This window comes from Salmo salar, chromosome 02 (assembly GCF_965601325.2).
Source record: "Salmo salar chromosome 02, fSalSal1, whole genome shotgun sequence".
NCBI lineage: Eukaryota > Metazoa > Chordata > Actinopteri > Salmoniformes > Salmonidae > Salmo > Salmo salar.
In genome coordinates, this window is record NC_138292.1 from 92,695,728 (window position 1) to 92,767,816 (window position 72,089).

Below are 72,089 nucleotides of genomic sequence, written 5' to 3' on the forward strand. Positions count from 1 at the left end.
AGAGGGAACTTTAGCATAAAACCCACATGGAAAACTGAGATTCGGCAAATAACATATAAAGAGAGCCCAAACCAACAACAGAAGTTACTAAAACATAAATTGCTAATGTATGATTTAAAAGGTGGATTTTATGATGTAATGTGTACTTTATACATTTCTATCCCAGGACCACTCAATTTTCAAATTCTCCAAAAATCTGCTGTGGATTACCCAGAATCCCATACCTTTATCACTGAGTGTAATGTAAACACACGAGCAGCAGTCTAAGGTACTGCATCTCAGTGCTAGAGGCGTCACTACAGACCCTGGTTCAAAACTAGGCTGTATCATAACAGGCCGTGATTGGGAGTCCCATAGGGCAACGCACAGTGGCCCAGCATCGTCTGGGTTAGGGTTTGGCCGGGGTTTGGCAGTCATTGTAAATAATAATTTGTCTTTAGCTGGCTTGCCTGGTTAAATAAAGGTTAAATACATTTTTTAAATGTAACTTCATTACACCGTTACACTGGCATACAAACTCGGTAGCATAGAGTTGATAATACATATGACGTTGGGAAATAGTGCATTGTGGGTAGTTTAGAAGATTTCCAGAAATAAGTTAATAAATATGTAATAACGCAAAAACATAACTGTTTGTACTTATAGGTAACCATAAAGTGACTACAACTAGCTTACTAAGTCTTTAACCACACTGTGTTGTTACACTGCTGAGTAAAAACTAATGCTTCCTACACTTTAACTTGTTGTCTGAAAATAAAATAAAAATTTTACTCAACTGCGTTACCCACTCCAGTCAGCAGATGGCGGTCTGGGAATTTAAGGCGATGCTGTTAGTGTGACGTATAATGTAGTGGACGGAACGCTTCTTTCAACAGCAGCAACAGTTATTCAGACACCTCGGTAGCTTGCTAGACAAAATAGCCGAACCAATAAAGCTCTTTAGACGCTTTTGTGTATATTAGCCACAGTGTTTTAAACCCACTTCTGTCGTCTAGTTAGTTATCCGATTTAATTTAATATTTACGGTGTTGTTGTTATTAGTCATCTAGCGGGCTGGTTAAGTTAGCATTAGCCTAGCTAGCTAACATTCCCAACCATGCGGTCATTGAGCTACTCTCAAGTAGAGGGTGAGGCTGTTACAGTGAAAGAAGAGAAAGACGCGTTCAGAGTGAAAGAGGAGGAGGATGTTCCAGTCAAAGAAGAGGACGATGCCGTTTTTGGAGTGAAAGAGGAGGAGGGGCATCTTAAGACATCCAATGGTTCTAACGATGAACGGGCCCTGATTAACACTAGTAAGTACTGTCTTAAAAACAGGCACAAACTCTGCAGTTGTTGAACTGATGTTTGGTCTTAAAGCGGAAATCTGCAATTGCTACATCCATATTTAGACTTTATAATTATTTATTTATAGCCATTGATTCTTGAAGAATATAACACATGTCTCATGAGCTTAGTTCAACTGTTGTACCCCATCAGAACCCCAAATAAGCTTTTTTTACTCCAATGTCTAGAAACAATGTAAATCAACACTGTATAGCCGCAACATGGTTAAAACTATCATTCAGTCCTTGCATCCATGTCTATGAATTTTGAAAGTAATTACATTTCTCCAACCCCATCTTATTACCAAAACAGTGGTGGGATGACAGATTTGTTATTGTTTGAACTGCAGATTGCTGGGTTGTGTGGGTTTTTTAAACAGAAACAAAATTGTCAGCCCTGAGACTTGGTTTGGTAAACAGCTGAGGGATGGGGGAAGGAGAAATGTAACCACTCTCACATTCATAGAGAAGCTATTGTAGCAACCGTAACTCAACACCTAGCGACCTCGTCAAGAAGTTCAGACATCTTGGTGTAACAGTTATAAGGTGTTGGCTTGACAGTCGCTGGACCCAGGTTTGAGTCCAGCTCAGGGCTACCCCCTGAATTCACTACACTATGAATACAAGGACTGGCCATCCATGATGTCATAATGATAGTTTAACCAGGTTTCTAGGATATATAGTATATTCTAGAATTCATCCATGATGTCATAATGATAGTTTAACCAGGTTTCTAGGCTATATAGTATATTCTAGAATTCATCCATGATGTCATAATGATAGTTTAACCATGTTTCTAGGCTATATAGTATATTCTAGAATTCATCCATGATGTCATGATAGTTTAACCAGGTTTCTAGGCTATATAGTATATTCTAGAATTCATCCATGAGGTCATAATGATAGTTTAACCAGGTTTCTAGGATATATAGTATATTCTAGAATTCATCCATGATGTCATAATTATTGTTTTAAACAGATTTTGAGGCTATATAATATATTATATATTCTATTATATATATATATATATATATATATATATATATATATATATATATATATATATATATTATTACATTACATTCATGAATTGGTTTGAAACCTTCTCAAAGTTGGTGCCTTGACGGATTTGTAAAAAATGGTTTGTCATAAGACACATTTATTTATTTAAATGTAAACTTTATTTAACAAGGCAAGTCAGTTAAGAACAAATTCTTATTTACAATGACTGCCTACCCTGGACGACGCTGGGCCAATTGTGCGCCGCCCTATGGGACTCCAAATCACGGCCGGTTGTGATACAGCCTGGATTTGAACCAGGGTGTCTGTAGTGAAGCCTCAAGCACTGAGATGCAGTGTCTTAGACCGCTGCGCCACTCTGGAGCCCCAAAATCATGTTCAAGTGCTGTCCCCAACTAAAATAAATCTTGGTCAACCAAGAGTCATCTGTTCTTTCTACAAATCGCCCCATGTGTTTTTATAAAATCTATATGTACTGAACTTGTCTGATGCTTTAAGCATGCTATTTGATTAAATAATTAAAACACACAAATGACCGGAGGGAGCCAGTCGTCAACATAACCTGACCGGAGGGAGCCAGTCGTCAACATAACCTGACCGGAGGGAGCCAGTCGTCAACATAACCTGACCGGAGGGAGCCAGTCGTCAACATAACCTGACCGGAGGGAGCCAGTCGTCAACATAACCTGACCGGAGGGAGCCAGTCGTCAACATAACCTGACCGGAGGGAGCCAGTCGTCAACATAACCTGACCGGAGGGAGCCAGTCGTCAACATAACCTGACCGGAGGGAGCCGACCAGTTCTGAAAGCCTTTAGCCGTACCCTCATCCTACTCTTCTGTCCCTGATGTAGACGTTATCCCAGGCCCTTTGTGTCCCCAGGCGCTCTCATTTGTTGACTTCTGTAACCGTAAAAGCCTTAGTTTCATTCATGTTAACATCAGAAGCCTCCTCCCTAAGTTTATTTTACTCACTGCTTTAGCACACTCCACCAACCTTGATGTCCTTGCCGTGTCTGAATCCTGGTTTAGGAAGATAACCAAAAATTCTGAAATTTCCATCCCCAACTACAACATTTTCCATCAAAATGAGAGGAGTTGCAATCTACTGCAGAGATGGCCTGCAAAGTTCTATCATACTTTCCAGGTCTAAGCCCAAACAGTTCGAGCTTCTAATTTAAAAAAATAATCTCTCCAGAAATAAGTCTCTCACTGTTGCCGCCTGTTACAGACCCCCCTCAGCTCCCAGCTGTGCCCTGGACACCATATGTGAATTGATTGGCCCCCATCTATCTTCAGAGTTCGTTCTGTTAGGTGACCTAAAATGGGATATGCTTAACCTCTCTAGGGGGTGTGGGACGCTAGCGTCCTACATGGCCAACATCCAGTGAAATTGCAGAGCGCCAAATTCAAAAACAGAAATACTCATTATAAGAATTCATAAAACATACTAGTGTTATACATCGGTTTAAAGATTAACTTCTTGTTAATCCAACCACGGTGTCAGATTTCAAAAAGGCTTTACCGTGAAAGCATACCAAGCAATTATCTGAGAACAGCGCCCAGCAGACAAATCATTACAAACAGTTACCAGCCAAGTAGAGGAGTTACACAAGTCAGAAATAGCGATAAAATGAATCACTTACTTTTGATGATCTTCATATCGTTGCACTCACAAGACTCCCATTTACTCAATAAATGTGCGTTGTGTTCGGTAAAGTCTCTCTTTATATCCAAAAACCTCAGTTTTGTTCAGTAATCCACAGGCTCAAAGGCAATCCCAACAGCCAGATGAAAAACCCGAAAAGTATCAGTAAAGTTCGTAGAAACATGTCAAACGATGTTTATAATCAATCCTCAGGTTGTTTTTAGCTTAAATAATAGATAACATTTCAACCGGACAATAACGTCTTCAATATAAAAGGTAAACAAGAAAGCCGCGCTCTCTGTCTCGCGCATGAAAAATCTCTGGGACAATGAATGGTCTACTCATTCAGAGTGGTCTTACGCTCTCATTTTTCAGAATACAAGCCTGAAACAATTTCTAAAGACTGTTGACATCTAGTGGAAGCCATAGGAAGTGCAATTTGAGACCTAAGTCAATGGAATCTGTATAGGCAGTCAACAAAAAAATCCCACTTCCTGGATGGATTTTTCTCAGGTTTTCGCCTGTCATATCAGTTCTGTTATTTACATTTACATTTTAGTCATTTGGCAGACGCTCTTATCCAGAGCGACTTCCAGTAGTGAATGCATACATTTCATTTCATGCATTTTTTTTGTACTGGCCCCCCGTGGGAATCGAACCTACAACCCTGGCGTTGCACACACCATGCTGGTGTTGCAAACACCATGCTCTACCAACTGAGCCACAGGGATGCCTGTTATACTCACAGACATGATTTTAACAGATTTGGAAACTTTAGAGTGTTTTCTATCCAAATCTACCAAGTTTACTTTGGCACGCTTTTCATCCAGAGGTGAAAATAGTGCCCCCTACCCTAGTAAGGTTAACACCCCGGCTGTCCTACAATCCAAGCTAGATGCCCTCAATCTCACACAAATTATCAAGGAACCCACCAGGTACAACCCTAAATCCGTAAACATGGGCACCCTCATAGATATTATCCTGACCAACTTGCCCTCCAAATACACCTCTGCTGTTTTCAATCAGGATCTCAGCGATTACTGCCTCATTGGCTGCATCCGTTATGGGTTTGCGGTCAAAACGACCACCCCTCATCACTGTCAAACGCTCCCTAAAACACTTCTGCGAGCAGGCCTTTCTAATCGACCTGGCCCGGGTATCCTGGAAGGATATTGACCTCATCCCGTCAGTAGGGGATGCCTGGTTGTTCTTTAATTGTAATTTCCTCACCACCTTAAATAAGCATGCCCCTTTCAAAAAATGTAGAACTAAGAACAGATATAGCCCTTTGTTCACTCCAGACCTGACTGCCCTCGACCAGCACAAAACATAGAATAGTCTCCGCGATATGCAACTTTTCAGAGAGTCAGGAACCAATACACACAGTCAGTTAGGAAAGCAAAGGCTAGCTTTTTCAAACAGAAATTTGCATCCCGTAGCTCTAACTCCAAAAAGTTTTGGGACACTGTAAAGTCCATGGAGAATAAGAGCGCCTTTTCCCTGCTGCCCACTGCACTGAGGCTAGGAAACAATGTCACCACCGATAACTCCACGATAATTGAGAATTTCAATAAGCATTTCTCTACGGCTGGCCATGCTTTCCTCCTGGCTACCCCAACCCCGGCCAACAGCTCCCCGCAGCTACTTTTCCAAGCCTCCCCATCTTCTCCTTCACCCAAATCCAGATAGCTGATGTTCTGAAAGAGTTGCAAAACCTGGACCCGTACAAATCAGCTGGGCTAGACAATCTGGACCCTCTCTTTCTAAAATTATCCGCCGCCATTGTGGCAACCCCTATTACTAGTCTGTTGAACCTCTCTTTCGTATCGTCCGAGATTCCTAAAGATTGGAACGCTTCCGCGGTCATCCCCCTCTTCAAAGGGGGTGATACTCTAGACCCAAACTATTACAGACCTATATCCATCCTGCCCTGCCGTTCTAAAGTCTTCGAAAGTCAAGTTAACAAACAGATCACTGACCATTTTGAATCCCACCGTACCTTCTCCGCTGTGCAATCCACTTTCCGAGCTGGTCACAGATGCACCTCAGCCACGCTCAAGGTACTAAACGATATCATAACCGCCATCGATAAAAGACAGTACTGTGCAGCTGTCTTCATCAACCTGGCCAAGGCTTTCGACTTTGTCATTCACCGTATTCTTATCGGCAGACTCAACAGCCTTCGTTTCTCAAATGACTGACTCGCCTGGTTCACCAACTACTTCAAATCAAATCAAATCAAATGTATTTTTATATAGCCCTTCGTACATCAGCTGATATTCTCAAAGTGCTGTACAGAAACCCAGCCTAAAACCCCAAACAGCAAGCAAAGCATGTGAAAGAAGCACGGTGGCTAGGAAAAACTCCCTAGGAAAAACTCCCTAGAAAGGCCAAAAACCTAGGAAGAAACCTAGAGAGGAACCAGGCTATGAGGGGTGGCCAGTCCTCTTCTGGCTGTGCAGGGTGGATATTATAACAGAACATGGTCAAGATGTTAAAATGTTCATAAATGACCAGCATGGTCAAATAATAATAATCATAGTAGTTGTCGAGGGTGCAACAAGCACGTCCGGTGAACAGGTCAGGGTTCCATAGCCGCAGGCAGAACAGTTGAAACTGGAGCAGCAGCACGGCCAGGTGGACTGGGGACAGCAAGGAGTCATCATACCAGGTAGTCCTGAGGCATGGTCCTAGGGCTCAGGTCCTCCGAGAGAAAGAGAGAATTAGAGAGAGCATATTTAAATACACACAGGACACCGGATAAGACAAGAGAAATACTCCAGATGTAACAGACTGACCCTAGCCCCCCGACACATAAACTACTGCAGCATAAATACTGGAGGCTGAGACAGGAGGGATCAGAAGACACTGTGGCCCCATCCGATGATACCCCCGGACAGGGCCAAACAGGCAGGATATAACCCCACCCACTTTGCCAAAGCACAGCCCCCACACCACTAGAGGGATGTCTCCAACCACCAACTTACCGTCCTTAGACAAGGCCGAGTATAGCCCACAACGATCTCCGCCATGGCACAACCCAAGGGGGGGGCGCCAACCCAGACAGGAAGACCACGTCAGTGACTCAACCCACTCAAGTGACGCACCCATCCCATGGACGGCATGGAAGAACACCAGTAGGCCAGTGACTAAGCCCCTGTAAAAGGGTTAGAGGCAGAGAATCCCAGTGGAAAGAGGGGAACCAGCAAGGCAGAGACAGCAAGGGCGGTTCGTTGCTCCAGCCTTTCCGTTCACCTTCACACTCCTGGGCCAGACTATACTTAATCATAGGACCTACTGAAGAGATAAGTCTTCAGTAAAGACTTAAAGGTTGAGACTGAGTCTGCGTCTCTCACATTGGTAGGCAGACCATTCCATAAAAATTGAGCTCTATAGGAGAAAGCCCTACCTCCAGCCGTTTGCTTAGAAATTCTAGGGACAATTAGGAGGCCTGCGTCTTGTGACCGTAGCGTACGTGTAGGTATGTACGGCAGGACCAAATCGGAAAGATAGGTAGGAGCAAGCCCATGTAATGCTTTGTAGGTTAGCAGTAAAACCTTGAAATCAGCCCTTGCCTTAACAGGAAGCCAGTGTAGGGAGGCTAGCACTGGAGTAATATGATCAAATTTTTTGGTTCTAGTCAGGATTCTAGCAGCCGTATTTAGCACTAACTGAAGTTTATTTAGTGCTTTATCCGGGTAGCCGGAAAGTAGAGCATTGCAGTAGTCCAGCCTAGAAGTAACAAAAGCATGGATTAATTTTTCTGCGTCATTTTTGGACAGAAAATTTCTGATTTTTGCAATGTTACGTAGATGGAAAAAAGCTGTCCTTGAAACAGTCTTGATATGTTCTTCAAAAGAGAGATCAGGGTCCAGAGTAACGCCGAGGTCCTTCACAGTTTTATTTGAGACGACTGTACAACCATCCAGATTAATTGTCAGATTCAACAGAAGATCTCTTTGTTTCTTGGGACCTAGAACAAGCATCTCTGTTTTGTCCGAGTTTAAAAGTAGAAAGTTTGCAGCCATCCACTTCTTTATGTCTGAAACACAGGCTTCTAGCGAGGGCAATTTTGGGGCTTCACCATGTTTCATTGAAATGTACAGCTCTGTGTCGTCCGCATAGCAGTGAAATTTAACATTATGTTTTCGAATGACATCCCCAAGAGGTAAAATATATATAGTGAAAACAATAGTGGTCCTAAAACGGAACCTTGAGGAACACCGAAATTTACAATTGATTTGTCAGAGGACAAACCATTCACAGAGACAAACTGATATCTTTCCGACAGATAAGATCTAAACCAGGCCAGAACTTGTCCATGTAGACCAATTTGGGTTTCCAATCTCTCCAAAAGAATGTGGTGATCGATGGTATCAAAAGCGGCACTAAGATCTAGGAGCACGAGGACAGATGCAGAGCCTCGGTCTGACGTCATTAAAAGGTAATTTACCACCTTCACAAGTGCAGTCTCAGTGCTATGATGGGGTCTAAAACCAGACTGAAGCGTTTCGTATACATTGTTTGTCTTCAGGAAGGCAGTGAGTTGCTGTGCAACAGCTTTTTCTAAAATTTTTGAGAGGAATGGAAGATTCGATATAGGCCGATAGTTTTTTATAATTTCTGGATCAAGATTCGGCTTTTTCAAGAGAGGCTTTATTACTGCCACTTTTAGTGAGCTTGGTACACATCCGGTGGATAGAGAGCCGTTTATTATGTTCAACATAGGAGGGCCAAGCACAGGAAGCAGCTCTTTCAGTAGTTTAGTTGGAATAGGGTCCAGTATGCAGCTTGAGGGTTTGGAGGCCATGATTATTTTCATCATTGGGTCAAGAGATATAGTACTAAAACACTTTAGTATCTCCCTTGATCCTAGGTCCTGGCAGAGTTGTGTAGACTCAGGACAATGGAGCTTTGGAGGAATACCCAGATTTAAAGAGGAGTCTGTAATTTGCTTTCTAATGATCATGATCTTTTCCTCAAAGAAGTTCATAAATGTATTACTGCTGAAGTGAAAGCCATCCTCCATTTGCGAAGGCTGCTTTTTAGTTAGCTTTGCGACAGTATCAAAAAGAAATTTCGGATTGTTCTTATTTTCCTCAATTAAGTTGGAAAAATAGGATGATCGAGCAGCAGTGAGGGCTCTTCGATACTGCACGGTACTGTCTTTCCAAGCTAGTCGGAAGACTTCCAGTTTGGTGTGGCGCCATTTCTGTTCCAATTTTCTGGAAGCTTGCTTCAGAGCTCGTGTATTTTCTGTATACCAGGGAGCTAGTTTCTTATGACAGATGTTTTTAGTTTTTAGGGGTGCAACTGCATCTAGGGTATTGCGCAAGGTTAAATTGAGTTCCTCGGTTAGGTGGTTAACTGATTTTTGTCCTCTGACGTCCTTGGGTAGGCAGAGGCAGTCTGGAAAGGCATCAAGGAATCTTTGGGTTGTCTGAGAATTTATAGCACGACTTTTAATGCTCCTTGGTTGGGGTCTGAGCAGATTATTTGTTGCAATTGCAAACGTAATAAAATGGTGGTCCGATAGTCCAGGATTATGAGGGAAAACATTTAGATCCACAACATTCCATGGGACAAAACTAGGTCCAGAGTATGACTGTGGCAGTGAGTAGGTCCAGAGACATGTTGGACAAAACCCACTGAGTCGATGATGGCTCCGAAAGCCTTTTGGAGTGGGTCTGTGGACTTTTCCATGTGAATGTTAGTCACCAAAAATTAGAATATTATCTGCTATGACTACAAGATCCGATAGGAATTCAGGGAACTCAGTGAGGAACACTGCATATGGCCCAGGAGGCCTGTAAACAGTAGCTATAAAAAGTGAGTGAGTAGGCTGCATAGATTTCATGACTAGAAGCTCAAAAGACGAAAACGTAATTGTTTTTTTTTTTGTAAATTGAAATTTGCTATCGTAAATGTTAGCAACACCTCCGCCTTTGCCGGATGCACGAGGGGTATGGTCACTAGTGTAACCAGGGGGTGAGGCCTCATTTAACACAGTAAATTCATCAGGCTTAAGCCATGTTTCAGTCAGGCCAATCACATCAAGATTATTATCAGTGATTAGTTCATTGACTATAACTGCCTTGGAAGTGAGGGATCTAACATTAAGTAACCCAATTTTGAGATGTGAGGTATCACAATCTCTTTCAATAATGGCAGGAATGGAGGAGGTCTTTATACTAGTGAGATTGCTAAAGCGAACACCGCCATTTTTAATTTTGCCCAACCTAGATCGAGGCACAGACACGGTCTCAATGGGGAAAGCTGAGCTGACTACGCTGACTGTGCTAGTGGCAGACTCCACTAAGCTGTCAGGCTGGCTAACAGCCTGCTGCCTGTCAGACAGAGTTCAGTGTGTCAGACAGAGTTTAGTGTGTCAAATCGGAGGGCCTGTTGTCCGGACCTCTGGCAGTCTCTATGGGGGTACCACAGGGTTCAATTCTCGGACCGACTCTTTTCTCTGTTCAACGATGTTGCTCTTGCTGCGTGTGATTCCTTGATCCACCTCTACGCAGACGACACCATTCTGTATACATCTGGCCCTTTGGACACTGTTAACCTCTCTAGGCTAGGCGGGACGAATTCGTCCCACCTACGTAACAGCCACGGCTATCCTGTGGCGCGATTTTCAAAACCTTAAAAATCCTATTACTTCAATTTCTCAAACATATGACTATTTTACAGCCATTTAAAGATAAGACTCTCGTTAATCTAACCACACTGTCCGATTTCAAAAAGGCTTTACAACGAAAGCAAAACATTAGATTATGTCAGCAGAGTACCAAGCCAGAAATAATCAGACACCCATTTTTCAAGCCAGCATATAATGTCACCAAAACCCAGAAGACAGCTAAATGCAGCACTCACCTTTGATGATCTTCATCAGATGACAACCCTAGGACATTATGTTATACAATACATGCATGTTTTGTTCAATCAAGTTCATATTTATATCAAAAACCAGCTTTTTACATTAGCATGTGACGTTCAGAACTAGCATACCCCCCGCAAACTTCCGGGGAATTCGCTAACATTTTACTAAATTACTCACGATAAACGTTCACAAAAAGCATAACAATTATTTTAAGAATTATAGATACAGACCTCCTCTATGCACTCGATATGTCCGATTTTAAAATAGCTTTTTGGTGAAAGCACATTTTGCAATATTCTAAGTACATAGCCCAGGCATCACGGGCTCGCTATTTAGACACCCGGCAAGTTTAGCACTCACCATAATCATATTTACTATTATAAAAATGTCATTACCTTTTGTTGTCTTCGTCAGAATACACACCCAGGACAGCTACTTCAATAACAAATGTTGGTTTGGTCCAAAATAATCCATCGTTATATCCGAATAGCGGCGTTTTGTTCGTGCGTTCCAGACACTATCCGAAATAGTAAAGAAGTGTCACGCGCTTGGCGCAATTCGTGACAATAAAATTCTAAGTATTCCATTACCGTACGTCGAAGCATGTCAACCGCTGTTTAAAATCAATTTTTATGACATTTTTCTCGTAGAAAAGCGATAATATTCCGACAGGGAATCTCCTTTTCGGCAAACAGAGGAAAAAATCCCAAAGGCGGGGGCGGTCGGGGTCACGCGCATAAGCTAGTGTCTCTTGATGGGCCACTTGAGAAAGGCGATAATGTGTTTCAGCCTGGGGCTGGAATGACGACATTCTGTTTTTTCCCGGGCTCTGAGAGCCTATGGAAGACGTGGGAAGTGTCACGTTAGAGCAGAGATCCTTAGTAAATGATAGAGATGGAAAAGAAGTTCAACAAATGGTCAGACAGGCCACTTCCTGTAAAGGAATCTCTCAGGTTTTGACCTGCCATTTGAGTTCTGTTATACTCACAGACACCATTCAAACAGTTTTAGAAAATTTAGGGTGTTTTCTATCCATATGTAATAAGTATATGCATATTCTAGTTACTGAGTAGGAGTGGTAACCAGATTAAATCGGGTATGTTTTTTATCCAGCCGTGTCAATGCTGCCCCCTAGCCCTAACAGGTTAACAATCCTCCAAACGAGCTTCAATGCCATACAACACTCCACCCGTGGCCTCCAACTGCTCTTAAACTCTAGTAAAACTAAATGTATGCTCTTCAACCGATCACTACCCGCCCGTCCAGCATCACTACTCTGGACGTTTCTGACTTAGAATATGTGGACAACTATAAATACCTATGTGTCTGGTTAGACTATTAACTCTCCTTCCAGACTCACATTAAGCATCTCCAATCCAAAATTAAATCTAGAATTGGCTTCATAATTCGCAAACAAAGCCTCTTTCACTCACGCTGCCAAACATACTCTCGTAAAACTGACTATCCTACCGATCCTTGACTTCGGCGATGTAATTTTCAAAATAGCCTCCAACACTCTACTCAGCAAACTGGATGCAGTCTATCACAGTAACATCCGTTTTGTCACCAAAGCCCCATATAACACCCACCACTGGGACCTGTATGCTCTCATCGGCTGGCCCTCGCTACATATTAGTCGCCAAACCCACTGGCTCCAGGTCATCTATAAGTCTTTGCTAGGCCGCCTTCACTCACTGGTCACCATAGCAACACCCACCCATAGCACGCGCTCCAGGAGGTATATCTCACTGGTCATCCCCAAAGCCAATACCTGCTTTGGCTGCATTTCCTTCCAGTTCTCTGCTGCCAATCACTGGAACGAATTGCAAAAATCACTGAAGTTGGAGACTTATCTCCCTCACTAACTTTAAGCATCAGCTATCTGAGCAGCTTACCGATTGCTGCAGCTGTACACAGCACATCTGTAAATAGCCCATCCAACTGCTTACCTGATCCCCAAGTTTTTATTTACTTTTTTTGCTCTTTTGCACAGCAGTATTTCTACTTGCACATCATCTGCACATCTATCACTCCAGTGTTAATTTTCTAAATTGTAATTACTTTGCTACTATGGCCTATTTATTGCCTTTCCTCCGTACTCCATTTGCACACATTGTATATTGTTTTTTCTATTGTGTTATTGACTGTACGTTTGTTTTTCCCATGTGTAACTCTGTTGTTTTTTTGTCGCACTGCTTTGCTTTATCTTGGCCAGGTCGCAGTTGTAAATGAGAACTTGTTCTCGACTGGTCTATCTGGTTAACCTCTTATGGCTAGGGGGCAGTATTTTCACGGCTGGATAAAAAACGTACCCGATTTAATCTGGTTACTAATAACTAGTAACTAGAATATGCATATACTTATTATATATGGATAGAAAACACCCTAAAGTTTCTAAAACTGTTTGAATGGTGTCTGTGAGTATAACAGAACTCAAATGGCAGGTCAAAACCTGAGAGATTCCTTTACAGGAAGTGGCCTGTCTGACCATTTCTGGAACTTCTTTGCCATCTCTATCTTTTACTAAGGATCTCTGCTCTAACGTGACACTTCCTACGTCGTCCATAGGCGCTCAGAGCCCGGGAAAAACCTGAATGTCGTCATCCCAGCCCCAGGCTGAAACACATTATCGCCTTTCTCAAGTGGCCGATCAAGGGACTCTGGGCTTAGGCGCGTGACCTGACCGCCCCCGTCTTTGTGATTTTTTTCCTCTGTTTGCCGAAAAGGAGATTCCCGGTCGGAATATTATCGCTTTTCTACGAGAAAAATTGCATAAAAATTGATTTTAAGCAGCGGTTGACATGCTTCGAAGTACGGTAATGGAATATTTAGAATTTTTTTTTGTCACGAATTGCGCCATGCGCGCGACCCTTCTTTACCATTTCGGATAGTGTCTGGAACGCACGAACAAAACGCCGCTATTCGGATATAACGATGGATTATTTTGGACCAAACCAACATTTGTTATTGAAGTAGCAGTCCTGGGTGTGCATTCTGACGAAGACAACAAAGGTAATGAAACTTTTGTAATAGTAAATCGGAGTTTGATCAGGGCTAAACTTGGTCGGTGTCTAAATGGCTAGCCGTGATGGCTGGGCTATCTACTGAGAATATTGCAAAATGTGCTTTCACCGAAAAGCTATTTTAAAATCGGACATATCGAGTGCATAGAGGAGTTCTGTATCTATAATTCTTAAAATAATGTATGTTTTTTTGTGAACGTTTATCGTGAGTAATTTAGTAAATTCACCGGATGTTTGCGGGGGGTATGCTAGTTCTGAACGTCACATGCTAATGTAAAAAGCTGGTTTTTGATATAAATATGAACTTGATTGAACAAAACATGCATGCATTGTATAACATAATGTCCTAGGGTTGTCATCTGATGAAGATCATCAAAGGTTAGTGCTGCATTTAGCTGTGGTTTTGTTTTTTGTGACATTATATGCTAGCTTGAAAAATGGGTGTCTGATTATTTCTGGCTTGGTACTCTGCTGACATAATCTAATGTTTTGCTTTCGCTGTAAAGCCTTTTTGAAATCGGACAGTGTGGTTAGATAAAGGAGAGTCTTGTCTTTAAAATGCTGTGAAATAGTCATATGTTTGAAAAATTGAAGTTTTTGTATTTTTGAGGAATTTGTAATTCGCGCCACGCCTATCATTGGATATTGGAGCAGGTGTTCCGCTAGCGGAACGTCTAGATGTAAGAGGTTAAATAAAGGTGAAATCTTAACTTTATTGACAACACCCAAATGGATACTGTCATTAACAAGGTTCTTCAATAATGACACATAATTCATAATACTGTAGCAAACATTATATTAAGCAGGACATTCAAACGAGCCTTACAATTATAATCCAAAGTAGTGTGAAATGTACTCATAAGCAACCTGGAAATGGAGGTTACTCCCCTGAGTTTTCCCCCATTCACATTCAGAATACATTGTGAAAAACTAAAATCTTTGCTCACCATTTTTGCTCCAGGCAGATATAGTACATCCATAACTAGTGGTTTCCTCATTAGCAGGGAGGAGTTTCTGCAATCAAATTGCCCTCGTCCCGCAATTTTTGCAAACACAGAAAGAGGCCTATATTGGAGACCAAAAGTCGTCTAGCACACTGCTTAGAGTTTCAACAACATGAATAACTTATTTCTAGCCTACAATCATCGATGTTACTACTAATGTGAAAAGAAGTCATTTTAAGACAATTGTCAAATAATTTTAACAGTCATTACAGACGTCAGTTGTTGTACAACATCATGGCTCCACTGTTGGCATCACCTTTTACAGTGGATTACCGCTGTTGTGGGCCTTTAATCATATGTCTGACTTTGGTGTTCACACAGGAGAGATATGGGACTATCGTGGAGCCTCAACAACCTCATGATGCTGAAGAGGCAGAGAAGAGTCTCTCCAGATCAGAACTCCTCAAGAAACACCTGCAGAGATCCACAGTGAAGAGAACTCACTGCTGCTCTGACTGTGGGAAGAGATTCACCTCATCAGGCATTCAAATTCATCAGAGAATCAAGACAGGCGAGAAATCTATATTACACCAGAGAACACACATAGGAGAGAAACCTTATAGCTGTGGTCAATGTGGGAAGAGTTTTACTCAGTCAAGCAGCCTGATATCACACCAGAGAACACACACAGGAGAGAAATCTTATAGCTGTGATAAATGTGGGAAGAGTTTTACTACATCTGGCTCTCTGACTCTACACCAGAGAACACACACATGAGAGAAATCTTATAGCTGTGATAAATGTGGGAAGAGTTTTACTACATCTGGCTCTCTGACTCTACACCAGAGAACACACACATGAGAGAAATCTTATAGCTGTGATAAATGTGGGAAGAGTTTTACTACATCTGGCTCTCTGACTCTACACCAGAGAACACACACAGGAGAGAAACCTTATAGCTGTGGTCAATGTGGGAAGAGTTTTACTCAGTCAAGAAACCTGATATCACACCAGAGAACACACACAGGAGAGAAACCTTGTAGCTGTGAACATTCTCCGATAAGTCATCTGATCAAACACCAGAAAATACATGAAGGGGTTGTTTCATGATATCAATGATATGTCACAATGTAGAATGTTTTAACATTGTAGTAGGAATATTTTAATAGTGTCACAATGTAGAACCCTAAACGTTTGCCCCCTGTTCTATTGATTTCAGCATGATATGGATATCAGCCTCATAGAAAAATACAAGCTCTGAATTGAAAGAGTACTATTTATGAGATTTAACAAAAAAGAGTTGTGTTACACTTACCACGTTGGTGACGCACTTGAATCAAAATGTATCTGGCTGTTTTCTACAAGTTGTCCTCTAACCAGTGATGTACACATTATTCCCAGATTCCGTGTGGTTTTTCAGCTGTTAGTTTTAATAGGACGTGCAACCTCATCTCCCTCCTCTCGGCACAATTGATTTCAACATGATATCGATGAGTTATGACAAATAAGTGTTGTGTTCCTTTGTTTAGTGACCCCTAAATTTAAATGCATCACTCCAAAATGTAGCTGACTGTCTTCTGCAGGTTGTCCTCTAACCAGTGAGGTAAAATATATCTCAATTTCCAAGTGTTTTTTGTTTTGTTGTGTTAGTTTGAAGAGCAAATTCAACCTGATTTCCCCCCAAATGGATATAAGATATGTGTTTTGCGTTTAGCCAGTGCGTTGCCATGGATCTTTATTTATTTTGACTGCACGTTTTTCCGTATTGGAGATGATTTTTGTTTGGACTCTTTCCAAGGGGACGAGAGTTCTAGAAGCTAATGGGGAAGGTGTTACAGGCTTTGGTTTTTCCGTTTATGTTTTGAGGTTGGACTTTAGGTCTAGCCCGTTAGCACGTCTAGCTCGTTAGCACGTCTAGCTGGTTAGCACGTCTAGCTCGTTAGCACGTAGGACGCACTGATTGGTGTCACCTCGTTAGTCAGTATGTGTTACACCTGTGCTGGCTTGTCCATCTCGTTAGTGGGAAGGTGTTTCACCTGAGCTGGTCCAGGTTCTATTTAAGAGTGTCTGGCCCAGTGCTCCAGTTGTCTTGATACATGTGGAGAGTCAACACCTTTAGTTGCTCCACCTTTTTGGTTTGCTTCCTGTCTTTAAGTTTGGTGTGGGTTTTTCTTTTGTTTGTCTCTTCTTGGGCAGATTTAGTGGGTGTCTTTTAGGTCCCAGTTGTTGTTACTAGTCAACTTTCAGAACCCCTCCTAAAAAACAAGTTATATTTTGGGTTGGATATTGCATCCAATGGCATTTCCTTAGAATTTTCATTAGTATTTCAGTTGTTAGTCTTCTGTTTTTTTATCCTCTTATGTTTGTGTACTAAATATTTCTGTTTATTTTTATTGTTTTTTCCTGTGAAGCCATTATGTTGCATCCATGTCTGACATGTGCTGTATAAATAAAGCTTGATTTGAACATATTGCAAAACGAATGAACCCTATGACCGACCAATCAACAGACTCTTGGTCCCTTTTAGTATGAAAATCAGTATCAATCCCATGTCAAAGGATTCAACTACTGATAACAGAAACAAACAAATGGATCAAACGGATCAATCCCACTTTTCCAGCCTGCTGAAGGCGTGGTGGAGTGGTAAACACCACCCCCGGCTCTACCAGGGGCTTGATGTGGTCTCCCACAGCTCTGCTTATGTCATGTTCTGTGGCCTTGCTGTTCCATTTCTTGACTGTCCCTGTAACACAGAAACACATTTAGTCATATTATATAAAACACTCAAAGTAATTGATATGGAGCATCTATGGCCTCAGTTACACCTGGCACCTAAATGTGACTTCTGTCATCCGATCACTCCAAACTGCATTAGGTTCAGATCGACCAGGATGGGCCTTTGACATAGTCTGGACACAGTCAGGCCACTGAATATGCATAGGCAATGTAAAGAGATGGGGTGAATGAGTGGGGAAAGGTACATTCCACACAAATGACCTTGATAATATCAAAGAACAAATGTGTGTGTCTGAGGGGAAATTAACTTTCATACAGCCAAAAGGGGTGAGAAATTACACCAATATCAGAGGACAATTTGCACTAATGTAAATAAACATAGATGATGGATTATATTCCCTTTTGCTGACGTGATGAAATGCTAAGGGGACATAAATATTTACCATCTAAACAATGTGTGACCTCTCACCTCTCTGGCTGAAGAAGTGTTCTTCCTAACCAGTCCCTCAACAGCTCTCTGACTGAGCTCCACCCTCACTGGGTCTTCAGAGGAGAGGAAGGCTGAGGAGGGATGGAAGGATGAATGGATCAGTCAGTTAATAAATTGTAGAGCTGCTGTCTGACAAAATCACTATTTTAGTAGTTCATTAAAGTAAATAAGGCTTTATGACTGCTGAATACCAACTATCAATCACTTAGATCATGTATTTTCAGGTAGACACACATCCTTGGGACGTCCCTAGCCCATTGAAGTTGACATTTAAAATGGTTAAGGTAGGGGTTAAGGTTAGGGTTTAGGATAGGGATGTCCCAAGGATCCCAGATAGCATTGACCATTGTGCATTCTTCGTCTCTTTTACATAGCAGGTGATGGGTTCTGACTTCTGAACTTGAAAATATGAAATATCCTTATTATGTGAAATTGAATGAAGCTAATATGATGTACAATATTCCATGATGTTTCTATATGATAACAATAGAGTAATATATTTAATATGATGTACAATATTCCATGATGTTTCTATATGATAACAATACAGTAATATATTTAATATGATGTACAATATTCCATGATGTTTCTATATGATAACAATACAGTAATATATTTAATATGATGTACAATATTCCATGATGTTTCTATATGATAACAATAGAGTAATATATTTAATATGATGTACAATATTCCATGATGTTTCTATATGATAACAATAGAGTAATATATTTAATATGACATATACTATTTTTTAACAGTTTCACTAATTCATTTCAATTAACTTAATCATTATGATTCAACATCAGTTCACTGTCTCACCTCATACTGTATTGTAGCAGCAGCAGCTGACTGCCCAGTTCAACATCAGTTCACCGTCTCACCTCATACTGTATTGGAGCAGCAGCAGCTGACTGCTCAGTTCAACATCAGTTCACCGTCTCACCTCATACTGTATTGGAGCGCAGCAGCGACGCTCGCCACGTCCCGCCCCTCACGTTGGGCGCGCAGCGACGCCCGCACGTCAGTTCACCGTCTCACCTCATACTGTATTGGAGCAGCAGCAGCTGACTGCCCAGTTCAACATCAGTTCACCGTCTCACCTCATACTGTATTGGAGCAGCAGCAGCTGACTGCCCGGTTCAACATCAGTTCACCGTCTCACCTCATACTGTATTGGAGCAGCAGCAGCTGACTTGATCGTTGATACTAATCATCATGTTTGAATCTGAGAGTAAATAGAGCCGACTACTAAAAATGAAGGGTTCAACTGGAGTTGTTCTCAGATCCCCTAAGAACCGTAGGGTTCTTGGTCAATGAAAAACAGCCCCAAAAGGTTCTTCAAAGAACTTGTTAGAAGGTGGGTTCATCGAGGAACCTCCGTTGTTGCTGGACTTCTTCCGGGAACTTCGCAATTACAACTGAAAACGATGGTGACAGTTTGGATGCGACAACAGTTAAAAAGTTTAAGTTGGGTTGATGTTTGGCTCTGAATATGTCTCGAAATCATTTATTATAATAATATAACATACTTATAATGAATAACGAAGACAATGCTGGTTTTCTGTGAATATCTTCCATAACGTTACTATAGTTAATGAACGTAAATATTAGAAAGCCGGGTTTGACCGTCGGCGTTGTATGAGCTACAGTACAGTACCGTTAGCTAGCTAGCTAACGTTATGTCCTAACTAGGCACAACTAGGTTGGATTATTTCCTCAACTATATTCTTTCCCATATATTGTATATCGTTTCCATAAAGCCAACAACAGCTCTTATTCCTTCCCTTTCTCTAATGTATTTTGTAATAAAATTAGCAAGTGTAGTAAGATCATTGCTTTACTTTACTAGGACTGGAGACCACAGCAGCGATTCTGCTCTTGCCCTACCTCTTCAATGAGGACCCGAGTGGCCTTTATGTCCGTGACAAGGTATGTCTATGCACCAATCATCTGTTTCTTCATAAACATAGGTGTGTATGCTTATATAAAACTACAGCTGAACATTTGTTATGTTCTTTATTAATTGTATGTATATTAATATTTTCTTACTTTTGTTGACACAGATTTCTCCGCTCTTCACTCCTTTACTGCACATCGGTGGAAACCCATTTCACCATGAGAGTGAAATCCCGCTGGCCTTTGATGGGGAGAACATCCAGGCCCTAGAGGACGTCCCCATGGGACTTGGGGCTCTGCTAGGGCTGTATCCCTTAAATTTCCCAAAAATGTTAAGTTACTGTGTTCTGGGGATAAGAGAAGTCGGGGTGAAGTTACCAGGGCCGGTCATAAAGATGGAAAACTTCCTAACATAACTAAGTGGATATGATATACACACTAAAGCTGAAAAATCTGTATTTAGCATCAAGTCTACAATGTTGTTAGTTGACCTGTGATTCATTTTTAATGTTGTTTTTATTGTACATCATTATTTATAAATGTCATGAAAAGCACTATACTAAGTAAATGTATTATTTATTATGGTCTGACATGTCTGCAGAAATGTTGCAATTTGGTAATGTGTTTTGTTTGGTAAATTGTTTTGTAAATATTAATTCACATTTGTGGTGCCACTAAATAAACAATGAATTATTTAAATCAATATTGTTATTATTATTATTAAAATATTGTTTTATAAGGAGGGAGGGTGGACAGGGAGTTAAAAAATGAACCCCAAAAGGTTCTTTGAGGAACCATGATAAGGGGTTCTTCAAAGAACTTAGAGGTTCCCACAAAATGTTCTTCAAATAACTTTTAGGGGTTCCCCCACAGTTTTAATTTGAAGAACCCCTACAGGATACTCCAGGAACCTTGACTTTTTAGAGTGTATATTGATAAAAGTCACCTTGTCCGAGAGACATTTACATAGTTACCTTGGCTCACTCTAACTTAATGGAAAAAAGTTTATTCAATAAATCTAGCAACTCCTCTCATACTGGGAAGAACCTCCCCAGGCCTTAAGGGCAGTTTTATTTCAATTGTAGTACCCGGATGGAGAAAGTCCAATAAGCGTTTTATAGTTACATCCAACTGCCCGGACTTTGTAGACTGTTTAATAATGCTTAAACCTCATCTTTATCAAATGATCCATTAAAGATACCAACTGAAAAACTACATTCGTCTACATATGGGTTGTTTAAATTGTATCTAATTGTATTACTTCATTAAATCTCTAGTAATCGATTATACACACATACAATTCATCATATTTTCACATATTCACAGAATCCATATAAAACCTAAGAAATTCTCAGGTACTCACAACAACCATTCCATTTGCTTTTTCAAGGACTCTCCATAGCTACGAAGCAGCTCTCCAAACATACTCCCAGCAGAACAAAAAATAAACTTTTGTTTCCCGGACAATGACCGGATCGTCAACGGTTCTCTAACCTCCCAGAGACCACGGCAAAATCAAGCCTCCCAGGAACTATAGACCTTCCTCTGCTTTCTAAATGATCATACATATATCTCAATACCACCCCGTGATCTTCTATGATGGTCAGTGAAGGAATCCCAAGATAACATTATATCAAAGCTTATTATCCACGTCAATCATCTGATTAAGCATATTTCTATATGAGGAACTATAGATCTCTGTGAGGAACTATAGATCTCTAGGAGGAACTATAGATCTCTATGAGGAACTATAGATCTCTGTGAGGAACTATAGATCTCTAGGAGGAACTATAGATCTCTGTGAGGAACTATAGATCTCTAGGAGGAACTAGAGATCTCGGTGAGGAACTACAGAACTCTGTTACTATCCAAACTTCAGATTAAGACACAGTCACACAACTCTCATATCACAGTCACACAACTCTCATACCACAGTCACACAATGCTATTCCCAAACATACCTAATCAATTAGTTGTTTTTCAACAATATTTTAACCTGCAGGAATATTTTCAAATGTCTATCTCATGGTTAGTTCCTAGGATAATGTAACTCATACATTTACATCTGTGGAAGGACCACCAGAGGGCAGGCTGGGCTCATAGATATTAGCCCAACAAGGCATGTGAGACAAGGTAACCAGAGTCAATTAAGCACAGCTGACGGTACTAATGAGATATTCTCTTTCCCCTACAAGAGAGAGGATGGAACCAGCAAGAAAAGAGGAAGATAAACTATCTCTGGAGAATGGCTACGGAGAGAGAGGTGCTATCCAAGAAGATTCATTAAGACGGTGACGAATATGTGATTGTTGTTATAATTTGAAGATAACCGTAATGGGATCCTGTGTCATCTAAAGAAGACGTATGTTGTTCCTTTGGAGATTCTCATTGACTGTGTTGGAGTGTTTGTAGTGTCAGAAATCCCTCAATAGAGAACTGTGTTGAATCAAGAAAACCTACTCTGGACTCGTTTATTCCACCTTTCCACTTTAGAGTGACACCAAATGACTTGGTCCGCTCACACATCTTTCAATACTTCTAAAATGGGGTCCAGGTTTAAAACAATTACAGGTGCACCGTACTATCTTATACTATATCATAAATGGTCTTAACTAGTAAACACAGATTCTAGTTTTCATCCAGTTCACACAGATAGCGGACTCAGCCTCAGAGCCTCCAGACTGGACCTGTTTACACCTCCACACAGGAATACACACTCAGAGCCTCCTGACTGGGCCCTGTTTACACCTCCACACAGGAATACACACTCCGAGCCTACGAGACTTAAATAAAAACTCCACTTCGCGTGTTTTTGCTCACCTCTTTTTTTTTTTTTAACTAGGTTCAAGATGTGGTATCCACTCGGCTTGCTGCCTCTCAGTACAAAGGTGGGACCATCTGCTCCGTTCCCGAAGTGTGGTCTCCCTGAGATCCCAAGTTAGAGGCAGCCCTCGTGCACCATTTACCCTGGTCACCAAGTGAAGATTCACTTCTATAATATCAATTGATAAGACAAACTTATCACACAAGTCAGAGTTATTCAACTAAATCTTTATTCACTCATAAGGGAGCAGGTCAATACAACGTACACATATAAAGTGAATCAATTGAGTGCCCTACGATAATGATGGCTGGTGGACCCACGGGACAAAAGTACAAAGGTCTTTTATAGCCCTTTCATCCTACATGACGAACAACAGATGTATAGAACAGGTCACAAGGTTAAGATTTGTATGAAAGATACTTATAATTCTCAGCAGACAGAATCTGCTGTAAAAACAGTACTCTGTGTAGAGATCAGGGTCTGGCCCTGGGCTCATCTCTCCCTGGTACCATATAGAACAGAAACATTAACTCATGCTCTGGAATGCGGTCTCTTTAGGTTTTATCACTCAAAAGACATTGTAAATCTCCTGTCAGTGTTTTCTCCCAGAGACCCATCCTCAGTAGAACACACAGAGACAATAGTTAGAAGAACCCTCTATTCTGTTGCATAAAACAACCATTTGATGCAATACAAGTATAATATCATAATCTTGCAATTTTGCTCTCAGTGTCCACTGGAACAAAAGAAAAACCCACACCAAACTTAAAGACAGGAAGCAACCCAAAAAGGTGGAGCAACTAAAGGTGTTGACTCTCCACATGTATCAAGACAACTGGAGCACTGGGCCAGACACTCTTAAATAGAACCTGGACCAGCTCAGGTGAAACACCTTCCCACTAACGAGATGGACAAGCCAGCACAGGTGTAACACATACTGACTAATGAGGTGACACCAATCAGTGCGTCCTACGTGCTAACGAGCTAGACGTGCTAACGAGCTAACGAGCTAGACGTGCTAACGAGCTAGACGTGCTAACGAGCTAGACGTGCTAAAGTCCAACCTCAAAATATAAAATGGAAAAACCAAAGACTAACAACTTAAGAGAATGCTTACCATCAACAGAAAACAACTTCCATTTCACATTATAATCAGCAACAATGCTTCACCTTCACGAATATAAACATGGTGTCTACTGGCTGTATACAACTAAAAACAATAAAATAATTTTTCCCCCACATTTTCCCCTCCTCCTTCCTAAAACTCACTAGCTTCTAGAACTCTCATCTTCCTAAAACTCACTAGCTTCTAGAACTCTCGTCCCCTTGGAAGGAGCCCAAACAAAACTCATCTCCAATACAGCAAAATGTGCAGTCAAAATAAATTGTGATCCATGGCAACGCACTGGCTAAACGAACAACACATCTTTTTGACTGCCCACCCTTGAGACAATCAGCAACCAAGTTGTCCTTACCACAGACATGTCTGATTTCAAGAGGAAACTCCTACAATATCCGTAGTAACTTTCCACCTCACTGCGGAGCTTCTCTCTCTTTTCAGGGTTCACTAGATAGGCATGTTGTTGGATCGGGCCCAGTCCCCAATGTCATGCTCTAGTACATTTGGTTTGGCACATGTGAGAATGAACCCTGATATTCTAAAAGCAGGGCAACAATGTCAATATAATGGTCAGTTGGTTACATAAATAATAATCATTACTAAATGTTACATGAAATGTCAATTTGAAATATTTGGTTGCATAGTCTTATTTTCAACGTCTTTTCAATGACCTTTTGCTAGGTGGGATATCCCCAATGTCAAAACACAGTTTTAACGTGTCTAAATCAATAACCAATATGCAGAAACAGTTTGTGGTGAATTGAAAACCTAAACAAAAAATGTGCTATATACACAAAATTCTGCCACAATAATCATTTTACTTGTATCTTTTTAAACAAGCACCTTATAAATTGCACAAGCACCAGAAACGCTGTTGTTTTGACAAGTAGCAATAAATCACTGATATCGATTAGGGGGGAAATCAGGCTGTACGTGCTGTTGAAACTAACACAACTAAAAAAAACATGGAAATGGGAGATATCTTTTACCCCACTAGAGGACAACCTGCAGAAGACAGTCAGCTACATTTTTGAGTGATGCATTTAAATGTAGGGGTCACTGATCAAAGGAACACAACCCTTATTTGTCATAACTCATCGATATCATGTTGAAATCAATTGTGCCGAGAGGAAGGAGATGAGGTTGCACGTCCTGTTAAAACTAACAGCTCAAAAACCACACGGAATCTGGGAATAATGTGTACATCACTGGTTAGAGGACAATTTGTAGAAAACAGCTAGCTACATTTTGAAGTGTTACATTTTGATTCAAGTGGGTCACCAACATGGTAAGTGTAACAACTCTTTTTTTGTTAGTCACTTTTTGTTAAATCACATAAATAGTACTCTTTCATGTCAGAGCCTGGATTGTCCCCCAGAGGCTAATATCCATATCATGTTGAAATCAATAGAACAGGGGGCAAACGTTTAGGGTTCTACATTGTGACATTAAAATACTCCTACTACAATGTTAAAACATTCTACATTGTGGCTTCAGTTATTTGATATAATGAAACAACTCCTTCATGTATGTACGTTTATCAGATTATCTCTAGTCACAGCTATGAGATTTCTCTCCTGTGTGTGTTCTCTGGTGTGCTGTCAGACCGCTAGATGAAACAAAACTCTTCCTACATTGATCACAGCTATATGGTTTCTCTCCTGTGTGTGTTCTTTGGTGAACAATCAGATTGCTAGATTTAGTAAAACTCTTCCCACATTGTGTACAGCTATAAGATTTCTCTCCTGTGTGTGTTCTCTGGTGTACTTTCAGATCGCCTGATTGAACAAAACTCTTACCACATTGAGTACAGCTATAAGGTTTCTCTCCTGTGTGTGTTCTTTGGTGTGCTATCAGGCTGGTTGACTGAGTAAAACTCTTCCCAAAGTCAGAGCAGCTATAAGGTTTCTCTCCTGTGTGTGTTCTTTGGTGAACAATCAGATGGCAAGATTTAGTAAAACTCTTCCCACATTGATCACAAATGTAAGGTTTCTCTCCTGTGTGTGTTCTCTGGTGTACTTTCAGATCGTCAGATTAAAAAAAAACTCTTCCCACATTGAGTACAGCTATATGGTTTCTCTCCTGTGTGTGCTCTCTGGTGTATTTTAAGTTCTGATGAAGATTTGCAACATTTCCCACAATCAGAGCAGCAGTGAGTTCTCTTCCCTGTGGATCTCTGCGGGTGTTTCTTGAGGTGTTCTGATCTGGAAAGACTCTTCTCTGCCTTGTCAGCATCATGAGGTTGTTGAGGCTCCACAGAGGATCCACGATAGTCCCGTCTCTCTCCTGTGTGAACAACAAAGTCAGACAGATGATTAAAGGCCCACAACAGCGGTAATCCACTGTTTATTTGAGGTAAAAGGTGATAACCAGATCGTACCCATAAAGTTGTACAACAATTGACGTCTGTTCAATTATTTGACAATTAAGACAGTCAACTTAGCAACAATCATATTTTGTCTTGTTTTCACATTAGTAGTAACTAGAAATAAGTTATTAAAGTTGTTGAAACTCTAAGCAGTGTGCCAGATGACTTTTGGTCTCCAATATAGGCCCCTTTCTGTGTTTTCTACAATTGCAGCACGAGGGCGATGCACACACAATCTGGTTGTAGAAACATCTCCCTGCTAATGAGGAAACCACTAGTTATGGATGTAGTATATCTGGTAATGAGGAAACCACTAGTTATGGATGTAGTATATCTGCTAATGAGGAAACCACTAGTTATGGATGTAGTATATCTGGTAAAGAGGAAACCACTAGTAATGGATGTAGTATATCTGCTAATGAGGAAACCACTAGTTATGGATGTAGTATATCTGCTAATGAGGAAACCACTAGTTATGGATGTAGTATATCTGCTAATGAGGAAACCACTAGTTATGGATGTAGTATATCTGCTAATGAGGAAACCACTAGTTATGGATGTAGTATATCTGCTAATGAGGAAACCACTAGTTATGGATGTAGTATATCTGGTAATGAGGAAACCACTAGTTATGGATGTAGTATATCTGGTAATGAGGAAACCACTAGTTATGGATGTAGTATATCTGGTAATGAGGAAACCACTAGTTATGGATGTAGTATATCTGGTAATGAGGAAACCACTAGTTATGGATGTAGTATATCTGGTAATGAGGAAACCACTAGTTATGGATGTAGTATATCTGGTAATGAGGAAACCACTAGTTATGGATGTAGTATATCTGGTAATGAGGAAACCACTAGTTATGGATGTAGTATATCTGGTAATGAGGAAACCACTAGTTATGGATGTAGTATATCTGGTAATGAGGAAACCACTAGTTATGGATGTAGTATATCTGGTAATGAGGAAACCACTAGTTATGGATGTAGTATATCTGGTAATGAGGAAACCACTAGTTATGGATGTAGTATATCTGCTAATGAGGAAACCACTAGTTATGGATGTAGTATATCTGCTAATGAGGAAACCACTAGTTATGGATGTAGTATATCTGGTCATGAGGAAACCACTAGTTATGGATGTAGTATATCTGGTAATGAGGAAACCACTAGTTATGGATGTAGTATATCTGGTAATGAGGAAACCACTAGTTATGGATGTAGTATATCTGGTAATGAGGAAGCCACTAGTTATGGATGTAGTATATCTGGTAATGAGGAAACCACTAGTTATGGATGTAGTATATCTGGTAATGAGGAAACCACTAGTTATGGATGTAGTATATCTGGTAATGAGGAAACCACTGGTTATGGATGTAGTATATCTGCTAATGAGGAAACCACTAGTTATGGATGTAGTATATCTGGTAATGAGGAAACCACTAGTTATGGATGTAGTATATCTGGTAATGAGGAAACCACTAGTTATGGATGTAGTATATCTGGTAATGAGGAAACCACTGGTTATGGATGTAGTATATCTGCTAATGAGGAAACCACTAGTTATGGATGTAGTATATCTGCTAATGAGGAAACCACTAGTTATGGATGTAGTATATCTGGTAATGAGGAAACCACTAGTTATGGATGTAGTATATCTGCTAATGAGGAAACCACTAGTTATGGATGTAGTATATCTGCTAATGAGGAAACCACTAGTTATGGATGTAGTATATCTGGTAATGAGGAAACCACTAGTTATGGATGTAGTATATCTGGTAATGAGGAAACCACTAGTTATGGATGTAGTATATCTGCTAATGAGGAAACCACTAGTTATGGATGTAGTATATCTGGTAATGAGGAAACCACTAGTTATGGATGTATTATATCTGCTAATGAGGAAACCACTAGTTATGGATGTAGTATATCTGGTAATGAGGAAACCACTAGTTATGGATGTATTATATCTGCTAATGAGGAAACCACTAGTTATGGATGTAGTATATCTGCTAATGAGGAAACCGCTAGTTATGGATGTAGTATACCTGGTAATGAGGAAACCACTAGTTATGGATGTAGTATACCTGGTAATGAGGAAACCGCTAGTTATGGATGTAGTATATCTGCTAATGAGGAAACCACTAGTAAAAGGTGACAGCGTAGCCATGATGTTTTAGTTTTTCACAATGTATTCTGAATGTGAACGGGGGAAACTCAGGGGAGTAACCTCCATTTCCAGGTTGCTTATGAGTGCATTTCACACTACTTTGGATTGTAATTGTAAGGCTTGTTTGAATGTCCTGCTTAATATGTTTGCTACATTATTAAGAACTGCGTTAATAACTATATCTGGGTGTTGTCAATAAAGTTACGATTTTTAAAATGTATTTTTAATTAAAAAATGTTTTTTAAATCACCTTTATTTAACCAGGTAGGCCAGTTGAGAACAAGTTCTCATTTACAACTGCGATCTGGCCAAGATAAAGCAAAGCAGTGTGACAAAAAAAAAGTTACACATGGAATAACGAATAAACAAACGTACAGTCAGTAAAACAATAGAAAAATCTATATACAGTGTGTGCAAATGGAGTAAGGAGGCACGGCAATAAATAGGCCATAGTAGCAGAGTAATTACAATTTAGCAAATTAACACTGGAGTGATAGATGTGCAGATGATGATGTGCAAGTACAAATACTGGTGTGCAAAAAGAGCAAAAAGTTAATAAAAACATGGGGATGAGGTAGGTAGTTGGATGGGCTATTTACAGATGGACTATGTACAGCTGCAGCGATCGGTAAACTGCTCAGATAGCTGATGCTTAAACTTAGTGAGGGAGATATAAGTATCCAACTTCAGCGATTTTTGCAATGTGTTCCAGTCATTGGCAGCAGAGAGGTGTTGGCTTTGGGGATGACCAGTGAGATATACCTCCTGGAGCACGTGCTATGGGTGGGTGTTGCTATGGTGACCAGTGAGCCGAGTTAAGGTGGCCTAGCAAAGACTTATAGATGACCTGGAGCCAGTGGGTTTGGCGGTGAATATGTAGCGAGGGTCAGCCGATGAGAGCATACAGGTCGCAGTGGTGGGTGGTATATGGGGCTTTGGTGACAAAACGGATGGCACTGTGATAGACTGCATCCAGTTAGCTGAGTAGAGTGTTGGAGGCTATTTTGAATATGACATCGCAGAAGTCAAGGATCGGTAGGATAGTCAGTTTTACGAGGGTATGTTTGGCAGCGTGAGAGAAGGAGGCTTTGTTGTGAAATAAGAAGCCGACTCTAGATGTCATTATGGGTTGGAGATGCTTAATATGAGTCTGGAAGGAGAGTTTAATGTCTAATCAGACACTTAGGTATTTGTTGTTGTCCACATATTCTAAGTCAGAACCGTCCAGAGTAGTGATGCTAGTCAGGCGGCGGGTGCAGGCAAGATCGGTTGAAGAGCATGCATTTAATTTTACTAGCGTTTAAGAGCAGTTGGTGGCCACAGAAGGAGTTTGTTATTGCATTGAATGGCATTGAAGCTTGTTTGGAGGTTTGTTAACATAGTGTCCAAAGAAGGGCCAGATGTATACAGAATGGTGTCGTCTGCGTAGAGGTGGATCAATGAATCACCCGCAGCAAGAGCAACATCGTTGGTATATACAGAGAAAAGAGTCGGTCCGAGAATTGAACCCTGTGGTACCCCCATAGAGACTGCCAGAGGTTCGGACAACAGGCCCTCCGATTTGACACACTGAACTCTGAGAAGTAGTTGGTGAACCAGGCGAGTCAGTCATTTGAGTCATTTGAGAAACCAAGGCTGTTGAGTCTGCCGATAAGAATACGGTGATTGACAGAGTCAAAAGCCTTGGCCAGGTCGATGAAGATGACTGCACAGTACTGTGTTTTATCGATGGCGGTTATGATATTGTTTAGTACCTTGAGTGTGGCTGAGGTGCACCCGTGACCAGCTCGGAAACCGGACTGCACAGCGGAGAAGGTACAGTGAGATTCAAAATGGTCAGTGATCTGTTCGTTAACTTGGCTTTCGAAGACTTTAGAAAGGCAGGGCATGATGGATATAGGTCTGTAACAGTTTGGGTCTAGAGTGTCACCCCCTTTGAAGAGGGGGATGACCGCGGAAGTGTTCCAATCTTTAGGAATCCCGGACGATATGAAAGAGAGGTTGAATAGACTAGTAATAGGGGTTGCCACAATGGCGGTGGAACATTTTAGAAAGAGAGGGTCCAGATTGTCTAGCCCAGCTGATTTTTACGGGTCCAGGTTTTGCAGCTCTTTCAGAACATCAGCTATCTGGATTTGGGTGAAGGAGAAGCTGGGGAGGCTTGGGGAAGTAGCTGCGGGGGTGGGGAGCTGTTGGCCAGGGTTGGGTTAGCCAGGAGGAAAGCATGGCCAGCCGTAGAGAAATGCTTCTTGAAATTCTCGATTATCGTGGAGTTATCGATGGTGACAGTGTTTCCTAGCCTCAGTGCAGTGGGCAGCTGGGATGAGGTGCTCTTATTCTCCGTGGACTTTACAGTGTCCCAGAACATTTTGGAATTAGAGCTACGGGATGCAAATTTCTGTTTGAAAAAGCTAGCCTTTGCTTTCCTAACTGACTGTGTGTATTGGTTCCTGACTTCTCTGAAAAGTTGCATATCGCGGAGACTATTCTATATTTTTGTGCTGGTCGAGGGCAGTCAGGCCTGGAGTGAACCAAGGGCTATATCTGTTCTTAGTTCTACATTTTTTGAAAGGGACATGCTTATTTAAGGTGGTGAGGAAATTACAATTAAAGAACAACCAGGCATCCTCTACTGACGGGATGAGGTCAATATCCTTCCAGGATACCCTGGCCAGGTCGATTACAAAGGCCTGCTTGCAGAAGTGTTTTAGGGAGCATTTGACAGTGATGAGGTGTGGTCGTTTTGACCGCGAACCCATAACGGATGCAGACAATGAGATCCTGATTGAAAACAGCAGAGGTGTATTTGGAGGGCAAGTTGGTCAGGATAATATCTATGAGGGTGCCCATGTCTACGGATTTAGGGTTGCACCTGGTGGGTTCCTTGATAATTTGTGTGAGATTGAGGGCATCTAGCTTGGATTGAAGGATGGCCGGGGTGTCAAGGATATCCCAGTTTAGGTCACCTAAGTCACCTAGGCCTATAAATGTGCCCATTTGGGGATGTCTGATAGTATTTCTGATTGTCTTAACGCTGCACCACTAATGAGCTGTGGAGCTTCTCAAAGTAATTTTTTCTTCACTTCCAAACAACACGTAAACAAAGTCTAATCAAAATCATTTGCCTATGACAATAGTTCCTCAAAGTATTTTCGTAAAATATTTCCAGCTCTCGCCCTTTTGATAACCACTCAGCATAAAAGGGAAAAATGTCATGCTCTGATCCAGTGGAAATGTCATAAAATACCTGATTACTTCTTATCCCTTGAACAAATAGCCTACAGCTGTGTCTGTCCAGAACTCACTGGAGCAGGAAACTGAAGGCCCAGAATATTTTATACAATGTTGCCAGCTGCTATCTGGAGTTTCACTGACCCAGTTGATAGTTGATACAATGTTTCAGGTTTGTTGTAGACAGGCCATGTGCAGCCAATGTGATTTGTAGGATATTTATTTTAATCAGGATATTTTCTGCCTGCAGAATGCAATGTTTTTATTTGTTGGTTTTATGTAGGCAATACTTTTACATAGTTGGCAATGGCAATAAAAGTTACTTTTAGATTTGTATAATTTTCACTGTTCCACGAAAATGTGCATATGAAAATCATAACTGGCACACAGATTTGTTGAAATGGTCAGATAAATTGGCACTCCAACTGGAAAAGGTTGCCGACTGCTGGTGTAGTCGATTACTGAAAATTTCAGGAGCAGAATGGCTAAATTTAAGAAGTCCAGCAGCAGAGGGGGAAGGGGGGCTCCCTCTAGGTCAGGCTACGGTCACGACTGGCTCCCTCTGGTCAGGCTACGGTCACGACTGGCTCCCTCTAGTCAGGTCATGTTGACGACTGGCTCCCTCTAGTCAGGTCATGTTGACGACTGGCTCCCTCTAGTCAGGTTATAGTGATGACTGGCTCCCTCTAGTCAGGTTATAGTGATGACTGGCTCCCTCTAGTCAGGTTATAGTGACGACTGGCTCCCTCTAGTCAGGTTATAGTGATGACTGGCTCCCTCTAGTCAGGTTATGTTGATGACTGGCTCCCTCTAGTCAGGTTATAGTGACGACTGGCTCCCTCTAGTCAGGTTATAGTGATGACTGGCTCCCTCTAGTCAGGTTATAGTGATGACTGGCTCCCTCTAGTCAGGTTATAGTGATGACTGGCTCCCTCTAGTCAGGTTATAGTGATGACTGGCTCCCTCTAGTCAGGTTATAGTGATGACTGGCTCCCTCTAGTTAGGTTATAGTGATGACTGGCTCCCTCTAGTCAGGTTATAGTGACAAATGGCTCCCTCTAGTCAGGTTATAGTGATGACTGGCTCCCTCTAGTCAGGTTATAGTGATGACTGGCTCCCTCTAGTCAGGTTATAGTGATGACTGGCTCCCTCTAGGTCAGGTTATAGTGACGACTGGCTCCCTCTAGTCAGGTTATAGTGACGACTGGCTCCCTCTAGTCAGGTTATAGTGACGACTGGCTCCCTCTAGTCAGGTTAGTGACGACTGGCTCCCTCTAGTCAGGTTATGTTGATGACTGGCTCCCTCGTCATTTGTGTGTCTTATTTATTTAATCAAACAGCGTGCTTAAAGCATCAGACAAGTTCAGTACATATAGATTTTATAAAAACACATGGGGTGATTGGTAGAAAGAACAGATGACTCTTGGTTAACCAAGATGTATTTTAGTTGGGGACAGCACTAGAACATGATTCTGGGGCTCCCGAGTGGCGCAGCGGTCTGCATCTCAGTGCTTGAGGCTTCACTACAGACACCCTGGTTCAAATTCAGGCTGTATCAAAACCAGCCGTGATTGGGAGTCCCATAGGGCGGCGCACAATTGGCCCAGCGTCGTCCGGGGTAGGCCATCATTGTAAATAAGAATTTGTTCTAAACTGACTTGCCTAGTTAAATAAAGGTTACGTTTAAATTAAACAAAAAATAGTGTTTCATGACAAACCATTTTTTACAAATCCGTCAAGGCATCAACTTTGAGAAGGGTTTAAAACAAACGTTTCAAACCAATTCATGAATGTAATTAAATCTAGGTATGTCTTGCCTTTAATGTAATGGCATGAAAAAAGAATGGCTGAATATTATACAATGACTTATCAACAGCTCTAATAATTTGACCCCCACAGGAAATCTACACTGGCAATTCTAGAATATACTATATATCCTAGAAACCTGGTTAAACTATCATTATGACATCATGGATGAATTCTAGAATATACTATATAGCCTAGAAACCTGGTTAAACTATCATTATGACATCATGGATGAATTCTAGAATATACTATATAGCCTAGAAACCTGGTTAAACTATCATTATGACATCATGGATGAATTCTAGAATATACTATATAGCCTAGAAACCTGGTTAAACTATCATTATGACATCATGGATGGCCAGTCCTTGTATTCATAGTGTAGTGAATTCATGGGGAGGCCCTGAACTGAACTCAAACCTGGGTCCAGTGACTGTCAAGCCAACACCTTATAACTGTTACACCAAGATGTCTGAACTTCTTGACAAGGTCGCTAGGTGTTGAGTTACGGTTGCTACAATAGCTTCTCTATGAATTTGAGTTGTTACATTTCTCCTTCCCCCATCCCTCAGCTGCTTACCAAACCAAGTCTCTGGGCAGTCATTTTGTTGCTGTTTAAAAAACCCACACAACCCAGCAATCTGCAGTTCAAACAATAACAAAGCTGTAATTCCTCCACTGTTTTGGTGATAAGATGATGGATGGGGCTGGAGAAATGTAACTAATTTCAAATTCATAGCTAGACCTACGGATGCAAGGACTGACCATCCATGATATCAACATTATGGTTTTAACCATGTTGAGGCTATACAGTGTTGATTTACATTGTTTCTAAACATTTGAGTAAAAAAAGCTTATTTGGGGTTCTGATGGGGTACAACAGTTGAACTAAGCTCATGAGGCATGTTTTATATTCTTCAAGAATCAATGGCTATAAATAAATAATGTAAAAGTCCAAATATGGATGTAGCAATTGCATATTTCCCCTTTCACACCTCAGTTTAACAAGTGTAGAGTTTGTACCTCTGTTTTTAAGACAGTACTTACGAGTGTTAATCAGGGAATGTTCATCGTTAGAACCATTGGACGCCTTATGATGCCCTTGGGAAACCGGGCCCAGATATCCAGAGTCTTCCTCTTCTTCCTTCTTCGATGTGACAGTCATCTCCTCCTCCTCCTCTTTCACTCCAAAAACTGCATCCTCCTCCTCTTTCACTCTGAACGTGTCTTCCTCTTCTTTTACTGTAATATCCTCCTCCTTCTTCACTCTGAACGCGTCTTCCTCTTCTTTCACTGTAACGTCTTTCTCTTCTTCTTTCACGGTAACAGCCTCACCCTCTACTTGTTTTTGTATTGAAACAGCCTCCTCTTCCTCCTCCTCTTTGACGAGAGCTTCTTTCTCCGTCCAGCAGACCTCCTCTTCTTTAGCAGGAGGAGAGTAGCTTAGTGAACTCATGGTCGGAGATGTTAGCTAGCTAGGCTAATGCTAACTTAACCAGCCCACTAGCTGACTAATAACAACAACACCGTAAATATGAAATTAAAACGGATAACTAACTAGACGACAGAAGTGGGTTTAAAACACAGTGGCTAATATACACTAAAGCGTCTAAAGAGCTTTACTGTTCGGCTATTTTGTCTAGCAAGCTACCGAGGTGGCTGAATAACTGTTGCTGCTGTTGAAAGAAGCGTTCCGTCCACTAGATTATACGTCACACTAACAGCATCGCCTTAAATTCCCAGACCGCCATCTGCTGACTGGAGTGGGTAACGCAGTTGAGTAAAATGTATATTTTATTGTCAGACAAGTTAAAGTGTAGGAAGCATGAGTTTTTACTCACAAGCGTAACAACACAGTGTGGTTAAAGACTTAGTAAGCTAGTTGTAGTCACGATATGGTTACCTATAAGTACAAACAGTTATGTTTTTGCATTATTACAAATGTATTAACTTATTTCGGGAAATCTTCTAAACTACCCACAATGCCCTATTTCCCAACATCATATGTATTATCAACTCTATGCTACCGAGTTTGTATGCCAGTGTAACGGTGTAATGAAGTTACATTTAAAAATGTTTATTTAACCTTTATTTAAACAGGCAAGCCAGCTAAGGACAAATTCTTATTTACAATGACGGCCAAACCCCGGCCAAACCCTAACCCAGACGATGCTGGGCCACTGTGCGTTGCCCTATGGGACTCCCTAACCGGCCTGTTATGATACAGCCTAGTTTTGAACCAGGGTCTGTAGTGACGCCTCTAGCACTGAGATGCAGTACCTTAGATCGCTGCTCGTGTGTTTACATTACAGTCAGTGATAAAGGATGTATTTCTGGGTAACCCAATGTGATTCTGGGTAACCCACAGGAGATTTTTGGAGAAATTGGAAATTGAGTGGTCCTGGGATAGAAATGTATAAAGTTGACATTACATCATAAAATCCACCTATTACATCATAAATTAGCAATTTATGTTTTAGTAACTTTTGTTGTTGGTTTGGCCTTTCTTTATATGTTATTTGCCGAATCTCAGTTTTCCATGTGGGTTTTATGCAGAAGTTCCCTCTTTCAAGTTGGTAGCAAACTGGAAAATGCATCATCTTTAGGATTGCTATTTATATCCTCTCACTACTGATCATTCATCCACACTGCATCTTCTTTAGGAGTGCTATTTATATCCTGATCATTCATCCACACTGCATCTTCTTTAGGAGTGCTATTTATATCCTGATCATTCATCCACACTGCATCTTCTTTAGGAGTGCTATTTATATCCTGATCATTCATCCACACTGCATCTTCTTTAGGAGTGCTATTTATATCCTGATCATTCATCCACACTGCATCTTCTTTAGGAGTGCTATTTATATCCTGATCATTCATCCACACTACATCTTCTTTAGGAGTGCTATTTATATCCTGATCATTCATCCACACTGCATCTTCTTTAGGAGTGCTATTTATATCCTGTCGACTACTGATCATTCATCCACACTGCATCTTCTTTAGGAGTGCTATTTATATCCTGTCGACTACTGATCATTCATCCACACTGCATCTTCTTTAGGAGTGCTATTTATATCCTGATCATTCATCCACGCTGCATCTTCTTTAAGAGTGCTATTTATATCCTGTCACTACTGATCATTCATCCACACTGCATCTTCTTTAAGAGTGCTATTTATATCCTGATCATTCATCCACACTGCATCTTCTTTAGGAGTGCTATTTATATCCTGTTGACTACTGATCATTCATCCACACTGTGTGTCTCATCAATGCAGGTAATTTATGACATGTATAAAGTATGTGTTTTATAAACTCATGAACACCAGCCAGTTTATCAGCCCGGTTCTGTTAGTTTAGGTGGATTATACTTCTTCACCATCAGAGGGGGACGTTGAGTAATATTCCAGGTTATTTTGATATATTTTGATACTAAAATGGATGACAGTTTATTCTGATGTTGTGAATATGAGATTACACATGGAAACTATGTTTTTATTTTATTGTAGTAAATTAAGAATTATTAGGAATTGTTAAATCCACTATATGATCACAATAACTTTGACAGACATCTTGATTTTTTTTGTTAGTATATTATAGGGCAGATTTATGGAGAATTGCTTTGGGAGTGCTATTTATATCCCATCACTACTGATCATTCATCCATACTGTGTGTGTCCCATCATTTCAGCTTTGGAAATAAATGAACTGTCCATCCATTGCTCCTTCCTGTGTTGACTCACTGACTTGAGGGACCAGGAAGGTCACACTAGGTCGATATCTAGCTCAAGCTTGCAAACGTTAAACACACCTCTATCTCCATCAACTACATCACACCTGTCCAGACCCACTAGAACACACCTCCATCTCCATGAACTACATCACACCTGTCCAGACCCACTAGAACACACCTCCATCTCCATTAACTACATCACACCTGCCCAGACCCACTAGAACACACCTCCATCTCCATTAACTACATCACACCTGCCCAGACCCACTAGAACACACCTCCATCTCCATTAACTACATCACACATGTCCAGACCCACTAGAACACACCTCCATCTCCATTAACTACATCACACCTGTCCACTAGAACACACCTCCATCTCCATTAACTACATCACACCTGTCCAGACCCACTAGAACACACCTCCATCTCCATTAACTACATCACACCTGTCCACTAGAACACACCTCCATCTCCATTAACTACATCACACCTGTCCAGACCCACTAGAACACACCCCCATCTCCATTAACTACATAACACCTGTCCAGACCCACTAGAACACACCTCCATCTCCATTAACTACATCACACCTGTCCACTAGAACACACCTCCATCTCCATTAACTACAACACACCTGTCCACTAGAACACACCTCCATCTCCATTAACTACAACACACCTGTCCACTAGAACACACCTCCATCTCCATTAACTACATCACACCTGCCCAGACCCACTAGAACACAGCTCCATCACCATTAACTACATCACACCTGTCCAGACCCACTAGAACACACCCCCATCTCCAGCTCCTGCATCCTCCCACATGGCCTCAAACTGCACCATTTTATTTCTCTCTGTCGCCCAGAACTTTACAATTTTAGATAATAAAGCACTTGACCTTTCTATTCCATTAGCAACGGAGGATTGGTTGATTTCCAGTTTCCCTCTACACATGTACTGCACTGAAATGATCCCTCTACACCCTTTACACATGTACTGCACTGGAATTATCCAATTGGCTGGCAGAAACTTGCTGTTTTTTTTATTGGGCCATCAAAGCTGTTTCAGTGATTGGTTCCATTTCAGTCACATGTGCATAAGGGAGAGGTGGTGTCTGATGTCTGCAGGTCAATGATACTGAGAAATATGATCCTTGTAATTATTCTATGTGAATATAAGCAGTGGGAATGATTGTGAAATATTAGTTAATTTCATGAGAGCAACATGATAATTAATGATTTCTGAACAACCATTTTTTATTTAATGTCTATTAAGAATATCTGATCAACTTTATTTCACTTGGTGATGTTTCATTATAGAGAACAAAACATGACAATACATGACATCTACAGTGGTGATGTTTCATTATAGAGAACATGACAATACATGACATCTACAGTGGTGATGTTTCATTATAGAGAACATAACATGACAATACATGACATCTACAGTGGTGATGTTTCATTATAGAGAACATAACAATACATGACATCTACAGTGGTGATGTTTCATTATAGAGAACATAACATGACAATACATGACATCTACAGTGGTGATGTTTCATTATAGAGAACATAACATGACAATACATGACATCTACAGTGGTGATGTTTCATTATAGAGAACATAACAATACATGACATCTACAGTGGTGATGTTTCATTATAGAGAACATAACATAACAATACATGACATCTACAGTGGTGATGTTTCATTATAGAGAACATAACATGACAATACATGACATCTACAGTGGTGATGTTTCATTATAGAGAACATGACAATACATGACATCTACAGTGGTGATGTTTCATTATAGAGAACATAACATGACAATACATGACATCTACAGTGGTGATGTTTCATTATAGAGAACATAACATGACAATACATGACATCTACAGTGGTGATGTTTCATTATAGAGAACATGACAATACATGACATCTACAGTGGTGATGTTTCATTATAGAGAACATGACAATACATGACATCTACAGTGGTGATGTTTCATTATAGAGAACATAACATGACAATACATGACATCTAAGTAGCTGAATAAGATTATGGACTAACAGTCTAAAGGACACAACTCCTGTTATTCTGGTTAAACAGTGAGAGACCAGTTGATTAAGGAGGGGGGATTTTTTTTACAATTAGGAAATAATATGTCATGTTTTACTCGTACCTCAGCCAGCATTGTGAATGGTTAGGAAATAATATGTCATGTTTTACTCGTACCTCAGCCAGCATTGTGAATGGTTAGGAAATAATATGTCATGTTTTACTCGTACCTCAGCCAGCATTGTGAATGGTTAGGAAATAATATGTCATGTTTTACTCGTACCTCAGCCAGCATTGTGAATGGTTAGGAAATAATATGTCATGTTTTACTCGTACCTCAGCCAGCATTGTGAATGGTTAGGAAATAATATGTCATGTTTTACTCGTACCTCAGCCAGCATTGTGAATGGTTAGGAAATAATGTGTCATGTTTTACTCGTACCTCAGCCAGCATTGTGAATGGTTAGGAAATAATATGTCATGTTTTACTCGTACCTCAGCCAGCATTGTGAATGGTTAGGAAATAATATGTCATGTTTTACTCGTACCTCAGCCAGCATTGTGAATGGTTAGGAAATAATATTTCATGTTTTACTCGTACCTCAGCCAGCATTGTGAATGGTTAGGAAATAATATTTCATGTTTTACTCGTACCTCAGCCAGCATTGTGAATGGTTAGGAAATAATATGTCATGTTTTACTCGTACCTCAGCCAGCATTGTGAATGGTGTCTGATGCAGTGACATACTAGACCATGGCAGTAAATCTAATACTTAGGTGTTTTTAGTCATGCATGAAAGGTCTGGGGTGGTTCTGTGGTTATAAGTTACCGACCTTGGAATACAATTCTGGCCATGCTGGCAGGGTTTGAATCAAACCCAATGTCCACCTTGTACACTGGCAGGGTCTGAATCAAACCCAATTTCCACCTGGCACACTGACAGGGTCTGAATCAAACCCAATGTCCACCTGGCACACTGGCAGGGTCTGAATCAAACCTAATTATAATGAATTGTCAATGAAGTATTGTTTGTGCCACGCTCAAAACAACTGTTAACTCAGGAACTATGAAAACGTGAGTTCAAGACAACTGGGAACTCAGGAAAAAACAAGCTCCAACTGGGAAAATACGTTTTGAACGGTCATCCAACTGGGAATTGTAAATCCGGAACTCGGTCCTCTTTCTAGAGCTACGACCTGAAGATCACTGACATCATCAGGATTCAACCTTGTTTTTCCCCCGAGTTTCCAGTTGTCTTGAAATCACCATAAATCCAGAGAATGACAGACTTTGATGACAAAATTTGCCCACGAAGGACACCTTCCTGTTCAAGTGAGCACAGAACAACACAGTGAGTCCAAAAATAGCTTGTATGCTGCTGCATAAATGATGTAATATGCCAGGGAGATATGTATACTGTAGCTAAGAAAGTAATACTAAGTGTATGTTGTGTAGTAAGCTGTTAGTAGCCCATGTGCCTCACACTAATAATTTGTCTATTTTACACTCTTAATTTCACCTAGTGTTCTGACTTGTTGGTGCACATGTAGCCTATAACCTGTTTTAGAGAAATGTAATCGTTGAATATTGTAAGAACTTTCATTGTCTGCTTATTTGCCCCCTTTGTTTATCCTACAGTTCTGGCTTGGTGTACAGGGAGGACACTGTAAGAACGGTCCATGTTCTGAATTCTGTCACTGTACATTTCAAAAGTGCTAAACAAATAGTCATGTTAACTACATCCGTCCTAGCTCGCTCATTAATGTCTTAATCAAAATTACGGATTGCCACTTATCCGCTTGTCATCCCCTTATGCCATAGTTTGTACATCTCAATTGTCAGTAGAAACCACATTTGTTTAAGCAAGTCAGCCATATCAGCTATGTTTTTTAAAGGCAGAAAATGAGGCTGAATGAACTGTTTGGCTGCCAGACAAGGCTCCGCTGATAGCCAGGTGTAGCAGTGGTAATGTGTTGGGACAGCTTTATGTAGGCCTTAACAGTCTGTGGGCACCGTTTGTCACCGTTATAGTGCAACTAATGTATTGTTTAGTGCTGTGTTTGCCCACCAAGATTTACATGTTAAAATCGCCACTGCTCCTCAGCCTTCCTCTCCTCTGAAGACCCAGTGAGGGTGGAGCTCAGTCAGAGAGCTGTTGAGGGACTGGTTAGGAAGAACACTTCTACAGCCAGAAAGGTGAGAGGTCACACATGGTTTAGATGGTAAAAATGTATGTCCCCTTAGCAGTTCATCACGTCAGCAAAAGGTAATATGTTCCATCATCCATGTTTCTTTACATTAGTGCAAATTGTCCACTGATATTGGTGTAATTTCTCACCCCTTTTGGCTGTATGAAAGTTAATTTCCCCTCAGACACACACATTTGTTTTTTTGATATTATGAAGGTCATTTGTGTCAAATGTACTTTTCTCTACTCATTCACCCCATCTCCTTACATTGCTGATGCATATTCGGTGGCCAGACTCAAATTCCGAACACAATGCCCATCCTGGCAGATCTAAACCTAATGCAGCACATTGTGACTTTTGTGCATCCAGACCTAATGCAGAAGTCACATTTAGGTGCCAGGTGTAACTGAGGCCATAGATGCTCCATATCCATTACTTTGAGTGTTTTATATAATATGACTGTGTTTCTGTGTTACAGGGGCAGTCAAGAAATGGAACAGCAAGGCCACAGAACATGACATAAGCAGAGCTGTGGGAGACCACCTCAAGCCCCTGGTAGAGCCGGGGGTGGTGTTTACCACTCCACCACGCCTTCAGCAGGCTGGAAAAGTGGGATTGATACTGTTTTTCATACTAAGAGGGACCAAGAGTCTGTTGATTGGTCAGTCATTGGGTTCATTAAATGTTCAAATAAAATCAAGCTTTATTCATACAGCACATTTCAGACATGGATGCAACAAAATGGCTTCACAGGAAAAATATTTTAAAAAACATTGAAAATAAACAGAAATATTTAGTACACAAAAAAACAGAAGACTAAACTGAAAGACTAATGAGGAAATGCCATTGATGAAAATGTTAATTGGATGCAATATCCAACCCAAAATATAAGCTTGGGAAACTGAAAGTTGACTAGTAACAACAACTCGGACCTAAAAGACACCCACCATGAGACCCACTAAATCTGCCCAAGAAGAGGAAAACAAAAGAAAAACCCACACCAAACTTAAAGACAGGAAGCAAACCAAAAAGGTGGAGCAACTAAAAGTGTTGACTCTCCACATGTATCAAGACAACTGGAGCACTGGGCCAGACACTCTTAAATAGAACCTGGACCAGCTCAGGTGAAACACCTTCCCACTAACGAGATGGACAAGCCAGCACAGGTGTAACACATACTGACTAACGAGGTGACACCAATCAGTGCGTCCTACGTGCTAACGGGCTAGACGTGCTAACGAGCTAGACGTGCTAAAGTCCAACCTCAAAACATAAATGGAAAAATCAAAGCATGTAACACCTTCCCCCTTAAGACAACAAATATATCCTACATTTCTTTTGGACAAGTTTGCTCACCACCAACAGAAAACAACTTCCATTTCACATTATAATCAACTCAATTGATTCCCTTCTACAATATAAACATGGTGTCTACTGGCTGTCAACAATTAAAAACAAGACAAAACACAAAAAACACATTTCTAAATAATATACAGTATCTTTTCTCCTTCATTTTTCTTTCTATACAATCCTTCCTTAGCTTCTAGAACTCTCCTCCTCTTGGAACGAGCCCAAACAAAACTCATCTCCAATAGGACATAGACATGTCTGATTTCAAGAGGAAACTCCTGCAATATCCGTAGTAACTTTCCACCTCACTGCAGAGCTTCTCTCTCTTTTCAGGGTTCACTAGATAGGCATGTTGTTGGATCGGGGCCCAGTCCCCAATGTCATGCTCTAGTACATTTGTGTTGGCACATCTGAGAATGAACCCTGATATTCTAAAAGCAGGGTAACAATGTCAATATAATTGTACCAAAAATTGTCAGTTGGTTGCATTAATAATTATGATTACTAAATGTTACATGAAATGAAAATATGAAATAGCCCCAATGTCAAAACACAGTTTTAAAGTGTCCAAATCAATAACCAATACGCAGAAACAGTTTGGGATAAATTGAAAACCTAAACATAAAATGTGCTATATACACAAAACATCTGCCACAATAATCATATTACTTGTATTTTTTTTAAACAAGCACCTTGTTTTGACAAGTAGCAATAAATCACTGATAATCGATTAGGGAGGAAATCAGGTTGTACGTGCTGTTGAAACTAACACAACTAAAAAAACACATGGAAATGGGAGATATATTTTACCTCACTGATTAGAGGACAACCTGAAGAAGACAGTCAGCTACATTTTGGAGTGATGCATTTAAATTTAGGGGTCCCTAAACAAAGGAACACAACACTTATTTGTCATAACTCATCGATATCATGCTAAAATCATTTGTGTGACAGAAGGGAGATGATGTTGCACGTCATGTTAAAACTAACAGCTCAAAAACCACACGGAATCTGGGAATAATGTGTACATCACTGGCTAGAGGACAATTTGTAGAAAACAGCTAGATACATTTTGAAGTGTTGCATTTTGATTCCAATGGGTCACCAACGTGGTAAGTGTAACAACTTTTTTGTTAGTCACTTTTTGTTAAATCACATAAATAGTACTCTTTCAATTCAGAGCCTGGATTTTCCCCCTGAGGATAATATCCATATCATGTTGAAATCAATAGAACAGGGGACAAACGTTTAGGGTTCTACATTGGGACATCATTAAAATACTCCTACTACAATGTTAAAAAATTCTACATTGTGACATTAGTTCATTGATATCATGAAACAACTCCTTCATGTATGTATTTTCTGATATTTGATCAGAGATCTTTTATCAGATTATCTCTGGTCACAGCTATGAGGGTTCTCTCCTGTGTGTGTACTCTGGTGTTTAGTCAGACGACTAGACTCAGTAAAAAACTCTTCCCATACTGATCACAGCTATTCGGTTTCTCTCCTGTGTGTGTTCTCTGGTGTTTAGTCAGACCCCCAGACTCAGTAAAACTCTTCCCACACTGATCACAGCTATATGGTGTCTCTCCTGTGTGTGTTCTCTGGTGCACTGTCAGATGGCCAGATTGAACAAAACTCTTCCCACATTGACCACAGCTATAAGGTTTCTCTCCTGTGTGTGTTCTCTGGTGTAGAGTCAGATTGGTAGATGCAGCAAAACTCTTCCCACATTGATCACAGCTATAGGGTTTCTCTCCTGTGTGTATTCTCTGGTGCACTGTCAGTTGTCCAGATCGACCAAAACTCTTCCCACATTGATCACAGCAATAAGATTTCTCTCCTGTGTGTGTTATCTTGTGTTGAGTCAGAATGTTAGATGTAATAAAACTCTTCCCACATTGATCACAGCTATAAGATTTCTCTCCTGTGTGTGTTCTCTGGTGTTTAGTCAGACCCCCAGACTCAGTAAAACTCTTCTCACACTGATCACAGCTATACGGTTTCTCTCCTGTGTGTGTTCTCTGGTGTGATGTCAGATTGCCAGATTGAACAAAACTCTTCCCACATTGATCACAGCTATAAGGTTTCTCTCCTGTGTGTGTTCTCTGGTGCATTGTCAGAGCTCCAGATTGACCAAAACTCTTCCCACATTGAACACAGCTATAAGGTTTCTCTCCTGTGTGTGTTCTCTGGTGTTGAGTCAGATGGCCAGATGTGGTAAAACTCTTCCCACATTGATGACAGCTATACGGTTTCTCTCCTGTGTGGATTCTCTGATGAATTTTAATGCCTGATGGGGTGAATCTCTTCCCACAGTCAGAGCAGCAGTGACTTCTCTTCCCTGTGGATCTCTGCAGGTGTTTCTTGAGGAGTTCTGATCTGGAGAGACTCTTCTCTGCCTCGTCAGCATCATGATGTTGTTGAGGCTCCCCAGAGGATCCACGACTGTCCCGCCTCTCTCCTGTGTGAACAACAAAGTCAGACAGATGGTTAAAGGCCCACAACAGCAGAAATCCATTGTTTATTTGAGTTAAAAGGTGATAGCCAGATCGTACCCATAAAGTTGTACAACAATTGACGTCTGTTCAATTATTTGACAATTAAGACAGTCAACTTAGCAACAATCATATTTTGTCTTGTTTTCACATTAGTAGTAACTAGAAATAAGTTATTAAAGTTGTTGAAACTCTAATGAGGAAACCACTAGTTATGGATGTAGTATATCTGGTAATGAGGAAACCACTAGTTATGGATGTAGTATATCTGCTAATGAGGAAACCACTAGTTATGGATGTAGTATATCTGGTAATGAGGAAACCACTAGTTATGGATGTAGTAAATCTGGTAATGAGGAAACCACTAGTTATGGATGTAGTATATCTGCCTGGAACAAAAATGGTGAGCTAAGATTTTCATTTTTCACAATGCACTCTGAATATTACAGCTCACAAAATCAGGAGTGCTACTCAAGGAAACTCACATTAAGCTCTGTGTCTATTCACTAATTCACCACCATGGGGGAAAACTCAGGGGAGTTCTCATAGGCTGACAGCAATAATAGCCTCCATTTCCAGGTTGCTTATGAGTGCATTTCACACTACTTTTGGATTATAACTGTAAGGCTTGTTTGACTCTCCTGCTTAATATGTTTGTGTTATTGTCGCAAATCAACTAATTTATACTTAAAAAACACTTCAACCAGTAAAATGCTCTTTAGCTAGCTTTGCCATCAGCCTGAAACTGAGGGTTTGTACATTTGCATCTAGACGTTCCGCTAGCGGAACGCCTCACCAATATCCAATGGTATAGCGTGGCGCGAAATACAAAAACCTTAAAAATGCTATAACTTCAATTTCTCAAACATATGACTATTTTACACCATTTGAAAGATAAGACTCTAAGTATCTCTGTGTCCAAACAGACTAACGAGACCCCACTGTAAATCAAGCAGACAATAACACATTATAAACATCCATTTGTTAGGGATGTTGGATCCAACATGGAGCACAGCGTAACTGTCTTTACCAGAGTAATGAATGAAGAAGCACTTTGGTTGTTGTTGCATGTCGTGATGTTTGTCATGTGACTGTCATTCAGAAAATGATTTCCTGGATCAGCTGATGACAGTTGAACATGTGACTGGAACTAAACAGCTACAGTATTAAGAATTATGTGTAATTATTGAAGAACTGCGTTAATGACACTATCCATTTGGGTGTTGTCAATAAAGTTAAGATGACTCTCGGATAGAACCATTGGATTTAGCAAACTCTGAAATGATTTAGGATTTCTGTGCCCATGAAAACTGTTTTCCCAGCGTAACATAAGGAGACACTAAATGTTACGTAGGTAGAGAGCATTTCAGAGATCTGAATACAAAACAACTGTCCGACAGCAAGATCCAGTATTTAAGTTGAAGTTCATCATATGACAAGCGTAACGTTATGACTATAACTACTGTTCCCTGAAGGAGGGAAACTAGGTACAACATACTATTAAATCCACACGTTATGACTATAACTACTGTTCCCTGAAGGAGGGAAACTAGGGTACAACATACTATTAAATCCACATGTTATGACTATAACTACTGTTCCCTGAAGGAGGGAAACTAGGTACAACATACTATTAAATCCACGCCTCTCTGGAAGCCCCGCCTTCCACAGGTGATGACCGTGAGGCTTGGATTTATTCCTTAAATTTAATACCTCTCTTCACCGACCCAGGAAAGGGTGGGGCCAAACAGGTGTTGTACCTCGTTTCCCTCCTTCATGGAAGAGTAATTATAATCAAAGTTACACTCCCTTTCAGTCGGTCAACTTCGGTACAACATACTATGGGGAAATACAATCATTCCCCATGCCGACCCAAACGGATAATAAATGAAACGGCCCCTGGCAGACCACCCAGACCTTATCTTTTGTCAATTTATTCATTGTCTTTTGTTTGAAACACTCCTATTAATGTTGACTGAGGACGGGCACCTGATTACACATATAGAAGTAGGATTAATCTACCTGGCCTGTACACAAATGTAGGCCTATAAATGTGCCCATTTGGGGATGTCTGATAGTATTTCAACCTGGTCGAGAATAATTGTTATTTTATTAATACACGTGGGTGGTGTTTATATATGGAAAAATACACATAAGAAAATTTCAACCAATCGATTGGTAGAAACAAAATTAGACTCTTGGTTGGCCAAGATTTATTTTAGTTGGGGACAGCACTAGAACATGATTTTGGGGCTCCCGAGTGGTGCAGCAGTCTAAGGCACTGCATTTCAGTGCTTGAGGCGTCACTACAGACCCTGGTTCGAATCCTGGCTGTATCCCAACCGGCCGTGATTGGGAGTCCCATAGGGAGACGCACAATTGGCCAAGCATCATCCGTCATTGTAAAAAAGAATTTGTTCTTAACTGACTTGTCTAGTTAAATAAAGGTTTGAAAAATGTAATAAAACAGAGCATTCAGAAAGTTCAGACCCCTTCCCTTTTCCACATTTTGTTAAATTACAGCTTTATTCAAATGTTCACATTGTCATGCTGTGACACGCAGTTCCTAAAACACACGTCATAAACTAAGCTAATTGTCCCAAAATCCCTTTTAAAAAGTCAGGGTACGAGTGAGAAACCGTCAAGGCACCAACTTTGAGAAGGTTCTAAAACAAAGGTTTCAAACCAATTCATGAATGTTATTGAATCATATAAATGTTATTGAATCTAGGTATGTTTCACCCTTAATGTAATTGAATCTAGGTATACAGTTGAAGTCGGAAGTTTACATACACATTAGCCAAATACATTTAAACTCAGTTTCTCACAATTCCTCAAATTTAATCCGAGTGGAAATTCTTCCCTGTCTTAGGTCAAGTAGGATCACCACTTTATTTTAAGAATGTGAAATGTCAGAATAATAGTAGAGAGAATGATTTATTTTAGCTTTTATTTCGTTCATCACATTCCCAGTGGGTCAGACGTTTACATACACTCAATTAGCATTAGGTAGTATTGCCTTTAAATTGTTTAACTTGGGTCAAACGTTTTGGGTAGCCTCCCACAAGCATCCCACAATAAGTTGGGTGAATTTTGGCCCATTCCTCCTGACAGAGTTGGTGTAACTGAGTCAGGTTTGTAGGTCTCCTTGCTCGTACACGCTTTTGCAGATCTGCCCACAAATGTTCTATAGGATTGAGGTCAGGGCTTTGTGATGGCCATTCCAATACATTGTTGTCCTTCAGCCATTTTGCCACAACTTTGGAAGTATGCTTGGGGTCATTGTCCATATGGAAGACTCACTTGCAACCAAGCTTTAACTTCCTGACGGATGTCTTGAGATATTGCTTCAATATATCGACGTACTTTTCCTTCCTCATGCTGCCATCTATTTTGTGAAGTGCACTAGTCCCTATTGCAGCAAAGCACCCCCACAATATGATGCTGCCACCCCTGTGCTTCACAGTTGGGATGGTGTTCTTTGGCTTGCAAGCCTCCCCCTTTTCCCTCCAAACATAACGATGGTCATTACGGCCAAACAGTTTCATCAGACCAGAGGACATTTCTCCAAAAAGTACGATCTTTGTCCCCATGTGCAGTTGCAAACCGTAGTCTGGCTTTTTTTTATGGCTGTTTTGGAGCAGTGGCTTCTTCCTTGCTGAGCGGCCTTTCAGATATAGGACTCGTTTTACTTTGGATATAGATACTTTTGTACCTGTTTCCTCCAGCATCTTCACAGGGTCCTTTGCTGTTGTTCTGGGATTGATTTGCTCTTTTCGCACCAAAGTACGTTCATCTCTAGGAGACAGAACGCGTCTCTTTCCTGAGCGGTATGACAGCTGCGTGGTCCCATGGTGTTTATACTTGCGTACTATTGTTTGTACAGATGAACGTGGTACCTTCAGGCGTTTGGAAATTGCTCCCAAGGATGAACCAGACTGAGGTCTTGGCTGATTTCTTTTGATATTCCCATGATGTCAAGCAAAGAGGCACCGAGTTTGAAGGTATGCCTTGAAACACATTCACAGGTACACCTCCAATTGACTCAAATTATGTCAATTAGCCTATCAGAAGCTTCTAAAGCCATGGCCTAATTCTCTGGAATTCTCCAAGCTGTTTAAAGGCACAGTCAACTTAGTGTATGTAAACTTCAAACCCACTGGAATTGTGATACAGTGAATTATAAGTGAAATAATCTGTCTGTAAACAACTGTTGAAAAAATTACTTGTGTCATGCACAAAGTAGATGTCCTAACCGACTTGCCAAAATTACAGTTAGTTAACAAGAAATGTGTGGAGTGGTTGAAAAACGAGTTTTAATGACTCCAACATAAGTGTATGTAAACTTCCAATTTGACAACAATTTGACCCCCACAGCAAATCTTAACTGGCAATTATAGAATATACTATATAGCCTTGAAATCAGGTTAAAACTATAATTTTGACCTCATGGGTGGCCAGTCCTTGTATTTATAGTGTAGTCAATTCAGGGGGTAGCCCTGAGCTGGACTCAAACCTGGGTCCAGCAACTGTCAAGCCAACACCTTATAACTGTTACACCAAGATGTCTGAACTTCTTGACGAGGTCGCTAGGTGTTGAGTTACGGTTGCTACAATAGCTTTCTCTATGAATGTGAGAGTGGTTACATTTCTCCTTCCCCCATCCCTCAGCTGTTTACCAAACCAAGCCTCTGGGCAGCCATTTTGTTGCTGTTCAAAAAACCCACACAACCCAGCAATCTGCAGTAAATACAATAACAAATCTGTCATCCCACCACTGTTTTGGTAATAAGATGTAACTACAGACAGACAGACCTATGGATGCAAGGACTGACCATCCATGATATCAACATTATAGTTAACCATGTTGGGGCTATACAGTGTTGATTTACATTGTTTCTAGACATTGGAGTAAAAAAAGCTTATTTGGGGTTCTGATGGGGTACAACAGTTGAACTAAGCTCATGAGGCATGTGTTATATTCTTCAATAATCAATGGCTATAAATTTATAATTTAAAGTCCAAATATGGATGTAGCAATTACATATTTCCCCTTTAACACCACACATCAGTTCAACAACTGCAGAGTTTGTGCCTCTGTATTTAAGACAGTACTTACTAGTGTTAATCAGGGAACGGTTTCTCAAAACCATCTTACGGCTAAGTTCACCGTTAGAACCATTGGACGCCTTAAGATGCGTTTGGGAAACCGGACCAAGATATCCAGTTTCCTCCTCTTCTTCCACCTCCTTTTTGGATGTGACAGTCATCTCCCCCTCCTCCTCTTTCACTCCAAAAACAGCATCCTCCTCTTCTTGTACAGTAACATCCTCCTCTTTCACCCTGAACGCGTCTTCCTCTTCTTTCACTGAAACGTCTTTCTCTTCTTTTTTCACGGTAACAGCTTCACCCTCCAATTGTTTTTGTATTGTAACATCCTTCTCTTCCTCCTCCTCTTTCACAAGAGCTTCTTTCTCCGTCCAGCAGACCTCCTCTTTAATAGGAGGAGAGTAGTTTAGTGAACTCATGGTCGGGGATGTTAGCTAGCTAGCATTAGCGACTAGCCTATTCTAAGCTAACTTAGCAAACCAGCTAGCTGACAAACAACGTAAATATATAATTAAATGGGCCAACAAGTACATAAGACAGAAGTGTGTTTAATACACAGCGACTAATATACACCAAACCAGTGTAAAGAGCGTGAATGTTGTAGCTATGTTTGCTAGAAAGCTACCGAGGTGTCTGACTAGCTGTTGTTGTTGAAGGAGCGTCCCGTCCACTAGATTATACGTCACACTGGCAGCATCGCCTGAACCTAAAAGACGCACATCGCCATCTGCTGACTGGAGGGGGCAACGCAGTTGAGGAACCAAACGTTTATTTTTCACTTATGTCAGAAAAGTTTAATATTATATTAAGTCGTTCAAAGAGAAGCATGTGTTGATTGATTCGTATTTAATGAGTGAGAATTTAAAACAAACTTTACACCCACTACATATTTGCATTGAACCATACTTCTGACATGGATCATTTTGACCCCAGAGGCATATCTTTTATCATAGCCAAAATGTGGTTCATTCAATTCTTCCAAATGTTCATGACTTTGTCAATCAACTTGTTCTTAAGAAATCTATATCATGGTTTAGTGTTTCTGTATCAATATGGACTTTTAACAAATTCAAATCCTTTGGAGTCATTTTGTTTAGCAGATGTTATTGTGGGTGTAGTGAAATGCTTGTGTTTCTAGCTCCGACAGTGCAGTAATATCTAATAAGTAATATCTAACAATTTCACGACATATACCCAATACACATTTACATTTACATTTTAGTCATTTAGCAGACGCTCTTATCCAGAGCGACTTACAGTAGTGAATGCATACATTTCATTTTTCATACAATTTTTTTTTTCTTCTTCTTCGTACTTGGCCCCCCGTGGGAATCGAACCCACAACCCTGGCGTTGCAAACACCATGCTCTACCAACTGAGCTACGGGGAAGCTACACACACATCTAAGTATTTGAATCTAGGTTTCTCTGTAGACATGATCCATCCCACCAGAGGGTGGAGGGGCTCCTGTAACAGTGGTTTTAACCAGATAGACACCTGCAGACACACAGTATAGTGCCTCCCATGTACTCTCCTAAGATTGGACGCTTCTATACCACGTATCACATGACTGTGTACAAAACTGCAAGGGGTATACAGTGCATTCATTAAGTATTCAGACCCCTTCACTTTTTAAACATTTAGTTACATTACAGCCTTATTCTAAAGTTGAATCATTTTATAATTGAATAATCAATACCCCATAATGACAAAACAAAATCATTTTTTAAAAACATTTTTACAAATTTATTTACTTAAGTATTCAGACCCTTTGCTATGAGACTCGAAATTGAGCTCAGATGCATCCTGATTCAATTGATCTTCCTTGAAATGTTTCTACAACTTGATTGGAGTCCACTTGTGGTAAATTCAATTGATTAGACATGATTTGGAAAGGCACACAACTGTCTATATAAGATCCCACAGTTGACAGTGCATGTCAGAACAAAAACTGAGCCATGAGGTCAAAGGAATTGTCCATATTGCTCTGAGACAGGATTGTGTCGAGGCACAGATCTGGGGAAGGGTACCTAAAAATGTCTTCAGCATTGAAGGTCCCCAAGAACACAGTGGCCTCCATCATTTTTAAATGGAAGAAGTTTGGAACCACCAAGACTCTTCCTAGAGCCGGCCGCCCGGCCAAACTGAGAAATCGTGGGAGAAGGGCCTTGGTCAGGGAGGTGAACAAGAACCCGATGTTCACTCTGACAGAGCTCCAGAGTTCCTCTGTGGAGATGGGAGAGCCTTCCAGAAGGACAACCATCGCTGCAGCACTCCACCAATCAGGCCTTAATGTAGCAATGATTAAATTGTCAACATTTATTTCAATGGACAATTCAGTGAACTGTTCTGTGAAAGGTGTCGGTTGGAGATGACATGCAGGAGCTTGTAGGGATTTGTTGTCTTGCATGTCATCTACTTTGATGCTAATTAGCTTTTTTGAATCCGAGAGTAAAGAGACACAAATATATTGATACAAGTATTTGTATTGATTATGGATCCCCATTAGTTCCTGCCAAGGCAGCAGCTAGTCTTCCTGGGATTTATTATGGATCCCCATTAGTTCCTGCCAAGGCAGCAGCTACTCTTCCTGGGGTTTATTATGGATCCCCATTAGTTCCTGCCAAGGCAGCAGCTACTCTTCCTGGGGTTTATTATGGATCCCCATGAGTTCCTGCCGAGTATGGTTAGGGAGCGTGCCAGCCTGTCTGAACCACGCCTTTCAAGCAAAAGGTATAAATGATGGGTTATGAATTAACAGGTATAAATGATGGGTTATGAATTAACAGGTATAAATGATGGGTTGTGAATTAACAGGTATAAATGATGGGTTGTGAATTAACAGGTATAAATGATGGGTTGTGAATTAACAGCTATAAATTATGGGTTGTGAATTAACAGCTATAAATGATGGATTATGAATTAACAGCTATAAATGATGGGTTGTGAACTAACAGGTATAAATGATGGGTTATGAACTAACAGGTATAAATGATGGGTTATGAATTAACAGGTATAAATGATGGGTTATGAATTAACAGGTATAAATGATGGGTTGTGAATTAACAGGTATAAATGATGGGTTATGAACTAACAGGTATAAATGATGGGTTATGAACTAACAGGTATAAATGATGGGTTATGAATTAACAGGTATAAATGATGGGTTGTGAATTAACAGGTATAAATGATAACATTTATACCATGGTTTCTCAAAACCATCTTATGGCTAAGTTCACCGTTAGAACCATTGGGTGCCTTAAGATGCGTTTGGGAAACCGGGCCCAGATATCCAGTTTCCTCCTCTTCTTCCTCCTCCTTTTTCGATGTAACAGTCATCTCCCCCTCATCTTTCACTCCATAAACTGGATCCTCCTCTTCTTTTACAGTAACATCCTCCTCTTCTTTCACTCTGAACGCGTCTTTTTCTTCTTTAACTGTAACGTCTTTCTCTTCTTCTTTCACTGTAACAGCCTCACCCTCTACTTGTTGTTTTACTGTGATATCCTCCTCTTCCTCCGTCCAGCAGACCTCCTCTTCTTTAACAGGAGGAGAGTAGCTTAGTGAACTCATGGTCGGGGATGCTAGCTAGCTAGGCTAATGCTAACTTAACCAGCCCGCTAGCTGACTAATAACAACAGCGCCGTAAATATGAAATTAAATCTGATAACTAACTAGACGACAGAAGTGGGTTTAAAACACAGTGGCTAATATACACTAAAGCATCTAAAGAGCTTTATTGTTCGGCTATTTTGTCTAGCAAGCTACCGAGGTGTCTGAATAACTGTTGTTGCTGTTGAAAGAAGCGTTCCGTCCACTACATTATACGTCACACTAACAGCATTACCTTAAATTCCCAGACCGCCATCTGCTGACTGGAGTGGGTAACGCAGTTGATTAAAATGTTTTTTTTTTAAGACAAAAAGTTAAAGGGTTGGAATCAATGACGCCACTGGGACTAAAATATTCATTAGCCCCCCTTAAATAAATCAATATCAGTCAATATATTTTTTCTGTGATTAATTTTTTTCGTCAACCGTTCCATCGCATCTTAAACTTCTTACCGGGCCGCACTAGGACCGGACGCATCTTAAACGACTTATCGGGCCGCACTAGGACCGGGGGAGGATGCTGCTGCACTAGTGACTGTTAGACTTTCTTCAGCAACGATGGTGGACAGAAATACTAGGAGAGAGGGGTACCCCTACACAGAACTGAACTGGATCAAAGATGGAGGACAGAAATACTAGGAGAGAGGGGTACCCCTACACAGAACTGAACTGGATCAAAGATGGTGGACAGAAATACTAGGAGAGAGGGGTACCCCTACACAGAACTGGATCAAATATGGCGGACAGAAATACTAGGATGGAAGCAAATGTAAGGGATTATAATGTCATAACTAATCATGCAGAAACATGTACAGTTGACAGGGATGTCAACAGCACATTAGCCAGCTAGCTGACTAGCTTTATGGGTGTGGTGACATGAGTTTGAAATTGTAATGTAACAGTGTAGGTTCCGTCCCTCTCTTAGACCCAAAACTTGGGCTCGAACCAGGGACCCTTGCACACATCAACAACTGACACCCCACGAAGCATCGTTACCCATCGCGCCACAAAAGCATAATTCTGGTTGTTTTAGGGACTCCTGAAACAACCAGCAAACCAGGTGGTAGTTTTGTGAAACAGTGGATGTATAGAATCTAGCTAGCTGAAGAATTTACTGTAAATTGAATGTACCATTGTGTAAGCCTGCCTTGCTGATATTTGCCATTCAGCTAGATGAAATAACGTAGCTAGCTATGTTCTTGCTTATTGTGCAGTGGATGATTATAATACCTGTATGCCTATGGATGTGTAGCTAGCTATCTAGCCGATCTGTGTATGGACCCAAACGTTTGGTATACATATTAGTTCAGAACCTATGAACCTCAGCTATCATAGCCAGTTGTATCAACTTCAAAACAGCCTGAATGACATTAATGAAGCCTATGGATTGAGTAGAATATAATATAATGTTGTGCCAAGGATGCAAGTCGTATATACATGTAGTTATTACCATGCATGAGATCCCCACATTGTAGCCTGTACATTTAATATATTCACTGATCATGTACTCTACCTTGGCAAATAAAGGTGCAGTTTAGGTATGAATGTCTTTGAGATAATTTTTCAGTCATATCCAATACCAGGAGAATCAAATTCCAGTCTTTGAATGACATTGTGTCTGCATGTATGCATTACAATTATACACTTCAACAGTGTTTACCAATCTTGGTCCTGGGACATCAATGGTTACACACTAACTAATAGACTAGAAACAGGACTGAACTAGTAAATTCATATATACAGAAATATAATGTTAAACAACAGAACACTACACTTCCTATGCATCATGTAAATACTCTAACACTGGTTCATCTCAACATCTAATGTCCTTCATCTGCATTGATCTGATAAACACAGGATAGGTGGAGTATTTCATCAAATTAGACTTAATTTTCAACCAGTAGAGAATGTGAAACGCTTTATTGAAAAGCTCATTATCCAAGTGTTATAAATACAAGTTTATTCTGTACTTCAATGCACATCTGTTGTGCATTATAAAAACAGAGGAAGAAAGAAGAGGTGGTGAGAGAGGTGTAAAAGACAGAACGGGAAAGAGGTAAGCACATAGGAGCAGGGAAGGCAGCACATGATTAATGAATCACAGTGCTACATAAATATTCTCTCAGTTCATCACAATTACATAATAGTGTCTCTCGTCGGCCCAAAGGTTCTTAAAAGCAGGTGAGGTGGTGATGATGGGACTGGGGGTTGGCATCCTCTCACATCAAAACATATCTGCAGACGAGAGAGATGGAGAGAGAGAGCATGTTTAAACCTTGTGTTTTTATTTTTTATTCTAAAATTGTTAGTCATCAATCAGGAGGTGAAATGCAAAACTGACCTTGGATCATTAACTCTGGGACTACTGCATCTCTATTTCAATGTAAATCATCTCTTTAATAATACTTCCTGTTGACCTGACCAAGTGACCTCTCACCTCTGATCATGCTGTGCCCTCTATGTAGCCAGTTCAGATGCAGCAGGGGTTCACCGACACAGCTGATATAACCTAGAGGATTTAGGGAGAAGAGGAGAGAGGGATGAAGTGAAGGAGAGACTGTTATTGAGAAAATAAGGTAGTTAAAGCAACAGTGTTCAACAGGAATCTGTGTGTGGCCTCACCTGGTGTCCACACCACACTAAGTGGCTGCAGAGTACTTTATGCTGAAAAACATGAACGGACATACAAGGACAATATAGCGTATTTTTTAGAAATAATGAAGTGTCTTACTGTTCTCCATGGTTGGCCCTCTTGCCTATTCTTTGAAGGTGGAAGGAGCCACAGTTATACACCTGAGCCTGTTTACTGCACAACACAATCCATCAATCAGATTGATACATAAGTGTTTAGGTGTGGGTTATAGGGTGTCTAATTGTTCTACATTTTTTCAATATGGGTGATTTAAAATAGCCTGTTTTGTTTTTGCACAGACATCACACCCTTACCTAAACAGCACCCTCACCTGAGAAGTAGAAATCAAAGGGAGAGAAACTGTGAATTGAATAACTGCAGTTGACATAGCTCAGTAAATGGAAGAATACTCTTATTGCAATGTGAATGGCTCTTAAAAGAGCCTTTGGTTGTGCATAGTGTTGTCTGTGGTGTTGTCAGGGAACAGCACTCTCTTTGAAGAAGTAGGAGGTGAAGATCTCCTGCACACGGATTGCCTCTCTTGCTGCGTTGTTGGACCCCATCCTTGAAACATCCTGCAGAGCAGCAGACTCCTCCTCTGGCACACGGCGACGAGCTGCAGATCCCCTCCTGGTCCTCGTGTCCATCCTCATGAAGTTACGCAGGACACAGGTAGCCTTCACACACCTGAATTCCTCCAGGAGGCAGTCCCAGATGACCCTGGTCACCCAGCCTTGCAGCGCCCTACACGGTAACTGTAGGCAATCGTTTTGAAGGAATCTCCAGTTACAAGGTATCTGTAGGAATATGGAAGACAATGTAATTATTAGACTGTTACATCACCAGGTCATTGTGGATTACTAAAGTATAATATCCCTGATAACAAATCATGATAACATTGGATTGATAGATGCATGGGCACACATATGTACATGTGTAGCATGTGACAATAACAGGATCATATCAAGGATAGCATCACAAATGAATACATAAATACCACTTGAAGCTTGATAATGAGTTGATCATTTGAATCTGCTGTGCAGTGTGAAGGCAAAAACAAAAATGTGCCCCTCTTTGAGTCCCCAGGACTGAGAACCACTGCTCTTCATTGGGACCTCTTCATATGTAGACTGGCTTTCATAGAGCTCTTTATCTGAGGACAGAAAACCTCACAAGAAACAGACTTCATTATAGTCAAATTACACCACACTGAATATTATGTTACTATTATCTCCATCCTCACTTCTAGGGACAGGAACTACACAAAAGTACCTGCCCTATCCAGAATAGCCTCCTCTCTCACTGACAGTTGGGGCTGCTATCCTTTCACCCTCCTCCATGGCTGTTAGCTAGCTACCTACAAATGTATTTGGTGTTTGTTTTTTACAGCGATAAATACATCAAGATAGCTAGCTAATATGAAGTTAGGTAGCTGGTGATATTTCATTGACTTAGCTATCTATCTATACAGAATGTGAAGTTGGCTAGATAGCTAGCCAACTAGCTAGCTCATCTGAGTTAGCCTGCACTGTAGTGTCGTGGAAAATTGTCTTAAAAGTAACACTCTTACAAGAACTTGTAAATTCAATATAGACTTTAATACAAAGTAACAAAGCCGAGCTGGTCCGCGGAACAACTGACTTTCTCAGGCCCCAGCTCTGCTTTTATGCACATACAATACATAGGTCCATCCTTTATGTAAATGAAGAAAAACCCTTTATGCTTTCTGCCACCATTATCTTTCAATCCTATGGATAACGCCCACATCTGAGGATAACGCCCATATCTGCTCTTATTTCTAACATAATGGTGGCCAAACTTTCCTCACGTGGATATAAAAATAATGCATGCATCGCATGCTTACCCTTACTTATTTGTCCTTGTTATCTTTACTTATGGTTAGGTGTTTATCTCCTCCTCCCTTCATTAATGTATCTCTGTTTTTCCTTCCCTCAGCACATTCTCTTTTCTCCCACATAAATCCCTCCTCTGGGACTAATTAGTCCCACACAAAACATGATTAACCAGGAGAATTTAAGGATAGGGGTAATAACAATAATAACAATAATAATAATCCAACAACCGGTAAGTGTGTGGAACGGAATGTGAACAGATAAAACGTGATCATACTCTGGACCAAACATCTTAGATCCCCTCACATGGATCGGAGTAAAAGATCCAGTTAAAGTTAAAATTGGCAATGAGGATATATATGTGACAAATTAATATACTATGAGGATACACATGACAGATGAATATGTTATGAGGAAGCATGAGCATGTAGTACAAAGCCTTGCCTGAGGTTGTCTCAGCTATGTAGAATATATGAAATAATACAAAGAGTTATATCAAGAAAAGAAATAATAAACATGATAAGAATGATTAAAAGGTAGTGCATGAATATATTGCAATATACGAATAATATATGAATAATATAATATATGATTAATATATGAATCTGAACAAGGCCCAAACGATCAAAAATAAAAATTACAAACATCATTCCAAAATGAGACATTCTAACACGATCCTCCCTCGCGGACACCTCTCTGACATGTACTGAGCACATATTACTCATGACTGCTAGAAGATTAAGGACATGGTCCGTAGACACTTGTAACCGGAAACATCCTCTGTTACCTAACGTATAATACATGTTCATCATTTTAGGAAGGCAAAACTAACTTTTAATTAAAGAAAAGCATACATTTATACATGTATGAAACCAATGAAACAGACATAACAGACAACATATACTTTAGGCCTGTTCAGAGTTATACCAGGAGTTATGTCCTAGGGGCACACTCCTCATCTGCACAAATAGGACAATCCCCTCTTTGGCACATTGCACAAAAGAAAGGTTCGGGATGATGGAAATGTCCATTAATGTCAACTTGGGAGCACCACTTGCAACGCCTAGGTTTTGGACATGTTTTGTGTACATGAACAATCACTAATTCACCTGAATCGGGGTTTGTGCCATACACCGGAAACCCACCAGGTCGCCAGTCATGGCACTCATAACCTCTTCCACGGATCACCTCATGGAGACAGTTAGGGTTTCCAAAAGGACAATCAAGGGGACCTCCAACAGCATTGCAAGGGTTCCCATATTTATTTGTATAATGTCCAGGGTTACCTGGGACAGGATTGACTACAATAGGTGGATCCAAAATATGATCCTTAAACTTGATTCTTAACCTCCTTTTTCGTTCAGGGTTGACTTCACGCACCGACATCTGCTTAACAGCAGTCTTAACCACGAGTGATTTAACTAAAGGTAACACACAGCAAAATACAACGCCTAATGCCACCAGGCCTCCACCCACCATGATGGCCAGCCTAGTAAACATAGCGCCCCATTTTCCTAAGGCCAGGTCCAACCAATCCCAGACATGAGAATCAAACCCAGCATTCGCTTTCACTTCTACTCTTAACCCTTTAAGTTTATTCATAGCTAGGGAAAATGTTCCATTAGGTGCAGTGTTATTGGGAATAAAAGTACAACACGCATCTCCATACATTACACAAACTCCCCCCTTCTCCGCTAAGAGCCAGTTGAGAGCTTCCCTGTTTTGCCATGTCATCTGGCTTGTGGCCTTTACCTGTTCTCCTAAAGCTGTCAAAGCAGAGTCTGTATAATTTATAAATCTTTGTTGGTTATAATATATATAATTAATCCACTCTAAGTTCTTATTGGGTGTGACCCACAAAAATATAGATTCAAACCCAGATTTAACCTCATCCCTGGCTTTAAACTCATTGGGCACACCCCTGGGTTGTCCAATTGAATCAAGGTACACTTTAGGATCCGATTCATATTCTCTCTTAGTTCTAGTTTTAGCGTGCTCCACCTGGGGTATTTTAATAATGGCAACTTGTTGGACTGCTCTGACTAACGCACACAACCCAATCCATCCTTCAGGAAGAACATTCAGAAGTTTGTTTTTCCCACACATCCAAAAACTATCAGCAATACCTCTATCTTGGTTCTTTAACATGGTAAGAGACGGTGCAACCTGAGTAATGCCGCCACACGACCCCCTCCTATTGGTAATTAATCCTTTCTCATCAGATTTGCGAATCCCCGCAATCTCTAACACCCAGATAGTGTCACATTTAATAGTTGTGTTTCCTACGTTAATCCCACCAATACCATAGTTATAGAAACATTCATATTTTCCCTTAACCACAGTACTTTTGTCTATCTGAGGTCTAGTTAAGTCAGTTTTAATGTTGTATGCAGCGCATTCCTTATTAGCCAGTACAGTCTCATTTAACATTGTTTTACCCCTAGTACTACCCAAGGCCATTCTGCATTCAATGTCACACAAGGGAATATGGTACTTTCCTGGTTTACAATTAGCATTTTTCCAATTAGCACAACTGTCAAATGATGCAGGTTCAGGTACTATTAATACTTCAGACAAAGGTGATTTGCTGCACAAGATACAATTGTCCATCCTATGTCTGTCCGCCGTATACCTAGCCCATTTATACCAATCATTCTTTACCGCTTTTTCCAATGTCTCGTCCTTGAGTGGTTCTGGTTCTGCCCCACCCGCTGTCTTGTTCATATCATATCCTTGAGGTGAACTGTTTGGTTTCGTCAGCAAGTTCCAAATGTCAGTGAAAAACCCTCCTGATTCCGGTGTTTCTGGTTTCAGTGTAGGTTTCGCTGTAGGTGTAGTCACAGGTGTCGTTGTAGGTGTAGTCACAGGTGTCGTTGTAGGTGTAGTCACAGGTGTCGTTGTAGGTGTAGTGGATTTCTTACCTAGAGTGGTAGATGTTACTCCTGTCGTGACCACTGTGGTATTTACAGCTGCTGCCACAGTTGTCGTGGTTCTAGTTGTTGTAAGTACTTCTGGATCGGGTGCTGGTGTGAATTCAATTTTCATGGTGGTTGTACTGCTTCCTCCAACCAGTTCTGTATGTGTCAGCTCAACTATAAATTCTTCTCCTTCAACTGGTTCAATGTTTTTTATGCTGAGCACCCATTCATTTTCTTCTTTAATTACTGTTAGGTCACATCCTTTGTGATCCCAGACCACTTCTCCCTTGGTCTGATGATGAGTCCATCCACAGTAGGCGACTTCCGGTAGGGGTTTCATCCTGTATATTGCGACTGTTTTCTGTTCTCCTGCTTCCGTTATGATCTGAGGTGGGACTAGAATTCTGACCCTGTTCTTCCCACCTGGTTGTCTGTCAGGTTCCTCTCTTTTTTCCCTATTCAATTGTTCATCGGGGGGACCAGGTGAGTGCCGAAAAGTCAATGGTGGGAAAAGCCCCTTGCTCTTCGGCCCTTGGATCATCTCCTTCTTCTGCTCCACCTGGCTCCCCATTTGGGTTGTTATCAATTCCAGGGAAGAGTTGTTCCCATTCTTCGGGGTGTACTTCTGGATCCCATTGTATTGGGCTTTCGCCATAGATATCTGCCACAGTAGGCATATCACCAGGAGTATCAGGCATATCGTTTCCCCCCCCCCTTGGAGTCTCTGTTCCCATAGGCTTGAATATCGTTGGTTGGCCAGTTTCTTCTCCTGCCCTGTCTCTTCGTTTACTCCCCCTGAGGGCAGTTGGTGGTGTGTCAGCCGTCTCTTGGCTTTCGCCTGGCTTGCTGGCTTCCTGGCTTCCTTCTGAAGCCTCGTTCTCTTCCGCTGTTCCTTCTCCTGTCGTGCCCCCGTTTGGTGTATCAGCATCCTCTGGGTCCTCATTCCTATTCGGTTGTTTCCTCCTGTCTGTCGGGACCCTGGTGCAGTGGTTGAGATGATACCACGTTTTGCTTCCTTTCACCTGGACGGCTGTCGACGTTGCTTCGGCCACCTCGTAGGGTCCTTCTCTCCTTGGTTGATCCCACTTTCTCCGGAACACCCGAATGTAGACCAGATCCCCTGGTATCACCTGGCGTGGCCCTTCTGGTCTCTGCTCCGGTTCCTTCTTTTTCTCCTGTGAATATATAGCTTCATGTATCTTGGTTAGATGCTTTACATATGATTTCAGTTCTGTTTCTAGTATGTCTAACGAGGGACCTTTATACAGTCCCCCTAGTGATGGCACAGGCATGGGTCGACCCGTAAGCATTTCATGCGGTGACAAGTGCGTGTTTCTGTTAGTTTCCATGCGACTGCTCATTAGTGCAAGCGGCAAAGCATCTACCCAGTTAAGCCCCGTGGATAGGCAAATCTTTATTATTTTATTTTTCAGCGAGCCGTTGGCTCTTTCTACGATTCCTTGCGATTGGGGATGATACACACATCCTAGTCTTTGTTTCATCCTTAGTTTCTGTATTATGATTTTTACCACTTTTTGTATGAACGCCGCGCCATTGTCTGAACTGATTTCTGAGGGAATACCAAACCTAGGTATTATTTCTTTTGATAAGAATTTTATCACGGTGTTTGCTCCTTGATCAGCCGACGGTATTGCTTCTATCCATCTGCTAAACCTGTCTATTATGACTAGCATGTATCTTTTACCATAAGCAGGTTTTATCATGTCTACGTAGTCCATCACAATGTGTCGGAATGGTCCTTCTGGGACTGGTATGTGACCTATAGGCGTGGTTATACCTTTACGTATGTTGTTTTTCGCGCATATTTCACATTTTGACAAGACGTCATCTACTGTTGCTTGTAGATAAGGAGACCAAAAACCTTGTTTTTTGATTTGTCTTACCACCTCCCCCCTTGCACAATGATCTAGATCATGTGCATCATTAATAAGCAAACCCAATAATGTGGTAGTGGCAAGTATGGCACCATCATGTGTTCTCCATACCCCATGTCTATCAACAGAGGCTCCCCTCTGTATCCAGGTATTTTTCTCGGTGATCGTGGCACGAGCCTGAATTTGAATCAACTCATCAGGAGTGGTGAGTGGCGCAATTCCGATTACATCTAATAACGGTGCCGTTAGAATAGGGACAATACATCTAGATGCCTTTTTGGCAGCCTCGTCAGCTGCATTATTGCCCCTGATAACAAAATCATTACCTTTTTTGTGGGCTTGACATTTAATTATTGCCAGTTTCCTAGGGTACATTAAAGCTGTCATTAGTTTAACGATTTGTGCATGATGTTGGATAGGAGTTCCATCACTCTTTTTAAACCCTCTCTGCTTCCATACTGCACCAAACAGGTGACACACCCCATGTGCATAAGCCGAATCGGTGTAGATGTTAACCTCTTGGGGCTAGGTGGGACGCTAGCGTGCCACCTGTGGTGCACTCCATCAACAGCAGGTGCATTTCAAGAGCGGCAAATTTGAATCCAAATAAATGTCAAAATTCAAATTTTTCAAAAATACAACTATGTTACACCATTTGAAAGATAAACATCTCCTTAATCTAACCACGTTTTACGATTTCAAAAAGGTTTTACGGCGAAAGCATAAATTTAGAGTATGTTAGGACAGTACATTTACAAGAGTTGTGTGTAATGTTTTGTCAAGTCAAAGACAGGGTCACCAAAACCATAAAACCAGCTAAAATGATACACTAACCTTTTACAATCTCCATCAGATGACACTCCTAGGACATTATGTTAGACAATGCATGCATTTTTAGTTCTATCAAGTTCATATTTATATACAAAAACAGCGTTTTACTATGGCATTGATGTTGAGGAAATCGTTTCCCTCCAATAACCGGCAGTCAAGTCAGCGTCAGAAATTAAATAATTAAAATTAGAAAACATTGTTAAAATATTATATTGTCATTTAAAGAATTATAGATTTACATCTTTTGAACGCAATCAACTTGCCAGATTTAAAAATAACCTTACTGGGAAATCACACTTTGCAATAATCTGAGCACTGTGCCCAGAAAAATACGCGTTGCGATACAGACTAGACGTCATGTTGGGGAGATCTAAAATCGAAAATACTATGTAAATAATCCATTACCTTTGATTCTCTTCATCAGATGTCACTTCCAGGTATCACAGGTCCATAACGAATGTAGTTTTGTTCAAAAAAGCTCATCATTTATGTCCAAAAATCTCCGTCTCGTTAGCACATGATGTAAGCCAGCCGGACTTCTCGTCATGAACGAGGGGAAAAAATATATTTCCGTTCGTTCAAACATGTCAAACGTTGTATAGCATAAATCATTAGGGCCTTTTTTAACCAGAACATGAATAATATTCAAGGTGGACGAATGCATAGCCTTTTATAACGTATTGGAACGAGGGTACCCAACATGAAGTAGCGCGCCAGGTGTCTAATGGGACATCACCGTTCCATGGCTCTTGTTCGGTCAGATCTCCCTCCAGAAGACTCAAAACACTTTGTAAAGGCTGGTGACATCTAGTGGAAGCAATAGGAAGTGCCAAAATATTCCTAAACCCCTGTGTCTTTCAATGGGATAGCTTTAAAGTCAATACAACACATCAGGTATCCACTTCCTGTCAGAAAATGTCTCAGGGTTTTGCCTGCCAAATGAGTTCTGTTATACTCACAGACACCATTCAAACAGTTTTGGAAACTTTAGAGTGTTTTCTATCCATATATAATAAGTATATGCATATTCTAGTTACTGGGTAGGATTAGTAACCAGATTAAATCGGGTACATTTTTTTTATCCAGACGTGCAAATGCTGCCCCCTAGACCCAACAGGTTAACTGTCTTTCCCTTTCCTAGCACGCAAGCAGCCGTTAATGCTTGTAGTTCAGCCAATTGGGCTGAACATGGTTGGGGGCAATATTCTATTACTACCTCGGTGAAGGCTCTACCTTGTTCCTTAACTACTGCAAACCCTGCATGATTACCAGTGTAGTCCTTAAAACAGGAACCATCTACAAAGTAATTTTCCAGGTTACTTCCCTCACGGTCCATTAATGGAATGGACTCTAAATCAGGGCGCAGTTTGGTAAATGTTAGGGCTTCAGCGACACAGTCATGTGCTTGTCCTTCAAAGTCAAATGGAATTCTGTCAGCTGGATTGACAGTGTTGCATTTTTTTATGGATACGTCCGGGTAAGTGAGTAAAGTCATGTAGTCTAAGGTTCTAGCGTTAGTTAACACAAATCTTCCCTGTTCTATCAGCTCCACTATTTTATGATGGGTACTTATAATCACTGGATATCCCATGGTGATCGTCGAGGCTTTGTCATACGCGTAATGTAAGGCTGCTAATCCCTGATAACAGGGTGGGTAGCCTTGAGCTACTGGATCCAATTTAGAACTGTAGTAAGCAATAGGTTGTTTCTTTCTACCGCTACATGTTTCCTGCATAAGAATGGCGGCCGCATAGTTGTCACACCTATTTGCTACGTATAACAGAAATGGTTTAGTGTAATCAGGTGCTGCTAGGGCCGGTGCTGTTTGCATTTCCTTTTTGAGTGTTTCGAATGCAATGACAGCATCGGAGGTCCACTCCAGCGATGCTCTTAGATTAAGCTGTCCTGCTTCCTTCATTATTTCTCTCAGAGGAGCCGTTTTGATTACATACTCCTCTATCCAATCAGAACTAAATCCTGTCATTCCTAAAAAGGTCATCATTTGAGCTACCGTTTGGGGCAACGGTGCTTTGCTAATTCCCTCTAGTTGTCCTGGAGCTATTGCTTTAGTTCCATGGGCTATTGTTCTGCCTAAGTACTCAACCTGGGGTTGACAGTACTGTAATTTTGTTTTAGAGACCTTGTGTCCTCTGTCTGCTAACCGCTGCAGTACTTTTAGTGAGTCTGAGTGGCACTGTTCTACTGTGGAGGCACAGATTAACAGGTCATCTACATATTGGATCAGAGTGCCGTCGAGCATTAATTCTTCTAGATCTGCTCTCAATATTTGATTGAACAAGTGCGGGCTGTGCTTAAATCCCTGGGGGAGACGGGAGTAAGACAGAGTTTTACCTCGGTACCTAAATGCAAACAAGTGCCTGCATTCCTCCGCCAGGGGGACACTAAAAAATGCTCCACACAGGTCAATCACAGTGAAGTATTTGGCATCTGGGGGAACATTAGTCAACAGCGTGTGAGGATTGGGAACTTCTGCTGGACAATCTTGTGCTATATCATTAATAGCCCTCAAGTCGTGTACCAGTCTCCATTTTTTACCATCGGCTTTAAGTACAGGTAGCAAAGGTGTATTGCAGACGCTTGGCATCTCGATTAATACTCCTGCCCTGATCAGTCCCTCAATCGTTGATCTTATTCCCTCCTCAGCTTCGGGCTTCATAGGATACTGGGCTTTCCAAGGAGGTTTGGTGTCTGGCTTGACTTTTATGTTGATCGGGCTTGCTGATTTGACAAGCCCTACGTCGGTATCATGTTGTGACCATACTTCTGGTGGTATGATTTTCTCCATTTCTTCTCTAAGCTCGCCAATTAGCCCTATCCCTTCTCCTAACACTACTTGTTGGTCTACACTGACCTCTATCTCCCTAGGATCGCCAATCATCATTGTAGTAGTTACTATCTTGATGAATGCTTTATCTTTGGAGTGAAAAATCAATGGATTGTCTGTTTTGTCCCACTTTGTCTTTTTAGCTTTCCTCATCATGGGTCCCACATCCTTTGATGTGAAACCTTGATTTACTAGCAATGTGATGTGAGGGACAGAGCCCGAGACATTGAACCACTTCAGCACAAATTCAGAATCGTCTCCGTCCATCACATCCATTGCCGCTCCCTGTTCTCCAATGATTATACATTGGGACATAATTGGTGCTTTCCTGTTATTTGCCCCCAAGACCCAGAGCTGCTCTAGCAACGGATCCTGATGAGGGTCAAATTGCATTGTGCAGTGATATTCAGACCCTGCTCAAACCGCTCCGGGTATCTGGGCCTGAATAAATTTACCCCATCTTCTTACTGTCCTGTCTACGTCTGTTTCAATACCTCCTAACCAATATACGTTGGCTGTGGCCTCTGCGTTTACCACCGGTAATTGTAATCCTATTTTTTCTATTATCACCCCGTCGGGGGAACATTTAATTTGTATACCCATTTGGCATAGGGCATCTCTTCCTAACAGATTAACCGGTGTTTGATCTGATACCAGTATTGGGATTGTTGCTGATTTACTGTTAGCAGTAAGACGAACTGGAGCGGTCATTGGATTTAGCTGCGCTTTTCCCGAGAATCCTATTGTTTTGGCATATTTACCAGACATGGGGAGATGAGAGGCATAATTTGGACTCACACATGTGTAAGTGGCTCCAGTATTTATTAACATGGGTACGCCTCTATTCTCTATTTGAACCTGCAGCATAGGCTCTTGGTCAGCTCCTGTAGTTAAAATTGTAAACTGACCCTCCCCTTTAGGATTCTCTGGGCATCCCTAGTATGTCTGATTGGGTCCTGACCATGGGTTCACAGGGCCCGGGGGTGGGTTCCGGTCACCCTGCCATCCCCCAGTAGGGCCCCAGGGATTCTGGTTTCCCCCAGCAGGTGGCTGCCAGCCACCGGGGCTGTTGTGTGCTGGTGAACGCCTATTGTGCGTATTATCCCCAGTACGATCCTGCCACGGGTTTACGGGACATTCACGTCTGGTGTGCCCTTGTTGGTAGCAGCCCCAACACACACCAGGTGGTCCCCGTGGGGTCCTGGTTCCTTTTCCCTGTATATTTCTTTGTTGTCTGTTCCCACCAGACCAAATCGGGGGCTGTGTGTACACATTTGCTACTGGCAATGGGACAGGCACTTGGGTCCGGCCAGGGGTCAACGGTTGCGGCCCTCCTGGGGAAACAGCAGCCATTGTTCCTATCTCGGACACAGAGGTGGTTACTGAGGCCTGGATCTTTTTCTTTCCTTTGGTCAGTTCTTCTAGCTGCAACTGGGCCAGCCTTCTCTGGATGTCTTTCCCTTGCTCAGCTTGTTTTTGTTCCTCCCTCCTATGTTTCTCCACAGCGTGAACCACATAGTCACAGAATTCTTTGTATGGTTTTGAGGTAAGTCCCACCACATCCTCCAGCCGGTTCCTTACTGGCTGGGGCATGGCTTCCACCACTGAGGTCCGGAACATTGTTGTCATCAATTCATTTTCCTCCGGATCCTGTTCTGTTTCCATTCTCCATTTTTTCAATTGTCCATGCAGGTACGCAGCTGGGTTTTCTGTAGCTCCAATGGCCTCTCCCCTCAGTGCCTTGGGGTCCACCTTTGTTGGGTATGCTGCCCTTAGGGCCCTCCAGACGGCAGGCCTGTACCTGTCAAACATCAGTCCGTCTCTTGACACCTCCCACTCTGTGCCGTTGATTCCTCCCTCCTGCATGATTTCTCCCATTCTCTGCACGCTTGTTACCCTTGCCAGTAATGCCCTTATGTCGCCCACCGCCAGTAATTTCCCCATTGTAAATTCTTCAAAGGTTCTGATCCACTTCCCAGCTCCTTCATGGAGATCCGGCAGCCGAGTGACCAAACCCTCCAGGTCCTGCGTAGCCCATGGTATGTAGTGCCCCTGATTTCCTTTTATCAGGATTGGGCATTGGTTATACGGATCTAGACTATAGTGTTTTGCTTTTTTCTTTGCCCTGTCTCTGAGCACCATGTGATCTGTTTCTGTGGAGTCTTGTCTCAGACTCTCCTGTAGGTTGCGAGCTGCTGCTTCATCTTGCCTCTCTTGCTCCCTTGCGTACTCTTCCGTTGCCTGCTCATATTCTTCTCGTATCTTCTGTGTTAGTAGGCGGTTCTTCCTTTCTAATAGATCTATATCAAATCTATTATCTTTTCCCTCATCCTCAGATTCTTCCCCAAAGTTGCTGTCTGCATCAGATCCTTCAGGAGTTTTTGGGTGTTTCTGTGGCTTCTCTTCTTTCTTGTCTTTTTCTTTTCTTCCTTCTGTTGTGTGTTGTTTCGGTGTTTCCTTCTTTCCCATTTCTGTTTCCATTGCTTTCAGGGTTTTTATCAACCCCCCATAGCAATTGAAACCTTCTTCTTCGCTTCTTGTGTGTCTCTTTGTTTTTGTTGGACCTTTCCCTGCTGAGTGAGGGGGTGCTCCCACTGCTCTGGGTGTGCAGGCCTCTTCCTCCTCCTCTGTCACTTCCACCCTCCCTCTTATTTCCATCTGTCCGGTTACCATGGGATACTGCCCATGGGGATAAGGTGGTGGCTTATTCTCCCACACACCCTTTTCCTCATTTTTCTTTTGATCCTTCTTCAGCATTTCTCTTGCCGTTCTCATGCTGTGTAACAGGCCCATTCCTTCGTCTTTAAACATTTTCAATATTTCATTCTCTCTTTCTCGTTTGTTCTTTCTTTTCTGTTTTTTATCGTTTGGTTTGTAGTTTTTTATTAGGGTTTCCATTTCCTCACACACAGAGACATCCAATGTCCCCTCTGCAGGCCATTTGGTATTATACTTTCTAGTACGTTTTTCCCATTTTTCAGATGTTTCTTTTATTTCATTTTTATTCAAAGGGTGTCTGGCCCCCAAGATCTCTACCGGTGTCCCATTCCCTTTGAAAGACATTTTTGTCTTTAGCTTTACTTTCCTATATTAAATCCCTTTTCTAGGCTGCGGCCTCCTAGGGACCCAGCAATCCTAAAGTGTTTTATTTTACTTGTATTTACACTATGCTGCGTTATCCGTTTAGTGAATGCCAAACATTTATTGCGGTTCCGTGTGTTATCTTATTTAATTCTGGTTTGACCTGTCTTTATTTTTACTTCTTGTTTTATTTTATATCTTTATCTGTGTGTGTTTCCTTTCCTCCCTGTGCACTGTGTGTGCTATGTGTATGTGTTTACTGTCTCCTTATTGTCTTATTTTCCTAGTTTTATCAATTTTTAATATACTGTATTATATCGATGTTTTATCTTTACATATAGCTCTCCTTATCCGTTACCTATTGGTTTTATTCCCTTCTCTCCAGGAGAGTTTTACCCCTACTCTCCCTATCTATATCGAGCGGCTACACAGCGGAGCTTCACAGTTCCTCCCCTGTCCCAAAATAGCGCGCACACACACCTGTTATCTCTCCTCCTTGCTCTATGCTTCTGACTTGTTCTAATATGCTTCCTCAACCTAGAGAAACTTTCACTCCCTCAAACACACTTTTTTTATTTGCATTCATACAATCTTTATTCACATTCGTTCATCCACACCCTGCTTTACCTAAAGCAACCTATAAAACCTCAGTCTATTCCTGATACACTTCCTCAACACAGGATAACTTTGTACTCATAGGATTTTTGTAGTGTGTCGGAAATTCTGCTTAATCGAGTCAGTTCCCCTTCACACTGTCTGTCCCCCCTTGTACTGTCCTCCGTTCCTCAGAGCAGCTACGTGGTGGACCCTACTGATCTTCCGGCGCCGTTAGCAAAGCGGAGCGTTATTATCTGTAGGACTAACTTTTCACGGTTACTATTCGTCTACCTAGATCGAATCTCTCCCGTGCCCTATCTGCTCGCTGCATACAGATCCTCGTTCCTCGAGCGATATCGTGAGCAGCCCACTCAATCAAGCCTTCTAATTTTCTCCTAGGCGCGATTGTGTAGGATTTCTATCTATTTATCTATTTGTTCTGACCACACGTATACAGCAGCAGTAGCCCCACGCCAGGTCAGGCAGTCCAGCCGAAAGAGAGCAAATGCACACACCTCTTGGGCCACACAAGGTTCCCAGATCTATGGTCTCGTGAGAGGAGCAACCCGAATCACACACCCAACACGAACCGCCTGATCAGGTTGATTGGGCTGTGTTAACGCACATCCCAAAACAGGTCCTGAAACAGTCGAACTCGGCCAAGCAGAATCAGACGGGACAATCCCTCCCAACAAAACCATACATGTGGGCCCGTTAGAATGGTCCAGTCAGCGCAGGCGCAAGCCCTCCCCGCTAGATACCCACACAAGCCGGTCCACTATCCACTGCGCATGTAATCCCAACAAATTGTACACATATCACATTTAATAATTCCCCATTCATGCATGCATGCAGTTCTATTGAATTCAAAAGTTCTTTTAGTACCACTAAATTTTTCAGGAGTTCTTTAAATAGAGAGACCTACGTGGCGTCTCCTTCGTTGAGACTGAATCTCCGAAGCAATCTACACAAACATTTCAACTATTGTAAGAACAAGCTTACCTTATTATAGTTGGGCGGCCACCCGTTTGCGAGACTGCTCCAGAAAAACCGTCACCAACCAAAAACGCCGTTGTCCGAGGTCCCTTCAACTCCTGGCAAGCTCGCCAAAGTATGTCGTGGAAAATTGTCTTAAAAGTAACACTCTTACAAGAACTTGTAAATTCAATATAGACTTTAATACAAAGTAACAAAGCCGAGCTGGTCCGCGGAACAACTGACTTTCTCAGGCCCCAGCTCTGCTTTTATGCACATACAATACATAGGTCCATCCTTTATGTAAATGAAGAAAAACCCTTTATGCTTTCTGCCACCATTATCTTTCAATCCTATGGATAACGCCCACATCTGAGGATAACGCCCATATCTGCTCTTATTTCTAAC

The 72,089-nt window shown here is 41.2% G+C and overlaps 2 protein-coding genes across 2 annotated transcripts; both read right to left on the minus strand.

The window, feature by feature from the left end:
• Positions 1 to 23,046: 23,046 nt before the first annotated feature.
• On the minus strand, positions 23,047 to 34,944 carry LOC145864261 (uncharacterized). Its single transcript, XM_082969681.1, has 2 exons — positions 34,536 to 34,944; positions 23,047 to 26,197 (listed from the first exon to the last, which is right to left on the minus strand). The coding sequence occupies exons 1-2, from the start codon at positions 34,942 to 34,944 to the stop codon at positions 25,941 to 25,943; spliced, it is 666 nt and encodes a 221-aa protein (XP_082825807.1). The 3' UTR covers positions 23,047 to 25,940.
• Positions 34,945 to 42,168: 7,224 nt separating this feature from the next.
• On the minus strand, positions 42,169 to 59,925 carry LOC145864262 (uncharacterized). Its single transcript, XM_082969683.1, has 2 exons — positions 59,826 to 59,925; positions 42,169 to 45,300 (listed from the first exon to the last, which is right to left on the minus strand). Exons 1-2 carry the CDS (start codon positions 59,923 to 59,925, stop codon positions 44,282 to 44,284), a joined length of 1,119 nt encoding a protein of 372 aa, XP_082825809.1. The 3' UTR covers positions 42,169 to 44,281.
• Between the last annotated feature and the right edge of the window lie 12,164 nt (positions 59,926 to 72,089).

What these genes read in the sequence shown, in the direction of transcription:
- LOC145864261 (XM_082969681.1), bottom strand. Translation starts at nt 34,944, where the DNA reads ATGAGTTCACTAAGCTACTCTCCTCCTGCTAAAGAAGAGGAGGTCTGC. An exon ending in ACATTCCCTGATTAACACTC is followed by an intron (nt 26,198 to 34,535) that starts GTAAGTACTGTC and finishes TTGTTCACACAG; the next exon opens with GAGAGAGACGGGACTATCGT.
- LOC145864262 (XM_082969683.1), bottom strand. Translation starts at nt 59,925, where the DNA reads ATGTCGGTGCGTGAAGTCAACCCTGAACGAAAAAGGAGGTTAAGAATC. An exon ending in TGTAGTCAATCCTGTCCCAG is followed by an intron (nt 45,301 to 59,825) that starts GTAACCCTGGAC and finishes TTGTTCACACAG; the next exon opens with GAGAGAGGCGGGACAGTCGT.